Source organism: Polypterus senegalus, chromosome 6, assembly GCF_016835505.1.
Source record: "Polypterus senegalus isolate Bchr_013 chromosome 6, ASM1683550v1, whole genome shotgun sequence".
NCBI lineage: Eukaryota > Metazoa > Chordata > Cladistia > Polypteriformes > Polypteridae > Polypterus > Polypterus senegalus.
This window is the reverse complement of record NC_053159.1, coordinates 20,636,551-20,697,498: the sequence shown is the minus strand read 5'-3', so window position 1 is coordinate 20,697,498 and position 60,948 is coordinate 20,636,551. Positions and strand designations below refer to the sequence as shown.

Here is a 60,948-nt window from a genome sequence, read left to right as displayed (position 1 = left end):
CCCCCCCCGCTCCCCAAAAGGGAGAGACTGAACATGTGCGGAAATCATCGGCGTGCACAAACCGAAAGGGAAACTGGCTTGTTCGTATACTAAGTCTGTGGTCATGAACAGATGCAAAAGTTTGGCGAACTTTTTGGTTGTAAACCGATCTGTACGTGTTCCGAGATGTTCGTGAACCGAGGTTCCACTGTACAAGCTAAACACAAATATAATTTCAGATTGACAACATGATGTAGAAATTTTAAAGAACATTAACGTGACTTTTATTGAATTTAGTGTGTTTATCCGCTTAATGGTACCAAGATATTGCATTAGTTCAATCAAGCTAAAAACTGACACTGAAACAGGAAGCATCAGATGGCCAGCAATAGTTGACCAGCATTGATGGACTCCACTTGTCCTGATGCTACTTTCTGATCATTCCAATGTCCTGGTGAAACCTCTAACCATGTTCATCAATGACTGAAGCAAGACTAGCAGGGAAGATGCCCAAGTGTGAATGTATAAAATGAACATGGTGCACCACTTCATGGTCTTATATACTTAAAGTAGGTTGTTTAACATCTGGAAGTAGTTTGGTGCTCAGTAGCTGGCGAGAACATTCTCAACATTCCATGTGATTTCCTCTGGTTGCACTAACAGATCTTAAAACTGCTTGTCATCAGTGAGGTACCAGTTTTGTGGACCAACAAAAAAGTCTTCCTCAATCTTGGCATCAGTTATTAAAGGAAATATGTGTCTCGGGTATTCACAAAATTTTTCATCTAAGTTTTATGTGAAGAGGAGATAAGTCTAACTTTGTCGGGTCGACAACTGGTTTAAGCACCACACTTTTCTGTGCTAGAACTGAATGCTCATGGTGCTTCCATTTCCGTTTGATGCAATGAAAGTTTCACATGGCTGTTCCATTCCTAGTTCTTGGTCTATCCCACCTACATTCCTAAGAGCAGGGATGCTTCTTTTAGATCATCAGAGATGATCCAGCTATAGTTGTTGCTCTCTATATGTATGCTTATAATGGGAGAGGAAAATACAGGAATACTGTTATATTGTAATACTGTTAGCTAGTGTATGTGAGAGAAAATTTGAAAGGTTATTTTTTTTTGAACAGCCGGCCATGTTCATGAAGGAAAATCTTCTTTGTCCAGTGTGATCGTGCTTGCTTAAAATTTATTTCGGTCTGCGGCCAAGCACTCAAATGACGCATTTGCTATGCAGATACAAGGACTAGATGAATGGAAAAGATGGCCTCACCAACAGCCAAGCTTACCTGATGATGAGCTTGTGATGGAAGCAAAATCTTTGTTGTCTAGAGTAGACAGACAATGTAAACCTAAGCACACAGTAAAGGAGTATTTAGAAGGAAGGATGTCTGTGCTGCTGGGATAACGAGGACTAAGCTATGACAGCCATTGCTCTTTTTCACTTGATCACCTTAAATACTACTGCAGACTTCTTTATTGACTTTTTGGGCCTAAAAAATGTGTCCAAAATCACTATGAAATGCTCATTTTAGCCTTAAGAGTTATAAAAAAAAATTGGATTTTATTTTGGTATAGTACACTTAATATTGCATTTTCTGACAAAGTCCTTATGAAAGCTCATCACATTGACACTTGGAAAGCAAAACAATGAAGAACCAAAAAAGTAAATGCCAACACCTGAAAACTGGACACCAGTAGTCCAAGAGAGTAATGAAGATGGAGGGATTAGCTGCCAGCTGCAGAGAAAATTCCTGACTGCCTTATGGGTCACAAAAGTGACAAAATGTACCAAAGTGCTTTTTGACGAGTGACTAAGCACCTTGGGCTTCGACCCCATACAGCCTGGTGCTTATAACTCAAAAAAACATGATTTTCCCTGGTGTATGTCAAGTTTATTACCAAAGCGGTCAATCCCCATTAGGCCAGAGGGAAGAGTTCATCTCCTCAGTGCACAGAGTCCTGTTTTGGGGGACACCTTCATCAGTACCAGTGCAACAAGAGCAGCCATTCTCATACCTGCAGCAACACAAGGCAGATGCCAGTCTGGAGCGCACCACCTGGGTGAACAGGACAAACATAATGCAGTTGGCACCTCCTTGGAAAGTGTTTCCAATGCCCTGAAGAAAACAAAACAAAAATCACAATAAGAGAGGGAGGTAGAAGCAGTACCCCTGAGTAAACAGAAATCTCAGTTACGCAATGAGGTTATGACTGATACAGAGGAAAACAAGCCAGTTGAATGTGATACAAGAATCTGATGGAGGAGGCCTACCATAGGAAAGGGTTTTAAAATGGCACACACCCACCTGTCGTTCTCTGCCACTTTGCACCAATGCCTCTGTATTTTACGCTATTCAAACCTCAGCATTTCTATTTTAAGAGCAAATATACCATTCCTGGACAGTCTGGAGTACCCAGTCCTTCTAATAGAATTATTTTGTACACTGGGAGGAAAGTGAGAGGCCACATAGACTTGCCATGTGAACAAAGGGGAGAATATGCAAACTTCACAGAAATGTGAATCAAACTGAAACCCATGAGCCATGAGACCTCAAAGTCAAAAGACAATTTATATTAACATGTCAAATGTATGAGCTTCAGATAAAAAAAAGAAAAAAAAAACAAAAAACAAAAACAAGCAGTACTCAAAAGGATTCTTACATGCAAAATCATCAGAACAGGATTCTCCACTGCTGGTGACTTAGTGAGCATGAGGAAGAACCGAATGGTGCTCCAGATTCTCAGGAAGATGAAGATGACAGGGATGAGAGTGAGCTTTCGATCTGCCATGGCGGATCTGCTTTGGGCAACTGGACTGCTGGCCAGTATGGGCCGATACTCGGAGAGAGCGGCGTGCTGCATTGGAGGACAGACAAGAAGAGAAAAACTCTAAACTGAAGAAAAAAACCATTAACAGGAAGATAAGTGAAAAGAAGCAGGGGTGCCAGCCAAGCCCTTTTAATCGATTTCCCTGGCACCCTGTTTGGATCTGGTGTCTTAACTAAAACCAGGAGCTGTTGAAAGTGATGTAGACATGATGAAGAGATGACTCAAATTTATACACGCTTACTTCCACTTCATTGTAATTTAAAAACCGTCCATCCAACTACTGACACTTTTTCCCCCAAAATAAGATCCTATAGAGGCTCCACACCAGTTCTAAAATGAAACAGAAATAAATAAAATTTGACTCTACAATCTTAACCTTCATTTATGCCATTTTTCTTCACTATGGTGTAGACATGCCAAAATTTTATTGTCTTGCTGCACCACACAAGAAATAAGTGTAAAAGGCAGCACTTCACTACTAGAATTCTCATAGTAAAACTACTTTATATTTCCAAAGATGCCATCGCTAAGTCAACTGTTCAAATACTTATTACAGACTCATCAGGTTGGCCAGCTTGATTTAAATGAGTGATGCTTGTGTTCTTGGTGGTGACATCCAGATTTTTGTCCACAGCAGAAACCGGATATACCCTAGATCAGTGTTTCCCAAACTCGGTCCTGAGGGCCCACTGTGGCTGCAGGTTTTTGTTCCAACCAGCTTCTGTTTTTAATTGAACTCCTGGGCTAATTAAATGAACTGCTATTTCCCAAGTTCTGTGTTTTGGGGAGAATAAAGGAATTAGAAAACAATCTATATTGCTTGCTAAAAAAAAAAAATATTAAAATGCACCAAGCAGTTATATAGGAATAATGTATTTTTTTCTTTTTAACAGTATTTTCATGTTGATTTTAATTCTACTTTTCAAGGTGTTCTAATTGTTTAATTAATCCATTATTTACTAATGAGTGGGTCTGATGCTAAAGTACTTGCAGCCTTTGATTATTCAGTGTTGTTTGCCAGCTTGTCTGATCTGCTCGTTTTTAATTGTCATAAAAAAGATACAACGAAGGGGGAAGACTGCACAGAGAAAAGGCAAAATATAATGAAATCAACAAAAGAGAGTTAAGCATTTAAATTTATAGAAAAAGCAGAAATATTTGTAAATGTCTTAACAATGTAAAATTCTTGCTGCCATGCTTTTTTCTGAATGTCGAATAAGAGAAAAAAAATACCAGCTAATTAAATGAGCGCAGTGTTATCAAGTGTTGTCATTGATCAGGAATCTGGTTGGAACGAAAACCTGCAGCCACAGGGGGTCCCAAGAAGGACTGAGTTTGGGAAACACTGCCCTAGATAGATCAAACTTTATATGTCTCCAGGGGAAATCTGGCTTTTTACAGAAGCTCTACAAAAAAAAAAAAAAATAGGTAGATAAATAAGTAAATACATAAATATACACACACTCACAGAAGTTACTATAAAACTAAGAAAATTTGAAAAGAAAGAATTCTGTCCTCAAGGAAGTATCAGGACTTTACCTGAAAATGTAATCTTTTACACAGTGAGTGGCAGCTTCATGAACGGGGCAAGTAAAATGAGTTTCTTGACTGCCACAGAAAATCTAAGCTAATGCACTGTGCATGGCTATAAATTGGATGGCTGATAACACAGCAACTGTACCTACTAGTCATGTATGTTAACTGGGTAAAGGTAACTTGTAAACGTGTAGAGTGGTAAGAAAAAGTATGTGAAGCCTTTGGAAATGACCACATTTATGTAAAAATTTGTCTTAAAACATTGACTGATCTTCGTGTCAGTTACAATGATGAACAAACACAATCTGTGCTAATTAATAACTCAAATGATTTTATTATTCTTGTCCACCTTGAATACATCATTCAAACGTTTAACAGTGAAGGTTGGAACGTAAACCTCTGTAAACCCCTAGGCTGACGACTTCAACAAAAGCTGACTGGAGTTCAGAGTTAGCAAACTTGGGAGTCCAACCAATGAAATAGGTTTGGAGGTGTGGCTTAGAGATACATGAACCAATAAAAAGACTCAAATGTTTAGAGTTTGCCATTCACAAGAAGCATCTACTAATGTGAAAATCTACAAACAAAAATGTGCTGATTTGCGTGAAGCGGGAAAGGGTTACAAAGTAACTTCAAAGAGTTCAGATGTTCGTCAGTCCACAGTTAGACGAACTGTGTATAAATGAATAAAGTTTAGTGCTGTGCCTACTCTCTATAAGTGGCTGCCCGGCCAAGAGGACTCAAAGACACATTGCAGAACATTCAATGAGGAAAAAAAAAAAGAAGCCACAAGTCACAGCTAAAGGCTTGAAGGGATCATTAGAACAGGTTAACAACTCAGTTCACGAGACTGAACATTGAACAGGCATGGTGTCTATGCCAGAACACCAAGGAGGAAGCTGCTGCTCTAAAAAAAAAAAAATCACTGCATGAATGAAGTTTGTTAAAGACCACTATGACACTGCAGCAACACATTGGAAACATGTTTTATGAATGGGTTGAATTCTTCAGGAAAAATATGCAGCAGTGCATATGCCATAATGCAGTAGTAGCATTGCTGCTTTGCAGTAAGGAGAGCACGGCTGGCATCCAAGGTTCTCCCTGTGTCTGCGTGGGTTTCCTCCCACAGTCTACAGACATGCAGGTTAGGTGGACTGGTGAGACTATATTGGCCTTAGTGTAAGGTTGGGGTGTGCGTGTGTGTGTGTATTTTCCCTGCGATGGGCTGGTGCCCTGTCCAGTGTTTGTTTCTACCTTGCGCCCAATGGTGGCTGGGATAGGCTCCAGCACCTCCCAAGATTCTGTTTGGGACAAGGTGGCTTAGGAAATGCCTGACTGACATATGGCATAAAAGGGCACAACATACCAACATGAAAGCATCATCCAAATGGTGACATATGGTAGAGGAAGCATGGTGATATGGGGCTGCTTTGCTGACTTAGGGCCTAGAAAGGTTGAGATTGTTGAGGGGAAAAATGAATTCCCAAGTTTATCAAGGTATCCAACACTATGGTCAGGGTGGCCATCCAGACAGCTGAAGCTCAGTAGATGTTGGTGATGGAGCAGGACAATCACCCTTATCATCTAAGTACATCCTTTTCAGAATGGTTATAAAATAGAAAATCCTTCTTTTGGAGTGGCCTAGTCAGAGACAAGACCTTAACCCAACAGTGATGCTACTGTGAAATGACCACAAGACAGCCATTTACACAGACATCCTATGAATATGGCTACGCTGAAACGGTTCTGTAATGAAGACTGGTCCAAAATCCATCCTGGATGTTGTGCAGGTCTGATCCGCAGATAATGGAAGTGCCTTTTTGAGGTTATTGCTGCCAAAGGAGGTTGAACCAGATATTAAATCGAAGGGTTCACTTACGTTTTTCACAGCACACTGAATATTTGACGGGTCTGCTCATTAAACACATGACAGATTATAACTGTTTGTGTGTTACTGGCATACAGTGCTTGTCTATACTTTTGACTTAGATAACAACAACAACATTTATTTATATAGCACATTTTCATACAAAGAGCAGCTCAAAGTGCTTTACATAATACAGAATAGAAAAATAAAAGACACAATAAGAAAACAAAATAAATCAACATTAATTAACATCGAATAAGAGTAAGGTCCAATGGCCAGGGGGGACAGAAAAAACAAAAAAAAACTCCAGACGGCTGGAGAAAGAAATAAAATCTGCTGGGGTACCAGACCATGAGACCGCCCAGTCCCCTCTGGGCAGATGACGATCTGATCACATCTTACAACCAACTAATGCAGAACACCAGGGAATTGCAAAGCGTTTACATACTGTACTTTTTCTTTCCACTATAATTAAACATGAAATATAATATTAGCCGGTGAAGTGTGAGAAGCCTTTTCAGAATTTTATCAAGCTCCTAAAGAAAAAAGAAAAAAAAAAAAAAAAAGAACTGGACGTTGGCATGATGCACCACATAGACAAGGTCAACAGAAAGAGAGCAAGACAACCTGCAGACCAGTGAGGTATTCAGCATATTTGCTGATAGCTAATGTAAAACATACAATTATTTCATTTAACTTCATTTGCCATTACAACTGCACTCTTGAAAGTACACTTTATTTTTTCCTAAGAGTCAATCGTTCACTTTGCGAATGCTGAAGTTTAGCTTATACTGGATTGGACAGCACAAAAATGTAAAAACTGAACCCTGCAAAATTAGCCTATAAAGTACACATTATTCCCTTCAGCTGTGTGTAATGACCTTAAACTGGAAATGAAAATACAACGGCAGCCTAATGTGGAATTACTCTCTGAAGACGCGGACGCTGAAAGAATGAGAGGCATACGCCTCAAGGTAAACTGAACTTTACTAAGGAGTTGAAATCCTAAAAGTCTGCTTACTGTAGAAACTGCCATTTCACATCTCACCGCTTTGCTCTCCAACAGCACACATTACTCACATTATCAAAATGCAAAGAAGCAGCCAGTGCAGTCCCATAATGCTCAAAGTTGTTGGTTGGTTGTCGATTGTGGAGCATGCGCTGATTAGAGTGCTGTTGGCAATAAGAACTTCACCACCTCCAGTTAGGCAAAGGCTGCTACACACACTGAATGCTAACTCGAACCCACAAATGGGCCATTGTGCCCTCCAAAGAAATTCAACTCAATTTCGGATCCAATTCTTTTGGCTGCTTAGAGGTCCTCATGTGAGGATGCCAGGTTAGCTAGTATGGGGAGCCCAGTTGGCCAGCTGGACTTAGTCCACTTAAAGAGATTATATATTTATATATAAATAAATAATTATCAGATTGCCCATCCATGTTCTGTACCCTGTCAGGATTGCAGGAAGCTCATCAGGACAACATAAGGCAAAAGTCAGAAGTCAACCACAGATGGGGTGCCCGTGTGTAACAACATACCAGTTTAAAAATCCTTTTAGTTCTAAAGCTACCTGAGAAATTGCAAAAAATTACAGAAGAAATGGACTAAGGTTTTCTTCAATGTAGTACATACTTAAACAGACCATAAAGAAAACCCTCTTAAAAAGGTGCTACATATCAGAAGGCATCAAAAGGTGTTTTCCCACCACAGGAACTTTGTTTTCAGGAACCAATGCGTTCCTGTACAATGCTGGTGCTGGACTGCATGTTGTCCCTGGCCACTTTTGTGTGTTGTGTTCCCACTGCACAACCGGAACTGTAACCTTCATGCAAAACATGTGATGTGCAAAGAGGAGTGAGGCACATTGTGAAGATCATGGGGTTCCATGATCATAACAATAGCAAGTTCACAGGGGAGATTACTGCTTTGATGTGGTCCTAGGAGTGATGGCTATAAAGAGTGATGGGACATAAGTGGGACGCTCCATCTTCACCGGCAACCAATCAACACAATTCATCGCCTGAACCCCACCTGTAAAAGTTCCTGGTTGAATGAGAAGTACATACCCTGTAGTAGGAAATAAAAAACTACCAATGGCCCAAGTTTCTGTGGTGGAAAAGCTGCACAAGTTTCTGAGAAAAGTTCCTATGGTGGGAAAGCACCGCATAGTTTTCCGTGTGAAGAAACATTTTCTAACATTTATGTGAAATTTTACTTTAACAAATTTCCAACTGTGTCCCCATGTTATTGTTAAACTCTTTTTAAAGTCACAATCTTGATCCACCAGACTAATTCTTTTTATACTTTAAAAAACTTTCATTATGTAATCTCTTAATCTCCATTTTCTTAAGATGAAAAGGTTCAACTCATTCAATCTCAACTCAGAGTTCACACCTCTCAGTTTCAGAATCAGCCTCGTCGTTCTTCTCTGGACTTTCTCTATTGCTGTTATGTCCTTTTTGTAGCCTGGAGACCCAAACTGCACCCAGTACTCCAGATGAGGCCTCACCAGTGCCTTATAAAGCTTTTGGAGAACCTCCTTGGACTTGTACTCCACACGTCATATGCTTTATACACTGACATTGTGTTAGCCTTCTTAATGGCTTCTGAACTCTGTCTGGATGTTGATCATGATGAGTCCACTTCAACTGCCGGATCATTCTCGTAAGCTGTACTTTCAATTTTTTTCAAACTAACATTTCTACTTCCTATATGTAATATTTTATATTTACTCTCATTAAATTTCATCTCCCATAAATCTACTCAAGCCTGTATGCCATATAGGTCCCTCTGTAATAATTTGACTGATGCTGGACTATCTACCATTTTACTTAGTTTGGTGTTATTTGCAGATTTAACCAGCTTGTTATTTATATTCTTATCTAGATCAATTCTAAGTATTAAAAATATCAACGATTACAACACTAACCCCTGATGGACACAACTTTTAACATCACCTAATTCTGATAGGGGGGGCGGCACGGTGGCGCAGTGGTAGCGCTGCTGCCTTGCAGTTAGGAGACCCAGGTTCGCTTCCCGGGTCCTCTCTGCGTGGAGTTTGCATGTTCTCCCCGTGTCTGCGTGGGTTTCCTCCGGGTACTCCGGTTTCCTCCCACAGTCCAAAGACATGCAGGTTAGGTGGATTGGCGATTCTAAATTGTCCGTAGTTTGTGCTTGGTGTGTGAGTGTGGGTGTGTGTGTCCTGTGGTGGGTTGGCGCCCTGCCCGGGATTGGTTCCTGCCTTGCGCCCTGTGATGGCTGGGATTGGCTCCAGCAGACCCCCGTGACCCTGTGTTCGGATTCAACGGGTTGGAAAATGGATGGATGGATAATTCTGATAGGGTTCGTGATGATACATCACAAACTTTTTCTTTCTTTAAGTCAATTTTATACCCATCTATACACCTTGAACTCCCACTTCTTTTAGTTCAATACACAACCGCTCATTAAATTTAGAGTCACCATTTAACACAACCTTTACATCTTTGTGATTTGAGGGAAAACAATACTCATAAACACAGGGGAATGTGCAAATTCCGCACAGATCGTATCTGAACCCAGTGACTCACTGAAGAGTTATGAGACCACAGTGCTAACCATTGAACCACCCACTTGCACATACAGTGCCGGAGAGCCTCCTGTTAAAGCTCTTCCCTCCTTCCCTTACCGCTCTGCCAATGTGCTTTTTGATGAGGAGATAAAGCAGCGGCAGGATCAAGTAGGCCATGATCTCCCAGAGCTTCCCGGTCAGCAGCATCCACAGAATGTGATCTTTAGCCTGAATGCGGACCCAGCACCAGCCCACAGACACTCTGGAGGCATCATAGCCAATCTTCTGAAGGGAAACAGCAGCAACGGTAATCCCAAGGGGTAGGCCCCAGCTGTTGGTGGAGAAGGAGGAAAATATGCAAACAATTACCATTTCAGAACCCAGAATATTGGCTCTATGTACGAGAATGAATCACTGGCTTTGGCTTTCAAACCTAAAACTGATGATAAAAATATGACAACAAGGTGCCTCTCATCCAAGAAGTCTGGACTTTACAAACACAAATAAAGAATTTAGAGAGCACAGGACAACATCCATGTCATTGTCCTCCATGCACACTTGATATAAAATGAAGTTAAATTAATGTGTAATGAAGGTATACAACACCATGCTACAGGTGCCTGGCATTCACTCCTGTTCACAATACATTTCACTGCTGCATTAAAAGTCAAGACGGAGGTAAAGAATTTAGGGGTAACTTTTGACTCTGACCTGAATTTTAAATCGCATATTAATCAGATTACTAGGACAGCATTTTTTCACTTAAGAAATATTGCAAAAGTCAGACCTCTTCTAACATTGCAAGATGCTGAGAAATTAGATCATGCTTTTGTTTTCAGTCGACTAGATTACTGTAACGCACTCCTTTCAGGACCACCCAAAAAAGACATCAATTGATTGCAACTAGTGCAGAATGCAGCAGCTAGAATCTTAACTAGGAAAAGAAAATCCGAGCACATCTCTCCAGTTTTAATGTCACTACACTGGTTACCTGTGTCATTTAGAATTGACTTTAAAATACTGCTTATGGTTTACAAAGCCTTTAATAATCTCGCTCCATCTTATATTTCGGAATGTCTTACACTTTACACTCCAAATCGTAACCTTAGATCTTCAAATGAGCGTCTGCTTAGAATTCCAAGAGCTAAACTTAAAGAAGTGGTGAGGTGGACTTCTGTTGTTATGCACCTAAAATCTGGAATAGCTGACCAATAGAAATTGAAATTACGGTGGAGCACTTTAAAAAGCTGCTAAAAACACATTACTTTAACATGGCTTTCTCATAGCTTCATCTTAGTTTAATCCTGATGCTCTGTATATTCAATTAATTATCATTATTATTCATGGTGGCTCTAAAATCCATACTAATCCCTACTTTCTCTTCTGTTCTTTTTCCGGTTTTCTGTGGTGGCGATTTGCTCCACCACAACCTGATCAAAGCACTGTGATGTCTCTACATTGATGGATTAAACACCAGAAGTCCACATGACCGTCATCATCAAATTCTTCCATGAGAACCCTGAATACCATGAGGACTGATTGAGGTCATTGATGTTAGGTAGAATGTCCAGAGGGGGCTGGGTGGTCTCGTGGCCTCAGAACCCCTACAGATTTTATTTTTTTCTCCAGTCATCTGGAGTTTTTTTCTTTTTTTGTTTTTTCTGTCCACCCTGGCCATCAGACCTTACTTTTATTCTATGTTAATTAGTGTTCCCTAATTTTAATTCTTATTTATTTAGTCTTTTTTCTCTTTCTTCATCATGTAAAGCACTTTGAGCTACATTGTTTGTATGAAAATGTGCTATAGAAAGAAATGTTGTTGTTGCTGCTGCACTACTTGGTGGGTGATGGCCATTCAGTCTCTCAATTTCAAGTTTGCCAGGCTACTGAAAGTTTTTGCTGTATTTTAGCATTGTGTGAAATGTAAGAAACAACTCATGATGGCTCGCCAATCCATCACACTCGCACCAGGCTGCTCAACAGATAAATCAACAGGTCGACTGATAAATCGATACATAGATGGTACTTTATTTGTCTCAAGAGCATAATTCAGCTTTTTACAGAATTTCAAGAAATATAGTAGTCAAAAATAACTTCCTTCAAGTGCACAAAATTGCTTACAAAAAAAAAAAAAGGCAAAATTTCTGACTTGGCTAAAGATAATAGGTTAGTCGGTGGGGCCTTATAGAGGAGCCCCAGTAGTGTTTCTTGACACACTTCTACTGAATAATTCACTGACTAAAAGTCCTCAGTGCTGGGGTGTCAGAGAGAAGATGTGCAGCTTTGGTCATAATGTCTTCATTCTCTCCTCCTCTACTACACCCAGGGGGTCCAGAGTGCCTCCCATAACTGAGCTTGTTGATTCGGCAGACCTCTCGTGAAATGATGTTACCAGCCCAACACACTACAGAGTAGAAAATCGGACTGGTGTGCATAGAGACACGAATGAGCAAAATCTTCACACTTCTGAGATTTCAGGAGTGTAAAAAATAAACAAAACAAAAATCTACTCTTAAAGATGCAGCTTTTCACACAAACCTACTGGGAATAAGCCAGTGGAATCATGGAATAGTGTACAGTTACACTTAGTTGCTTAACAGATGCTTTTATCCAAAGCAACTTACAAAAGAGGTACTGTAAATATAATTGAGTAACATTAGACTAGGGCCTGTTTGTTCAGCAAGTATAATACGACAGGTAACAAAAGTTGATTGCCACAAGTGAAAAAATGTAATAACTAATAAATTCACAATCACAGAGTAATAATTGATAAAGCAATTAAACTTAACGTAACAACAAATCATCCAACAGTATGAAAGATCACAAACCTTTTGTTGTCTTCTCAATCAGTCAGACATATTCACAGAACAGGTGGGTTTTCAATTGCTTCATAAATACATCGAGGGAGTCAACAGTTTTGATGGAGGTGGGCAACTCATTCCACCAATTGGGAACTACCCAGGAAATGTCTGCATTGAGACTTACTACCATGCAGAGGCGGCATCATCAGGCACTGCTCCCTGGCAGACCAGAGTGGGCTAGAAGGAGCACAGCACCCCACCAGCGTTTCCATACAGGCAGGTGCTGACTCATTGACTAATCTGTTTGCATGTATCAGGGATTTGAACTTAAAGTCTGTTGCAACAGAGAGCCAATGAGGCGTCCTGAAGGTAGAAATGACCTGTGCCATCTCGGTTGCTTAAATACAAGATGGGCCGCTGCATTCTGGACCACCTGCCACAGCTTGATAGCACATGCGGGTAACTCCTGTCAGAAGTGAGTTGCAGTGGTCCAGACGTGACAAGACCAAAGTCTGGAGCAGAAGTTGTGCTGCATATCAGATAAACTCTGATCTTGTAGATGTTATACAGCAGGGGTCTCCAACCTTTTTTCCCCTGAGAGCTACTTTTACAAAATGAAAATAGCCGAGAGCCACTCATGTTTTCTAACGTTTATTCTTATAGCTTATTTCAACCTAAACAAACTGAATAAGCTTGTTTTGCCTGAACATTTACAAAATGTTGGTGTCTCACTCACATTTTGCATTAAAATATCACAAAAAATATTTATTTCACCTGCAAGTGCATTTTGTACGTCTAAATGCATTTTCTAGCATATCTCACACTATTGAATTAAAACATGAATGCTGTCAAAACAAAACAATACAATTCCAAATCCACAGATAGTCCTTCTTCATTTGTCACTTTATTCCCTGTCACTGTGTCACTTTATTCACAGGTCCAGTCGCATGTGTGATGTTGTTTTTTAGTTAGTCAGATGACTGGCACTGAGGTGTCTGGTGGAGTGGAGCCCCCTTAGGTTCACTCTCATGGAGTCGTTTCAATGTTCGTCTCTCAGTCTTGTTCTGAACTTTGACTTCATGACATTCACGTCAGACTCACAGAGGTATGGAGACCCAAACAAAGCAGACATTTTCAGAGCTGCATGGTGAAGATTCTTCTAGTTATCTGGCTCTACTAAGCTCCAGAAATGCTGACAATGCTGTTGAGACTTTAACTGCACATTATTTTAAAGGTTTACTAATATATAATATATAAAATCCAATGTCTGACTGTCCGCCAAAAAGAAGACGTTATTTTCGAAAGTTCGTTACGGGGTACCACGCGAAATGAAACATACTTTACATTTGTAAGTACAGTATAAAGAATGAGCATAGGAAATTTGGGTATCCTACATATATTGGAAGTCGCCGAAATAGTGAGGAGGGGATTCCCCTATCTATATATACAGTTTAAGGGGTACATCCAGGTGTTGCAATAGGACATGAAACATACCTAACTTTTGTAAGTACACTGCAAGGAATGAGAATGTGAAATTTCAGCTTCCCACCTATATGGAAAGTGGGAGAATTAGTGATGAGTCAGCGAGGGCTTTGCTTTTTATATGTAGAGATTAAGTTGAATAGATGGTATGTTACGAGAAATAATATTCATTTTTCCATATTTCAATGGGGATCAACAAACTTTTATACAAGGCAGAAACACTAAACAAGTACACACATTAAGTAGTCTGAACAGCCAATTGCTGATGGCGTCTCCTTCAATATGGCAGTAGAACTTACTGCTTGTAACTCCCAATGTCTTAAGTTTGCTTTGCAGTCATGCTGCATGAGACGGGATTATCTGCAGGAAGGGGTAGTGACACACTGAGTGATCCAGTTCTGGATGGGCACAAGTCCATGTTAAGGCACACTTGTGGGACAATTTAGAGCGAACCACAAGATCAAGGCACCATGCAGCCACCTGTGATGCTGGAATGAAGGTGGGGACCTCCGCTGTCCACGAGACCAGCTTCATTGAATCCTCTCACAATAAATTAAGCACATTTCTGTTGGGTAGAATGCACAGTGGTGGCTGTGCTGTCTTTTGGCCTTGGAATCTCTGCTGATTTTTAGTTTTATTTTCCTCCAGCTTAAATGGAGTTTGGTTTGTTTTTTTTTCCATCCACCCACCTTCTGATGTTATCACTGGACTCATCTTTAGAGAATTACATCATGATACTGTACTGTATATAAGGATGCTACTCTTCTACTTAATCGTTATGTTTTTTTTAAGATCACATAGACGTATTTGTTTTTTCTTCGGGTGGCGCAGTAAGTAGCGCTGCTGCCTTGCAGTTAGGAGACCCGGGTTCACTTCCTGTGTCCTCCCTGTAGTTTGCATGTTCTCCCCGTGTCTGCGTGGGTTTCCTCCCACAGTCCAAAGACATGCAGGTTAGGTGCATTGGCGATCCTAAATTGTCCTTAGTGTGTGCTTGCTGTGTGGGTGTGTGTGTTTGCACCTTGCGGTGGGCTGGCGCCCTGCCCGGGGTTTGTTTCCTGCCTTGCTCCCTGTGTTGGCTGGGATTGGCTCCAGCAGACCCCCGTGACCCTGTAGCTAGGATATAGCGGGTTGGACAATGGATGGATGGATATTTTTTCTTTGTTACTTATTCTCTTAATCTTATTTGTTTTTCTTTACTTGTAAATTTCTCTTTGAAATCTTGTAAAGCACTTTGAAGTACACTGTTTGTATGAAAATGTATAAATAAATGTTGTTGTCATTGTCAATCTCAGTGAATGTATTTTGCAAATCAGTGGGATGTGAGAGGAAGGTGGAGTGCCATGAAGAAAGTTACAGTCTCGTTCCACTGGTGACAAAGAATCGAAATCTTTGAAGCTGTCAGTAGCAAAATGATTAATCATTACAATAAAAATGACTAAGTAAGACTTGGTTTAGACGGTCTCTCTTAAGGCCACATGTCAGCACCAAAACGCATACTCACAACTGCTGCTGCTGCTTCTTCTGCTAGTAGGATTTCAGTCAATAAATACATACAAAACATGAACAAAACAGATGAGCAATGCCTCAAGTTAAAATGTTAAAATAAATATTTAGGAATAGTGTTAGACAGAAAGAGAGTCTGCCTCAAGATGCTTTCCAAGGAAAAGTGTCCCGAGGCACCAGCATTACATAGGACGAAAGATCACAAGTTCAGAAAAATAGACAAAAACACCCTTGGGGGACTGGGATACTAAATCAATCAGCAAAACATAATAAACAAGGGTGCCAAAATCAAAACATTCAGGGAAAAATACAAGCGATAAACAAGTGAAATGAAGCTATGAGGCATGCGAGCTCGTCTGAGAAAAGACAGCAACAAACTAACCACAACTTGTAGCTACAAGTGTTGTCCCACACTCTGCACTGCATGAAAGACAAATTCAGTCCATAAGAAATTTGACAAATGAGAGGGGACCATTCGGTTCATGTCATAAAGACGTACTGCCCATGCAGCCCTGGCAGACCTGGATAGAAAGACTGGGCAATAGATGGTGTGAAACTTGAAAGTAGCCTTTATGAATATAACCTAGGAGTTACAATAGACTCCTCACGATTTTACATCCTGTCAGTGTACAGAAGCCATTAAAAAGGCCAACAGGATGATTAAGTTTTATAGCATCATGTGTAGAGTACAAGTCGTGAGGTTAAGCTTAAGCTTTGAGAACGTACCAGTGAGGCCTCTCCTGGAGTACCGTGTGCCGTTATGACCTCCACATCACAAAAAGGTCAGAGCAGTGCTAGAGAAAGTTCAGAGAAGAGTGGTTAGGCTTAGTTCCAGGACTGAGGGGTACGAGTTATTAGGAGAGACTGAAGGAGCTGAACATTTTCAGTTTAAGCAAACAAAGATAAACAGGTGACATGCCAGAAATAATGAAGGGAATTAGTACAGTGGATTCCAGGTTACTTTAAAATAGAGTCTTCAAGAATAATGCAATGACATAGTGGGAAACCTGTTAAGGGCAGATTTCACATAATTACTAAGCAATATGGTAAAGTGTGGTGCTTTGGGGATTTCAGGGGTGTGGAAATCAAATTTTTTTCTACTTGTCCACGGACAAGTAAATTTAGAAAATCCACTTGTCCGCCAGTTAAATTCACTTGCCCATAAACAAATAACAAAAGTGAAAAATAGTTTATTTTTTCCGATCTCTTTTATTGATGCCAAAACTGCCTTCCATTTTAAAAAAGTTCTTCCAGGGAGTAGTATTTTGCCACCTTGCTCTAGAACATTATATAAATGATTCCCTTATTTTAACTTGCTAATAAACAATTCTTTCATTATAGCTACACTAGTTCTGTTTCACATATTACAGTTACAAAACAGAACACTGTCCTGATTCATTTTCTGCCATGTTCTTCAGCTTTTGTCTTGCAACATCTTCTCCCCCAAGAATCTTTACCATCTCAGACAGCATGGGCTGAATACTGTTCATTTCTGCTTGCGCTGAACTGCATGGTTCCTGGTACTGGTACAGATGGCAAATTTGGCAAAAAACGGAGTCAGCGTTGTCTGCATTTACCCACGGAAACTCTCTGAACCATTGCGATTGCAAAAGACCGTTTTCGTTTTTTGTCATACTCACGGTTCTTTTCAGCTTTTGTATTTCTTTTCTTGTCCTCATTGTCAGTTTTTTCAGGGCCTATTTTGCCAGTTTTAATTAAGAAACGATCCATTTCTCATCCGAGATGCTACTTGCTTCAGTTTCAGCAACACGCATATAGCAAGAACGTGCTTACCGCAGTGCATTATGGGTTATACAGGTAATTCCTAATGACGTATTCGAAATTCCACAAGATGGTACATTTCCAAAGAAGTAAATATTACCGATGTTGTCGGAAAAAAATAATCGCGTCTAAGTGAAGATTTTTATAGATATTTTATAACATTTGGAAACCGTTAGAATGTTTTCTTCTTTCTTTTTAATAAACTGACAGCTCAAAACCAACTTGTTTTATATGAAAAATTCTCTAATCAAAAACGATCTATAGACAGCTAATCAGAATTGTTGTCACGCAATAAATTTCTTAACTCCTCAATATATCACAACCAACGCGAAATCGCAAATTTCAGGAAAGATTAACTGCCTAACAAGCTTTGTTATGTGGTGAAAACATTTGCATTGTAAGTAAAATGACCGCATTTTATGTAGAAACAATGAATTTTATTAATAATATATAAAAGTTATCGATTATAATGAAAAAATCATCAGATTACATTGTAATGTTGGCAGGAAAAAAAATGACCGCATCTCCAAGCGTGTAAATAGTAGGGTAAAATACTTACGTAAGACCGTAAGAGTACTTCCCCTTTGAAAAACCAGCTTTCATTTTGTAAAAAAATATTGAAGACCAATCTGAGACATGAAGAACATGCCTAAGTAGACTGTTTCCGCACGAAGTACGTATCCAAATGTTTAAAATTTGAAAGTAGTGGTAAAAATGTGCCCTGCACAGCACATATAATTCCCTTTTCTCCAGAAAATTGCACTTGTCCGCAGACAACTGAAACCAGAAGAACACGCTTATCCGACGGTCAATTTACCCGTGTCGGACGAGTCGGGCATTGGATTTCCGCACCCCTGGATTTTCAAAACTCAACGTGAAATTATTTTTTGAGAAACTACCTGAATAACTACTGGTAAGCAAAGCTGGGTTGCATGGCAGGTTCCAGTCAGAACTGTTCTAATGATCTAGAAACAATTCACTCTAAACAGCAAGTCAGAGTTACCCATGGAAGCTAAATGTAAAGACAAACATCATCAACAGGTCGAAACATCATCAAGTATGCTGCAAAACACCTGTCTTGTCAGTCCTGGACTACTGCAACTCTCTGCTGCCAGGAGTACCAGCATGTCTTATCAAACTGCTGCAGATGATTTAAAATGCAGCGTCATGTCTGTTGTTGAACCAGCTGATGTAGGCACATGTCACTCCTCGTTTCACCACAATCCTTGATGCTTTCCTACAGAGTAATCAGCGGGTCAGCACCTATGTAAATGGAGACACTTGTGTGGTCCTACACTCTCTCAGGTCTGCTGAGGAGTAGCGCCTGCTAATGTCACCTCTGCATGGCATCAGATCTCAATCCAAACTCTTTTCATGTGTGGCTTCTATCTGGTGGAATGAGCTGCTCACCACTTTTTGAAATTCTGACTCCCTCAACATGTTTAAGAAGCATTTGAAGACCCTCTTATTTGGTGGGCTTCAGTCTAACTGATATCTGTTAGATTGTTATTATCTAGGAACTGTAATTCACTTGTATTTTGTTCCATCTTTGCTTGTGATACACAATCCTGTAACCTTGTCCTGTAGCCTTTGTTCTTAAACAGTCCCCCAGATGGATGTTTACTTGATTATGTTGACTTCTTTTGTAAGCCCATAGATAAAAAGGTCTGCTAAATAAGTAAATGTACAGTAAATGGATAATAAAAAAAAAATCTAAGTGCCACACTGATTTCTTGAGGATCACTATTGATACTAAGCAGAGGAACCCTGTGAATGTACAGTAGGTGACATGCACGTAAACATAGCAACAAACATACTAGTAAAAGGGCCATCTTCCACAACCAGAATACACCTTTAGGGGGCTATGCTTAGACAATAGGATTACTGTGTGTACTGGGGGTATTAAAAAAAAAAAAAGAAATGAATATGAAGCACTCATCAGTGTGCAGGGCGGCCTTATCCAATGATTAAATCCCATACTTGCACACCTCAGATTTAGTATCAGACATACAAATGTGGTCTGGAAAGTTGAGATTTCATGTTGCTGATCACACTTCCCTAAAAAGAGGTGTTCTGTGTCACATACGAGTGAATCTGCGCTGCACCATAGGATAAGTTTGGTATTTTTCAAGCCAAAGTTATTCTTCATAATCATGGTATATACAATCTCTATATATAATCTTCATTTGGATCTTGATCTTTGTTTGTCCGCGAATGAATTAGAGGAAGAAGCACTAGATGGCAGTAGAGAGACAGGTAAAACCTAGGAATTGCATTACGAATCTCCTCCATGCTTATACTACTGAAGACTGTAGTACGCCAGTCACACCTCAAAACACAGACATTCAAACTAAACAAATTGTTGCGCTTTAAATTAACTAAAGAGATCTTCATTTAGATCTTGATCTTTGTTTGTCCGCGAATTCCGCATGCGTAGACCACCTTCCAGTTCAGTACGATGTTGTTACTCACGGATGTCAATGTGCCGGAATAACAAAAGGGGTGGTGGACAGTGTTACGCTGTTTAGCTCCTGAGGCCTGGTTAGAGAATGAGATTGCCGAAGATAAAAGGTACGTGTCTACGTAACATATGAATGAAAGAAAGACAGTGGGTAAAATGAAGGACAACGTAACAGCACGTTCCGGAAATTATTATTGTTACGTTGTAGCCGGCGAGTGCTGCATGTCTCACAGCTGTACCGTGGCTTGCTCACATGTCAGTGAAGTGATCCCTATTTATGCTTTAAAGAGCTTGGATACCTATGTGTCCCCCTTTTATAACCATTGCCCCGTGTATATTTCCTTAATCTTTGGATTGCCACAAAGCAACCTGCAAGATTGGAGAAAGGTTGAGAAGACATCGTGAGAGAAAACGACAGCGTCGTAAAAACGAGACGGACTGTAAAAGGACAGAAGCAGAAATACTCCTACAGCACCACATAATTACGATTCAGACAGTGATTCCAAGTAGGCCGTTCCTATCGAATCAATATCCAAGGGTTTTCTTTTGTAATTTTGTTTCCCTTATAAAAAATCATAATCCTGTGCAACGAAGGGCCCAGTTCACGACTGGCAGCCGCGTTTAAACAGGGAGCCCTTCACAGACAACTTCAACACGCGCAACATAGTTGGGCGCACATGGCTACTTTGCCATATATAATTGTATATATTTTTTTTATACAAATTTTAAAAATACCTTGTCTGGACACTGGCGCACTCCATCAGAACACAGGTGAATGAAAAAGCCTCAAATCTTACCATATATGCCCACTTTGAAGCAGCAAAGGATTTCATTTAAGAAAACATTCCTTGTGTGTTTATGAGGCATCCTTTTTATGTCCCAGGATGGAGCAAATTGCAGGTTAAGGGCCTTGCTCAAGGGGTCGGTGGCAGGATTGACACTCCAGCCACTGTGAAAAACCTCACACGGTTCCAATCCATTCAAACTAGTGTGGTGCCGAGGTGTCACCCGCTACATGGCTGTGCTTGGGTCCCAATTTAAAAACGTATCCATCACTTACAACTTCTTCAAAATTCTGCTGCCAGGATAATAACCTGCTGTTCTAAATCCACTGAACATATCACACCGATTCTCTCTCAACTTCACTGGCTCCCTGTTCACTATTGAATCACGTATCATAATATATAATATATACAGAGAGACTGAGAGAGAGAGTAGATGAAACAAACCGTTTACAAGCTCACTGCCTACAGCGCACACTACTAGTGATAATTTGCTTTAGTAAAACAAGCACTAACAGAAGTTTTGCTTTGTTATTTTATGAGTGTTAAGTTTGCTTGCTTGCAGCTTACGTTTGTGTTGTCATTAATGGAAAGGAGACAGGAGATTTGTGACGAAATGTGAGGGTCAACTTTGTACCAAAATAATGTGATGTCATTTATGAAGGCCTCCTATTGTGCCTTTAATATGTAACACCATAACAGCACATTGATTTCACAGTAGAATCTAACATTAAGAGATGGACGTTACTAACTGTGTATCTCCTTTTCCGACCAGGTTTTTCAATATAAGGAAGAAAGCCAGCGCTAATCTATGCTTCGTTACGGGAACCAACCACACTCCCCGGACGGAATGCCAGCCCACCACGGAGATCAGTCTGTGGCAGACCCTCCTAACGGGCCAGTTCACAGTTACTGATTAATCGGACGCCCTGCCGTTGAACAGGGCTCGCGGGATCAGGACACGAAAAAAAGGTCAGGGAAAGGGAAGCAAACAACTCACACTATCTGTCAAAAGTGGCTTATGCTTCACGACTTTATTTCCCCTTCCAGTCCGTGCACTTTTAGGCGGACTGCCTCACACTTCCCATTTATCAGAATTCACCGTAAAGCTGACCTATCCCCCCTCGGTCTATCTCATATTGCCAAAAGAGGACGAGGAGGGAAGCGGATGAGCCACGAATTTACCTGAGGATGTGAAACCACAACAAGAAGCTGTCCGCCAGACGCTGGTCCGCCCTGACGATGATGATGTACAGGTAAAGCGCCACCGACACTGTCCAGAAAAAAGAACTGGTGTTAGCAAAAGTGGACACCGCTCCCTGGATAACGCAATCCAATGAGTCCGTCTGGAAGTTCTGCAGGACCCCGTAGAAGTAGGACAGGGCGGAGAGCAGGTCGGTCACCGAAAGGAACACCAGCAGCAGCCTAGGTTTGGTTCTCAGGTCCGGCCACAGCACGTAGGTGCAGATAATGACACACGAGCCCAGGAAAGAGAGCAGGCAAGAGACCAGGATGAGCACCTGCTCGTAAAGGAAGACCTCCGTCGGCTGGTCTGTCATGATTGTCCGAACAAGCCGGCGAGCACTGCTAACGAAAGCACCGCCACCCGAAAGGAAAGAAGAGGAGCCGCACAAGTTCACTGAACTTTCAGCAGAGCGAGAAGTCTGCGGCCCCAACGACAAGAATATGCTACTCGTCTCGCAGCCCACCACCGGGACGACGCCGTGCCATGGCAGGAGAAAAGTTGCGAAAGAAGAATCACGAGCGTCTAACACTTCAGATTCCGTCTACTTTCTGCTCGCTCAACAGTTTGGGAGAGTCAGAAAATGGAGCAAATGCTACGTTGGCGTCTGCTTGTCGCCACCGCGTGGACGAAAGTGATAAACGCAAGCGCACTGCCACACACTGCATTTCCCCAAGGCGGTTAGCAAGAGCATGCGCGCTAACGCTCAGTTATAATTAACGGTGTGCTATTATTATTTATCCATCCATTATCCAACTACAGGGTCACGGGGGCCTGCTGGAGCCAATCCCAGCCAACACATGGCATAAGGAAGGAAACAAACCCCGGGCAGGGCGCCAGCCCACCGAAAGGTGCGCACACACACCGAAGCACACACTAGGGACAATTTAGAATCGCCAATGCACATAACCAGAGGCGTAGCTAGGGTTTTCAGCGCCCGGGGACAAGTGAAGATTTCGCCCCCCATCTCCTGTTTGCCAAAATGCAATGGGGAAGGGAAAGAAAATTTAAAATAATAGTATAAAAAAAAATCATATTTTTTTCTTTAAATAGTTTTAAATTTTTAAATATTTTAATTTTTTTAAAGCACTTCTGCGTATATTTTCAAGGTTTCGCTAAATTTATAAAGATAGAAGGAAGTGAAATAATTAAGACAACAATGGTAGTTCGAAAATATAATCATTCTAAAATCTTTTGCGATTTTGCAGCATCTTTTCTTACAAAAATCAAGAATATTTATATAATAATTAAAAATGTATATATTATTTATCCCTGAAACTATGTTGTCTGAAACATTGAAAAAAATAGATACCACTATGAAAGAATGCATGAGATCCTGGTTATTTTATTGTAATTAAAAAGTCAAATGTTTGTACGTGTTTGTATAATTTAATTTAAAAAAGTCTCAGAAAATGATAACGCCGCCTCGTGTTCTTTAAAATCTTAATCCGTCAATAGTTTTTGTAAGAAATTTTTTTTTTCCGCATTTAAAAATGATTAAAAGAAGGTATATAGCAAATTATAACGCAAAATAATTATATATTTCTAAAAACTGCATTACTTACAATTTATTAGCAGGAAAATATAATGGGGCAACGTCTAGACTTTTGCAGCCATCTACTAGAATACTTCACCACAGCCCAATTAATTTTATATATCAAACACATAACACAAATCAGTTGGCACACAGAAATGGCGATTGCAGCAATTTAGACAATGATATACTAATGCCTCATGTCAGTCGCGTGACCTTTTTAATAAATATATAATTTAAAAATATAATTAATTTTAAAATATAATTTTAAAAATGTTTCTGGGTGGGAGTCAAGAATGTTAGAGTAGTGGAGGGGATAAATTATTGTCTGTTGGGTATATAGAACTAACTTTAGAAAATCGACAGACTCAATTGATTTTGAAAGAGGAGAGTCGCAGAAAACAAATAACATCAGTGCTGGCTCCATCATTTAGGTAAATTAAGTAAAATTTGGATGGCAACTTTTTTTTTTTAAACTCCCTAGTGCACTAGGGAGACTTGGCCTTAACATCTGACCACCTGCATGAGCTCTTTATATGTGGTCTTCAGAAATTATACATGTTTGTTCTTTATCTTATTTTCTGTTTTAAAAGATAACGACACATATCAAATATTTTGGGGTACCTGGAAGAAGTGTAACAAAGCGCCAAACCCCAGACCCAACTTCACAGACACAACTCTCAGGTTCTTATAAGTATTTTTTTTAACATTCTTACTGTTTTTCTACAATAAATAATTCTTCTTTTCTAAATTTCTTTCTTTTCCCTTCTCTTTTCCCATCTCCAACCACCCTGAGGAAGACAAAGCAGTTCCTTTTCAACCTGGAACCGGGAATACTTCTGGCACAACAACATTACCACCATGAAGCACTTCTGGGTCAGGCGAGACTCCCATAGAACAGGAGAGACTCCTCCAGGTGGCACCCAAGGACTTCAGCAGGCCCACCCATCAGGACTGCAGATACCATGCTGCCCCACGGGTGCACAAATGGGAGACCCACCAGAGTTATAGTGCCAGCCAGCCAGCACACTGGGGGGTTACACAACTCCAGGAGGCAGTCTTCTTCTATCATTCCATTATGGCAACCTCCACACCCTTTAAAATAATGTTAAAAAAATGTCAAAACACTTTACAGAGAAAATTATTTTGAGGCTGCTTGCTCTGATATAACTGTAAAATGAATGTTATGGACAGTGTGAAATTCTTCAATCTAAATAATGTTAATGATGGTTGAATTTTAATTGTTTTTTAATATATGTGATGTCACCCAGGGGCCTGCAGCTGCAGGTGTGAAGTGTACACAGTGTGTCAGGTGGTGTTGCAAGGACTGAGGAGCCCAATGGCATGGGGTTTCTGCCTCACCTGGAAGTGCTTGCAGACCAAGTAAGCAGAAGCACTTCTGGGGTGGCCCACATTAAAGGAGCTGCCTGCCTCACCGAGACAAGCCTGAGTTGGGTGGAAGGTAGATGAAGCTTGAAGGTACGAGTGGAGGAGGCAGTGACCAAGAGAGAAAGGAAGAAAGAAGGATCATTATGTGCTATTGTACTTCTGCATACAAGTGGCTGTGATGGGAAATGCTTGAGGGAAGAGTTTCTCCTAATAAATGGCATTTTGTGTTTTAAACTTGTGCCAGTGCCTGTTGTGTTGGGTGTTTGGGGAGCTGGAGCCCCTTCTGCTGTCTACACTAGAAAATAGCCGTTAACAGTATCAGACATTCTGTCACCCTCTGAACTCTGTTCTATGAATCTCTGATTGGAGTCTCTGTCTTGGAGGACTAATAAATCACCACTGTCCATGGTTGCCAACTTTAGTGCAGTTTAAATCACCAGGGCAAGTAGGCAGAAGCTGGTTAAATGACAAGTTAATGCTATTCAAAGGTTTCTCAGATCCCTATTGATATTTTGAAGAGTGTCCTTATGTATGTTTTGCTTGAAGATGGAGAAGGTTCAGAAGTCAGTGTCATGAAGTTGGGGTTTCTAAGCGCAAAAAATTCAGAATGCTCACTAGAGGAGGGAAAACCATCAAACCCTGGCTAGTAACAAGAGGGCAAATACAGAATAAAAGATTTGTGGAGGACTTGGTCTTGTGGTGCAGGGAAAGCTTTCTGCAAATCAACATCAGCAAGACAAAAGAGCTGGTGGTGGACTTCCAGCATGCCAAGAAGCCTTTGAGACCATTCAGGGAGAGAACGTGGAAGTCATGATGAACTACAAGTACCTGAGGGTTCACATGAACAGCAAACTGGGCTGCTCTGACAATACAGTGGCACTTGACAAGAACAGCCATAGCAGACTGGACTTGTTAAAGGAGACTCTGGTCTTTTGATGTGTGCAGCAAGCTACTGGAAAGGTTCTACAAGTTCATAGTTGCCAGTGTAGTGTTCTACACTGTGGTTTCCTGGAAAAGCAACCTGAGCTCAAAAGAAGCACAATGCCTGAACAAACGTATCAGGAAAGTCTGCTTCATCACAGTGGACACACTGGAAGGTGTTATGGAAAAGGGGAAGACGGCACAACTGGATGTCCTCATGAAAAATCCTCTCCATCCCCTCCAGGAGGCACTTTCATTGGAACACTTTTAGCCATAGCCTCATTCCACCATGTTGTGCTAAGGACCACTGGGGGGTCTTTTCTGCCCACTGCTAATAGGTTACTCAATGGTTCCACCCAATGTACTTGTTAAGTTTATTTTAATTTATTTATTTATCAATTCATTGGTTTCCTGCATTATCTGTCCTGTGAGTCTATATCCACAGCACGGCACAGCAGTTAGTTACCTGAAAAGGCACAAGTCAAAAAACACAAATCCAGAAGGTGAATTCAAAAACAAAGAATAAGATCAAAAATTCAGTAATTCACAAAAGTACAGAAAAGTCATAATAGAAACATACCACACTATGAGCACATTCAATGAACCACAAGGGACTGTAGGTTTTCCTCAACCTTTACTGGTCTAAGTGCAGTCCTTTGATGGTGATAGGCAGGTTGCCCCTGCTGGGCTGAAACATAACATAACACTCAGGTTGTCATTGACCTGCCTAAGGTTAGGGAGGTTGTGTGTTGCCACACTTTAGAAGAGAAGCCCATCTTGGAAGGCCTGGCAGTAAGCTATACATTTATGGTGCGAGTCTTCTGTTGTTGTTATCGTGATTATAGCGGCATTCAGCTAATGAAATAATTCACAGTGACAAAATCCATAATTTTTTTAAATCTCAAAAAATATAACTATTTGTAAATGGATGAAACAGTAATGTTAAGCACTGGGAGTAAAAACAGATTTTACAACAACAACAACATTTATTTATATAGCACATTTTCATACAAAAAGTAGCTCAAAGTGCTTTACATAATGAAGAATAGAAAAATAAAAGACACAGTAAGAAAATAAAATAAGTCAACATTAATTAACATAGAATAAGAGTAAGGTCCAATGGCCAGGGTGGACAGAAAAACAAAAAACTCCAGACGGCTGGAGAAAAAATAAAATCTGTAGGGATTCCAGACCATGAGACCGCCCAGTCCCCTCTGGGCATTCTACCTAACATAAATGAAACAGTCCTCTTTGGATTTAGGGTTCTCATGGAAGGACTTGATGATGATGGTCACGTAGACTTCTGGGTTTTAATCCATCCATAATTGTTGGAGCATCATGAAGCTTTGAGTAGGTGGAGGTGGCAGGCCACACCACAAAGAAACCGGAAAAGAAACAGAAGAGAGTAGGGGTCAGTACGATTTTAGAGCCACCATGAATAGTTATTATGATGAATTGAACGTACAGAGTATCAGGATTAAGTTAAAGTGAAGTTATAAAAAGGCCATGTTAAAGTAATGTGTTTTCAGCAGTGTTTTAAAGTGCTCTACTGTATCAGCCTGGCGAATTCCTATTGGCAGGCTATTCCAGATTTTAGGTGCATAACAGCAGAAGGCCGCCTCACCACTTCTTTTAAGTTTTGTTCTTGGAATTCTAAGGAGACACTCATTTGAGGATCTGAGGTTACGATTTGGAATATAAGGTGTCAGACATTCCGATATATAAGATGGGGCGAGATTATTTAAGGCTTTATAAACCATAAGCAGAATTTTAAAGTCAATCCTGAATGACACAGGTAACCAGTGTAGTGACATCAAAACTGGAGAAATGTGTCGGATTTTCTTTTCCTAGTTAGGATTCTAGCAGCTGCATTCTGCACTAGTTGCAAACGATTTATGTCTTTTTTGGGTAGTCCTGAGAGGAGTGCATTACAGTAATCTAGTCGACTGAAAACAAACGTGAACTAATTTCTCAGCATCTTTCAGTGATATAAGAGGTCTAACTTTAGCTATGTTTCTTAAGTGAAAAATGCTGTCCTAGTGATCTGATTAATATGCGATTTAAAATTCAGATTACAGTCAACAATTACCCCTAAGCTTTTTACCTCCGTCTTGACTTTTAATCCTAATGTATCCAGTTTATTTCTAATAGCCTCATTGTATCCATTATTGCCAATCACTAAGATTTCAGTTTTCTCTTTATTTAACTTGAGAAAGTTACTATTCATCCATTCTGAGATACAAGTCAGACATTGTGTTAGTGAATCAAGAGAATCGGGGTCATCAGGTGCTATTGATAAGTACAGCTGTGTGTCATCAGCATAGCTGTGGTAGCTCACGTTGTGCCCTGAGATAATCTGACCTAACGGAAGCATGTAGATTGAGAAGAGCAGCGGACCCAGGATAGAGCCTTGTGGAACACCATATCGGATATCATGTGTCTTTGAGTTGTAATTACCACAACTAACAAAAATTTTCTCCCTGTCAGGTAGGATTCAAACCAATTTAAGACACTGCCAGAGAGGCCCACCCATTGACTAAGGCGATTTCTAAGAATGTTGTGATCAATGGTGTCAAATGCAGCACTCAGATCTAAGAGGATGAGAACAGATAAATGGCCTCTGTCTGCATTCACCCAAATCATTTACTACTTTAACGAGTGCAGTTTCTGTGCTGTGATTTGTTCTAAAACCCACTGAAATTTATCAAGAATAGCATGTTTATTGAGGTGGTCATTTAACTGCATAATGACTGCCTTCTCCAGAACTTTACTTAAAAAGGCAGGTTAGAGATGGGTCTAAAATTTTCAAGAGCCGAGGGGTCAAGATTATGTTTCTTAAGTAGGGGTTTAACTACAGCAGTCTTAAGACAGTCTGGGAAGACCCCCGTATCTAGTGACGAATTTACTATGTCAGAACATTATCAATTAGCGCCTGATACTTCTTTGAAAAATTTGTTGGTATTGGGTCAAGGACACAGGTGGAGGTTTTAATTGAGATATTATTTTTTGTAAATCAGGTAAATCTATCCTAGTGAAAGAGTTTAATTTGTTTATAACAGGATGCTGGGGTTTAGGAGGATCCTTAGTGTTGGGGAGATATACTATGTTATTTCTAATATCATTAATTTTTTGATTGAAAAATACAGCGATAGCCTCACAGGTTTTACTGGAAGTACTTAGGAGGCATTCCTTTGAGTTACCTGGGTTTAGTAGACAATCTATCATAGAGAATAAGACTCTGGGATTACTAGCATTGTTATTTAAAATCTTAGAGAAATAGCAGCGCCTCTTAAGACGGACAGTGTTATTGTATTCTGTTATTTTAACTTTTAATATTTCATAGTGGATAGTTAGTTTAGTCTTCCTCCATTTACGCTCAGCTCTACGGCATGTTCTCTTTAAATCAGACACTCTTTGGGTCTTCCATGGTATAACAATGCTAGAAGATTTTTTCACTGTCTTTTCAGGTGCAACTCTGTCAACAGCAGCTCTCACTTTAGAATTAAAGTTTTCCACCTTACTATTGTGTCACATTTTATTGTGACTGTCTGTTAAAACAAGCTGTTATACAACTGCCACTCAAGTTTGTTCTTTACAGATAAAGTCAGCAAGAAAAATTCTTCATTTGTCTATGAAAATCAGCTTTACATGGATTACGTCATCACAAAAGGTTTCAACTACAGAAAACCACTGAAGGACTTGCCGTCAGAATCTGGCAAAAGAGGGGCTCTGAGGTGTGCTGCTCTCTCATCAGTTTGTCAGGATTCTGCTCAGCTTGACTCTTCTACCAGGTAGGCGAAATGTAGATGAGAGGCCATAAGAAAATGGACGGTTTTATTCCACAGAACAGCACAATGGCTGGCATTATTGTTAAATGTTGTTTTGAACAAGCTCTCTTGTTATATATTGTAACAAATTGTTGTTATAGTTATTAATTGGTATAAATACAAATTCACTTGTGTACACATCAGCCATCAACGGTTTATAACAGAGTTGTAATGCAATGTTAATTATGATTGTTTTTTTAATATATGCTTTATATTTTTGCTAACATATTATAATCACCCTTACATTAAAACAGCAGAAGAGACTGTTAATTTCTTGTAAGATAAAGCAAGAAATATTGGGTGACAGGTGAATACATTATAGAGGAACGTCTGGAAAGAGCCGGGAGGATTAAGAGAGCATTGAACATGTCAGACAGAGTGCATTTTATATTTGAACGCTTTAAACCATTGGAATTCTATTATTTTAAATGTAAAAGATAAACAGTTAAATACACACTTAAATGTTTAAGTAATATGTGAAAATCACCATCATTCAGACTATTTAGTCTAAACTGTACCTTTCTGTAGATGTACTGTAAAAATTATTAAGCAATGGACTCCACTGTTGTTTGTTGAATGTGTATTTTATATAATTTGTCTTTAATCATATTTTATTACAATTCTTAAAACTTTAATCAGCTTTCTTGTTTTTGCTTTTTTTTGTACATTATCATGGATTTGCATTTAAAGAGCCATGGACGCCCTATGGTGGCACTATAGTAAATGATTTGTTGGATTTATTCAAAACAATAAATAAATAGCAAGCAATATTACTGAGTAAATTCAGCTAATTGTATATTTAAGTCATGTAAATTCATAATTGATACATAAAATGTACTTATCTGAAATAAATTCAAAATAACAACACTGAAACAAATTACTTGGATGTACTTTATAAAATGATGACAGCCATTCAATTTAATTAAAGTATATTGTCCTGATTTAAATGCTGACCTAACACTTTAAAGCAACAATTGCACAATTAATTAACAATTTAAAAAAATATAGCCTTGGACTTATTTCTTAAATCTAACATTTTCTGGATTCATTCTCCAAATAATAAAACTCATCTATCTAGATATATTGGGTATAATTAGTTTTCAGATGGCCATTTGATATTGGTAATTATATTGGTTAAGAATATGGAAAATGTTGTATTAATTTTTGAAAACAATTTACACAGTACAAAATACGATGCACAAAGCAAATGAGATAGAACTGGATATGCTATACTCTAATAAGGATAAGAATTGTAACTCGTTTGATCAGATTTTGCATTATTATTTTGTTATGTAAAATTTTCTTAGGTGGTCACGAGGCTCCCACTTTTTCATTGTATTTAAATTTCTATGGCTGTATTTGTCAGAGGATCAACATACTACTAGAGGGTATTACCAGTGCAATGGAAGCCTCCTGCTTCCCTTTGGTGTCCAGAGCATGCGCCCCTTTAGTTACATTGCCAGTAGTAGTTCAAGTTAGGGAGAGTATTAATAAAGTTTATTGATTTATTAAAAAAGGCAGGAGGAGCAGAAGTGAAGTCATTGGTTTAGTTCAGCGTTGCATGTTCACTGTTGTGTCATTACATGAACTGGCAAATACTCCACAAACTGGGGTGTCCATCTCTGTGTGACTTGTACATATCAAGGACTTCTCTGCTACACTACCGAGATCACTCAAGAGCCAAGAAGAACCGGCACCAAACTGTTAGAAGGTGAAAATAGCAGACTCCATTCACTCTTACAGCACCACGTCCATAACATACAGCTTTTACAACATTAACAGTGCCTCTATCTGTCCATAGCTCAGATTCAGCATTATTAGATTTCAAAGACAGAAAGGGGAGGGGTTGGATAAGGGAAGGCCGGGTCTCATTGGTGTCTGGAGCACATGGCCATCGAGTTAACCAAAAAAACGATGCCCCTCAACGTCCAAAGCACAGCCAGGTGATTTGGATTCTGGAGTACGTGTGCCTCTCGGTGTTCATAGTGCATATTCAGTATTATTAGCCTCCAAGGACTTAGGGGGTCACCCTTGGTGTCTGGGGCATACACCCCTTGAGTTACCAAAATTGCACTTCTCAATGTCTACAGCTTGGCTGGGCGGTTAGGATTCTGGAGTGCACGCGCCCCTTGAGTTACATAAAAGGTACCCCTCGGTGTCATCATTGGCCACTTGCCAAAAGTAAAATTCCTTTGGGTGGATTGAAATTGACAGGTACTTCTGCAATTTTATGGCTATTTTCATATTGAAATGTCTTGAATTATGTAAAGAAACCAATTTGCGAATGGAGACCCAACTGGAAAACTGTCACAAAAATTTCCATAGATCCCCTAGGGAACCAGATTAATGCAAGTTTGGCTTTAATAAGATGCCAAGCCTGACACAAACAATGCATAATAAAAGCACTATGAAATGAACTTGTAAATGTATCTTGCATTAATAAAGATGCATTAGACAATGTGTAATGATGTATTGCTTAAAATCCATTTTAATTTGAACCATGTGTATTCATGCTGAATTTCAGTTTGCCTCTAATTTGCATGGTTTTGGGTAAAGTTTCTTCTTCTTCATCTATTGGCTGCTCCCATTTAGTTGTTGCCACAGAGGATCATCCATCTCCATCTTCATCTGTCTTTTATATCATTTTCTGCCACACTGACTGCCTTCATGTCCTCCATCAACAATCCATAAACCTCCTCTTTTCCTCTTGCCTGGAAGTTCCATCCTCAACAAGTATTCCATCTTACTCCTACTGACTTCTATTCCCCTTCTCTCCAGTGCATACCTCAACCTCACCAGTCCTTCAACCTGCTGTCTATTCTCACTACGGATCACAGAGCCATCCGTCAACATCACAGCCATGGAGACTCCTGTCGGACTTCATCTGTCAACCCTGTCCATCATCAATGCAAAGAGGAAAAGGCTCAGAGCCGAAACTTGATGTGATCCCATTCTTGCCTTGAACCAGGTTGTCATAGCATTATGGACGCTACTCTTCTACTTGATAATTTATTTTATTTTTAATTTAGATTATTTTCTTTGTTATTTACACTTTTATTGCCTAATTTGCTTTTCTTTATTGTAACTTTATGTTTGACATTTTTTTTAAAGCACTTTGAGCTACAATGTGCGAAAATGTGCTATAAAAATAAATATTGTGGGTGTCATTCGTAACGCACACATCCCGGTAGTCACACTGTCCTTGCACGTATCTTTAATAGTCGGTTGTAGTGAAAAGTCAAGCAAAATGACACCATTTATTGGCTAACTAAAAAGATTACAACACGTAAGCTTTCGAGGTAACTCAGGCCCCTTCTGGAAAGCACCCAGTGAAGACACGGAGCAATTTGAGCGCCACCCAGTTCGTGGTTGTGATTGGCTGGGTGTGAGTCCGCTACCTGCACTGGGATTGGCTGGAGTGGGGGCAGCAAATGTGAGGACGACAAAGTGAATACAAAGACTGGCCAAACCTTCGCTCGGTGCTGTTGAGAAAAGAAAAACCAAAGTCAAACAGACTTGCAGGCAGAAAAGGATGGCAATTAAGTAATGTGGTTTGCTTAATGCAGTATAGCTGATGCTAATACGAGCATTAACAGGTGTAATTTTGAGTTTGTTACTTTGCCTAGATACTGTATACACCTAGGTATCCTGAGTGAACGGAAGAATTTCCACCACTTCAAGAGAGTGAAGAAGTAGACGACGACGACTTTTACTTGTTTCGACAAGATACACCTTTCAGCAAACATTAAAGGTCTTGTCCTTCCTGTGAGTACTCAATTTTAGTTCGAGTTTAGCTTTAGTTTGCGAAGGGGCACTTTAAGGCTCAGGCCAGCCCCGTTTTGTTAGTTAATCAATCTAATTTGTACTGTTTATTTGACGTTCTTTTTACGAGTTAATAAACGTACATGTGTACAAGGCAGGGTCCATATAGTTCAGTATTGGACGTATTCAATGAATTCAAAGATGGAAACGCAAAAAGAAAGACTGTCATGTTGAAATAAAGTATTGTTATGCAAGTGATGTGAGTGTAAGAATTTAAAGACTAGAACTGGATTAAAAAAATCAAAAGATACTAGATAACGTGCCAAAGGCCGATCTCTGTGTTATGCCAGCTCGTCTTGTTTCAATATGCAATTTGTCATATTAAAGCCACCACAAACACTCGTTATTGCTCAAACAAGTCTTTACTTTTGTTTCCCTTGGGTCATATAATTATATTGACAAAACAGGCTAAACTTGTGTAACTCTCTTAAACAAATCCCCCTTATTTCAGTGTAACTTTCAATAATCTTTCACATGGTTGTGTCTATACTGTGCCTCATCTCTGTTCATCTTGACGCATCAACAACCGGCACGCCAGTACGAAGTCTTATGACTCGTTTATACTTAACGTTCTCAGCGTTCATTTCACGTGTCCTCTGAGCCGGTCATCAGATATTAATGCGACTCGTGCACGAGTTGCAGTACCAGCAAAAAGTCGGGGGGCGCAGTGTGCTAAAAGTTGGAATGTGACGTCAGAGTCTCTGGTTACTATCAACGTGTGACAGAAAGCCGCTTTGCGCATCCCACGAGATCGGTGTGCGTGATTCGATGTTTGATGAATGGTTCGATGTGGTGAAGCAAAATGCCGTCATACAGATGCATTCATGGTGCTTTTATATTCAAGCATCCCGATCGTAATGACACGATACATTTTAAAAGTCTCACATACCATCTTTTGTGCTGTCTTTTTTTTTTTTTTTTTTGCAACTTCACAACAACATAATGGACAGCACTGTATTTGAGCCACAGAGAAAAAAAAAATTAAGGACATTGTGAAAACGTGTATTTTGTGATCAAAGTTGAAATTTCATCTTTAATCTCGAAATGTCGACTTTAACCTCGTAGTTGACCATTAAAGCAGACCGTCGTAACCAGTTTTTAATCTCTATGAGCTTATTGGACCTGACCGCAGCGGCAAGCAGCAATAGATCACCACACAGAACAAATTAAATGTATGCTATTCCAACTCTCTGCAAATTTAGAATCTTTAGATTTATACTTGATATCACTTTCATGATGAAATGCAATAAAGTATGTATGTTACATTTTACAGATAAATTGTTAATTTTGTTTAAATAATTACTCACATGGGAGTGACACGGTGACTGAGCCTACTGTTTCGCAGGTAGTCACGTTGCTGGTATTCCCTGCCTGGAGTTTGCATGTTTTCCTGCTGGGTTTCCACACTGTGCTCCGTTTTCCTTCCAAAGGCATGCAGATTTGGGGATTTGGTGCCACTAAAATGACTTCAGTGTTTGTGTGCTTGTATTTACCTTGCAATACCTTGTCCAGGGATTGTTTCTGCCTCATGCCCAATGCTTGCTGGAATGGACACATCCCTGGATTGATGGATTTAATCATCAAACATCCTTTTTAGAGATACTGCGGTAAGGTGTCATCGGAATTTAATGGGTGTTCCAGGCAATTCACAACACAGAGAAGCCGAACCTGTTCGCACTGTGATAATATCTCACACTGGTACCTGGTGAATTCCTCCAAATTTACGTAAAGTACGCGCGCAAGTATAAACAGTCAAACGCTTGCGTACCAGGAGTGTCCGCTGCAGCATGCATTGCGTGAAGTATAACCCTGGCCTTGTACTTCACGCTCAGAACGCATATGCGCCCGTATCATGGCTGCCACACGTTACCAGCGTTCATTTGATGCGTCCTCAGAAATTAATGCGACGCGTGCGCAAGTTGAGCCGGGGTTATACTTCATGCGATGCATGCTGCAGCGGACGCTCCTGCTACGCAAGCGTTGCACTGTTTATACTTGCGTGCGTACTTTACCTAAATCTGGAGGAATCCACCAGGTGGCAGTGCTGAGATATTATCACAGTGAGAACAGGTTCGGCTTCTCTGTGTTGTGAATTGCCTGTAACACCCATTAAATTCTGATGACACCTTACCGCAGTATCTCTGAAAAGGATGTTTAATGATTAAATCCATCAGTCCAGGGATTTGTCCATTTCAGCAAGCATTGGGCACGAGGCATCAGCTCATCCAAGGTGAATACAAGCACACTCGCATACACGCTGGCGTCATTTTGAGTCCACTGTGAAAACCCAGCAGGAAAACCTATAAACTCCAGGCAGGGAATATCAGTGACATGACAACCTGCAAGACAGCAGCGCTAACGCTCCGCCTCCGTGTTACCCCCATGTGTGTATTTATTAACTGTATTCATTATTTAAACGAAATTACAGATTTATCTGTAAAATGTAAGATACATACTTAAATGCATTTCATCATGAAAGTGATATCAAGTATAAATCTAAGGATTCTAAATGTGCAGAGAGTTGGAATATCATACATTTAATGTGTTCTGTGTGGTGATCTATTGCTGTTTGCCGCTCCTGTCAGGTCAGGAGGAAGCCATAGAAAAAAAAGATGGCACAGAAGACGGTATGTGAGACTTTTAAAATGAATTGTGTCATTACGATCGGGAATATGCGACGCTTGAATATAAAAGCACCACAATTGCATCTGAATGTCGGCATTTTGCTTCATCACATCGAACCATTCATCAAACATTGAAGCGCGCACACCGATCTCGTGGGATCCTCATAGCGGCTTTCTGTCACATGTAGATAGTAACCAGAGACTCTGATGTCACATTCCAACTTTTAGCACACTGCGCCCCCTGACTTTTTGCTGGTACTGCAACTCGCTCAAGCGTTGCGTTAATTTCTGAGGACCTGCTCGGACACATCAAATGAACGCTGGAAACGCATGGCAGCCATGATGCGGGCGCGTACGTGTTCCAAGCGTCAAGTATAAATGAGCCCTTGCAGTACCAGCAAAAATTAGGGGGCAGTGTGCTGAAAGTTGGAATTTAAGGAACTTAAGGATTTATAAAAGAAAACTTGATGGCAGGACTTGTGTATATTTATGGCAACTCTGACCCAGGCATGAACATAATTTCGGAAAAGCTAGGAAATGACAACGCCCTCGATCAAGCAGGGAAATACAGCCCACAACCAGTTAAATGACGACTTGTGCATAATACTTCATATCACTGATCTGTTATTAGTATGTGTATTGACCTGTCAAACATATTACACTTCAGTATGATGTACAGTCTCATGCTACAGTAGTTCTCTTTTAAGAGCTCCAATTCTGCATATTTGCACTGAAGAACTTTTTTGTTTCTTTCTGATCAGTTTATGTAGCCTTCCTGTTGTCTCTTCTCAGGAACTGTGTATGTTTAAAAAATGAACACAACGACAAGGCCCCACATTTAGTTTTTGTTTGGTGTGAGTGTAAAATACGTAAAATACAAAAAGTTCCTACCAGCATAATAAGGCCATATTCAGCAATGTCCAGTTCGCCTAATTGAAGAGAAAGTGAAATGAAGAGTGAAGCATTCATGTAAACACAAGATTGTTGTTACATGTGCCAGGTGATAGTGTGTACCTGCTATTGTGGTGCTTTACATCTTTCTGACCCCGAGAGCACAGAATAAAGGTGTTGCAGAGTGTAGCGTAATTCCCGGGGGGTTGGTTCCTCTACTAAACCGTGAAATTCTGCAGCATCGTGATTGCATATGTATGAGTTTGATTGGCATTGTCCACAAATGGTTGTTTCAGGGTGGCAACCAGGCAAAGTTCAGGGTGCGTTCACTTATCCACATTTACAAGATGATTATGACTTTTAAAGGTATAAATGTGTGTCCTTCAGGTTTTATAAATCAGATTTTAAAATTATTTTTCGTAAGCATATTTGCCTGCACAAATCCACACCAAGTTTTATAAATGAGACTACTCCTCTTCTCAGATCACTACACTACATTGACTCTGTAGCAGCATGCATTCAGTTCAGATCTTTGGTGCTCCTCTACAAAGTAGTCGGTGGGTCAGCCCTTACAGAGAGAGACACTTGAGAGGTCCTCACCTACTGAGATCAGCTGATGAATGGCATCACCTCAATTGGGTTTCATCCTTTGTAACTCCTAGCTGGTGGAACAAGCTGCCCAAATCCATTTAAAAATAATGACTCCCGTAATGCGTTGAGACCTGTCTGAAGACTTCTTTGTTTCATTTTTGATTTGGTAATGGCTTTGTTAGGTTCTTGCAACCAAGTAAGGGTTTAGCTAGTTTGCATCTTGTCCTTAATTCACTTATAATGTTCAATTTTGTAAAGTGATCCTGTAATACTTGTTCCTAAGCAGTCTACCTTGTACGTTAAATTGGATAAAAGCATCAACACAGGAAAGGAGGTGCTATACAAATAAAATTTATTATTATTATTAAAGGCATCTGTTAAGCAAGTAAATGGGAACGTAAGCGATTTTATATTCTAAAATTATATTTGTTAATAAACTAAATATTTAAAATGAGTTGCCAGGCGAGCTGATGACTACAATTGTCCACTTAATGCTTGAGTCAGTGTGAAGCAGTGGCATTGATTCTGGCGTTAATTCTGTAAATAATAGGAGCAAAACATGGATAAACTTCAGCTCTGTTTGATACTGATGAAGAAAAAGTGAAATAAGAGACATCTGCACATGGGACTCCCCATTGGCAAGTGTATGAGGATAATATCTATTAATAGAAATGGCCTTATTTGTTCCAGATTCTTCCCATTTTTTGGTCTTAGAAAACATGTACTTCCTGAATATATAAAGCAGGGCAACATTTTACATTTATTCTGGGAAAAAAAATCCACTTTTACAAAAATAGTAAAGGTAAGTCACAGCCACATTTTTCCCTGGGATCAAATGCTGCTTACAGTGAAAGGCTGACCTGTGCTGCTCGTTTCTCGTAGTTGCTCCTTTCTCTCAGGCCCAGGTGTCATTTCAGGCTTTTGATTTCATTTCCAAGGACCACGATGGTCTAATCAATAGAGTCACATTCGGGGAGAGGTCATCCTTAGCAAGGCAGTTAGCACTTAGCTGCTGAATCGTAAAGCTCAGAGGACAAATTTTGGCCACCTATTATGGCAATGTATACTGTACATGTGAAAAGGGTTTTAAAAGATGTCATTTTTACGGTATGTTCAAAATTAGTCTAATTTAATTACAAAGATAAAACACAAAATAATTGATTGCGTAAGTATTTACCCTGTTCAAGTCGGACTTTAGTAGATGCGCCTTTGGTAGCCTTGAGACTGTGTGCTCAGGTCTCTCTCTGTCAGCTCTGCACATCTCCACACTGTACTTTTCCCCATTCTTCTTTGCAACACTGCTCAGGCTTTGTCAGGTATCATGTTGATTGTGGATTGAGATGTGGACTATGAGCTGGCCACTCCAGGACATTACCATTGCTGTTTTTACACCATTCCTGTTAAACTTTGGCTTCATGCTTGAAGTCTTTGTCTTGCTAGAAAACAAATCTTCTCCCACTTTACAGATTTCTGACAAACTTCATCAGATTTTCCTTCAGTTTATTATTTTACATTCTGTCCAAGGCCTGCTGAAGGAAAGCATCCCAATTGGATGATGCTGTCACCACTGCCATGCTTCATGGTGGGTATGGTGTGGTTTTTATAATGTGCATTGTTCAACCATTGTGTTTAGTGTGATGGTCAAAAAGTTCAATTTCGGTCTCATCAGATCATAGAATCTTCGTCTAGCTGAGTTGTGCCTTCTCTTTGCTACTCTCTCATAAAACTGCATCTGGTGAAACATCCAGGCAACAGTTGTTTTCTACACAATTTTTCCAGTACAAGCCTGTGTAGGTTGTTACTCTTTCTGATATCTCAGAGGTCTCTTTGTGGCCTCCCTCACTTGTCTTCTTCTTGCATAATCCCTTGGTTTTTGCGGATGGCCTGTTCTAGCACATTTACTACCATGTCATTCTCTTTCCATTTCTTAATGACTGATTTAACCGAACTCCAAGGTATTTCCAGTGATTTGGATGTTTTCTTGTCTCCATCCCCAGATGTGTGCCTTTTAACACTCTTTTTCACAGAATTGCTTGGAGTGTTCTCGTGTGTTTATTGTGTAGGTTAGGCCAGGCTATGATACTAACACAGCATACGTTTGGTCCTTCCAGATCAGTTGCATTTAAACTGCAGTCAAACGAAACCCCATAATGGTGTTCTCTCATTGAACTACTTCTGTGACGTTCAAAACCAGTTGACTGCATCACTAATGGTTTAGGGGTGTCCCATTATAAAGGGTGTGAACAGTTATAGGAACAGTTATTTTGTGTTTTATATTTGTAGTTCATTTAGTCCACTTTACAGGTAACTGTTTACACTATGACATTTCTTCGTCTGTTAATCAGTGTCAATAAATCCTGAATAACAAAAAAAATATGAAAACATTCGGGGGATACTCTTTTTTATAGATCCTGTTACATGTCTGCAGTACAAATTGTTACTACATCCGTATCATTTATCAAGAAAAGAGTTTATCTATACTAATAAAAGGCAAAGCCCTCACTGACTCACTCACTCACTCATCACTAATTCTCCAACTTCCCATGTAGGTAGAAGGCTGAAATTTGTCAGGCTCATTCCTTACAGCTTACTTACAAAAGTTGGGCAGGTTTCATTTCAAAATTGTACGAGTAATGATCATAACTGGAACCTATTTTTTCGCCCATATACTGTAATAGACTGCAGCTCGATGGCCGTGGGAGGCAGAGTTGCGTCTTGCATCATCACGCCTCCCACGTTATTGACTGCCTGCCCATATAAGGTCGTCCGTCGCTCCGGTCTCTTGATTCCCTTCTTTGGCTGCCTGCCTGCCTGCCTATATTGAATCCTCCATCCCCACGCCTCCCACGTAATTGACTGCCTGCCCATATAAGGCCGTCCTTCGCTGTGGTGTCTTCATTCCTTTCCTTGCTTCGCCAAGGAAGCAGCCTTTTTATTTAATCCACGGGTTCTCCGCTGTTTTATTGTTCATTTATTACGATTGTTATAGTTGGTATATTGTGTAGGTATTTTAGACTTAGTTTACTGTTCAGGTACCCATTTCCTTTTATTGTTCCAACCGTACCCCCATTAACATGTCTATTGAGGTGATCACCATCGATCAAAGAACTATCACTTTTTTTTTCTTAATAAAAATTTTAAGCCAGTATATTTCGCCGCTGCGAAGCGCAGGTATTTTGCTAGTTTGTTCATAAAACAAACCAGATGGAGTACTATGAGTACATTATGAGCCTTTAAAGTATCGGTATCATTAATGCAAAGTATGTGGCTTATAAGGCCAAGAGATGCCAATGCCAGTAGATAATCCAAGTCAGTATCCAATAATATTTTTTTTATTTGTATACAGTAGTTATTTTATTTATATAACACTTTCATGTGCTCAAGTGCATTTTGCACTAGCATATCCAAATAAAATCCTTATCTTCTTATATAATACGCTATCGTGGCTGTCCATTTGTCTGTCCAGGATTTTAAATCGCCTGTAGCTTGCAAAACGTGTGAACGATTGACCTGAAATTTGGTACACATACTAGGTGACGTCTACTATCTGCTTTTGGGGTGATGATTGACCTCCAAGATTATTCATCTTTTTATTTTATTCTATTGTGGAATCAACTCTCGGCAGCAGGATGGCCATGTGGCGCATGTTTATAGGCGCAGTTCTCATCCCTACCACATTTGCTGTCACTTCCCCTACCTCTTCATATCTTAAATCATTCTTGAGGCAGATTGAAAACTTAAGTGCCGGCTTAAGTGAAAAATTTAAGAAAAAGTAATTGCAACACAAACACTGAATTAATCAGTTTTAATGTGAAAATATGCCAACGAAAGAAGAGAAGAAGCAGGCCGCTAGGGTGGAGAAAAGAAGAGCTGCTTAGGAAGCAGGAGGCGCATCAGCCTTTGAGAAAATGAATGGTAAACGTACAGAGAAAAAGGATGAAAACAAGGAATGCTCAAGTCAAGTGTATTCACTGCACGTTATCATTCAGTGTGTCGTTACTGGTACTGTATAATTGCAAACTGTAAATAAACACAGACATACTAAACCACAACAACTTTAGCTCATTCATTTACCAAACCTGCTGATTTCAGTTTTAAGCTTGTGGGTGTTACTAACAAAGCTATTTAATAGATATAATATCCGAGTGCAATCGTATAACTGATTTAAGAAATCAAGTACAGTATTCAGAAAGTAGACCTATTCAAACAGCCACCAGAGGGCACTACAGTCTAACCTCAGTGACATTTTGTAACTTGATCTAGCTACTCTATTCAGTCCATGCAGGGCCAGTGCAAGCTTTTTTCCCAAGCAATTGTTGAAGTTGATTGGACTCCTAAACAGTATTACCTAAGCTGTCATTTGTCAGATTCCACCTTAATTGTGTCAGCCCAGAGGTTCACAACAGATTTGCAGCCATACTACCTGCATTTCAGAAGAGGTCATACAACTGAAGCAAAGCATGTTTGGGTCCAGCCAGTACTTGGATAGGAGACCATCTGGGAAAAGCATGGGATGCTGCTGGAAGATGCTTTGGTGAGTCCATCTTGATGGTTTGAACGTCGATCCCAATGCCCCAGTGTAGTGACGGAGACACTGCGATGTAAAAATGGAGCTGTCCTTTGGATGAGACCTAAAACCGAGGTCCTGACACTCTGTGGTCATAAAAGATTCTTTGGCATCCTTCACGAAGAGCAGGGTGTTTTCTGACATCCAGGCTAGATTGCCCCCCATGGCCTAATCATTATGTCTCTGAGTTACTCTCTTTCTCACCACTTCACCACCTAACAGCTAATGTGTGGTGAGTGTACTGCTGCAAAAATGCCTGCCATCGCATCATCCAGGCAGATTCTGCACATTATTGGTAGCTGAAGTGGCTCATCACTCACTAAAGCGCTTTGAGAGGTGAGAAAAGCGCTATATAAATTTAAAGAATTATTACTTTTTAAAGGAATTTAGCAATACACTATATAGATTATAGATAATGTTTTGTCATTTCTATAGGGTTTTTTTGTTTGTCATTTTGTAATTTTCATAGTGAATATTTTGTGTAATTTGGGTTATTTATGTGTGGTGCATGTAGGTAGTGTGCTCTGTCTCTGTCTCCATTTGGGGACCACCTTTTTTTTTTTTTTAAATGACATCCAAGGCAGATTGGGTGAGGCTTTCTTCAGGCCATGTGGGTGGGGCAAGCAGCTGTCCTTTGACACCTTGTCAGAATTGTGGTGAAGAGATCAGTTTAGCACCAGCACCCCCTCTTGTCGCAAGATAGTAGTGGTTACCGTCTCAGTGTTGGAAGGTGGCTTCAAGGCACATGTGTAACTATATAATTGTGTGTGTATGTATGTATATGTGTGTATATATATATATATATATATATATATATATATATATATATATATATATATATATATATTATATACACGAGGTGTGGCATAAAAGTAATGAGACTGGCAACACTGCAAGCAATCTGGCAATGCTGCGCTGTTGTCCTTGATAGAGCACCTGTATCAGTACCCTCCCATAGCTCAGTGCGAGTTTCAACTCCTTCCGTTAACTACGTGATTTTTGTGACTGCTATTAGCGAAGTTGTGTTTTTGGTTGTGGAATTTGGAGCAACGTTGTGCCATTAAATGGCAAGTGTGACGTTTGAAAAGTTAAAACAGGCCTATGGGGAACGTTCTTTATCCCAAGCTCAAGTTTTTCGCTGGCACAAATCATTTTTGGCAGAAAACACGTTGAAGATGAACACCATTCAGGGAGGACTTCAACTTCGAAAACCAATGAAAACATCGAACGTGTGAACACTCTTGTGAGATCAGACCGTTGTTTAACATTAAGAACGTTAAGTGAACAATTAAATTTGAACAGATTTACCGTTCATCAAATTTTGACTGAACATTTGCACATGCGAAAGGTCTGTGCCAAAGTGGTGCCGAAAAACTGCCCTCTCCATAACAGAATTTTTGACCTCAAAAGGCATTCCTGTGGTTCCCCAGCCCCCTTATTCACCTGACCTCAGTCCGTGTGACTTTTTCCTAAACTGAAAAATGTCCTCAAAGGACGTCATTTCGAGGCTTTAGAAAACATCCAAAAGAGTGTAACGGACATGCTGAAGACCATACCGGTTGAAGACTTCCAGCGCTGCTACCAACAGTGGGAACAACGTCTCCATCGGTGTGTAGCTGCCCAAGGAACTACTTTGAAGGGGATAACATTGATGTTTGAAAAAATAAAACTTTGGTAAAAAAAAAAAAAAAAAAAAATATATATATATATATAAATAAATAAATACTTGAGCTTTAAAAGTCTTGTTTGCAACTTTTGGGTCAGGAGTTAGCATTGTATTAAATGGTAAGGGATCACACATGGTTTGTGAAGTAGGTTGGGAAGTGTTGCAGCAGGTTGGTTAAGCAATCAAAATTGCACCGATGCTCGTCCATGCATTTGACAAGGAATAAGTCTTTAAGACACTAAAAAGGACAAAATTGGGTTTCAGAACAAAGAAGGAACCCTGATGTAAACCCATTTATTCCATTACAAGCTCATGGGGAGCCAGAAGGTTCAAAGGCAGGAAATTCCTCAGACATAGCCATATCATAGAGAGTTGTCTGGCTGGCAAGCTGTTGTCAGAGGTAGAGATGGAAGATCATTGGGGAAAAAGAGCTCCCAAGGGCTAGTCAGTGAGAGTGTTCTGATTTTGTACATTTAAAATAGTGAAAACCAGGCCAGGGCCTTCCTTAGTCAGCCCACAAATAGGCCTCATCCTGGGTAGCCTGAACCCAAACTCTGCTGGTATGCTTTGGCCTAATACTCCTAAATATATCCAGAAATTTATCAAAATTCCCTTCGAGAGAGGAACAATAAAGAAAAAAAATCAAGATCTTAAATATATGTATCTATACTAATAAAAGGCAAAGCCCTCTCTGACTGACTGACTCATCACTAATTCTCCAACTTCCCGTGTAGGTAGAAGGCTGAAATTTGGCAGGCTCATTCCTTACAGCTTACTTACAAAAGTTAGGCAGGTTTAATTTCGAAATTCTACGCACAACGGTCATAACTGAATCCTACTTACGTAAATATATACGTCCATAGCCTGCAGCTCGATGGCCGTGTGAGACGGAGTTGTTTCCTCCATCAGCACGCCTCCCATGTAATTGACTGCCTGCCCATATAAGGCCGTCCGTCACTCTGGTCTCTTGATTCCCTTCCTTCGATGCATGTACTCAGAGCGGCTCATGTGAACTCACTGTGAATGCAGTACGCAGACAACAAGCAAAAGCTCCAAAGAGCGCTGAACAAAAAATGCATTACACAATTGAGAAGGCAGCAAAAGAATATGAAGCGGGTGACGCATACAAGCATATTCATTAGTGCAGCTACTGCGGAAACAAAGCACACGGTGGAAAAAGTCAAATGTCCAATTAAAGGAAGACAGTGCAAATGAAGATGAGACGGTCAGGGATAGAATAGTGTTTGGCACAAACTCCGCGAAAGTGCGAGAGAAACCTTTAAGTGCTGGGTCTGAGCTAACATTAAATAAAGCCATGGACATCGCAAGATCGCATGAGATATTCACGAGATACAAGTTTAATAAGAAGACGCAGGGTATAAATGAGACTTTTGATCACTTTCTAACGGAGTTAAAATTGCTGGTGAAGGACTGTGCTTATGCAAACGAAGCTGAGATGGACAGGGATGGAATAGTGTTTGGCACAAACTCCGTGAAAGTGCGAGAGAAACCTTTAAGTGGCAGGTCTTAGCTAACATCAAATAAAGCCGTAGACATCACAAGATCGCACGAGATAGCACAAGCACAGCTGAGATGCATGTACTCCGAGCGGCTCATGTGAACTTACTGTGAACACAGTACGCACACAAAAAGCAAGAGCTCCAAAGAGCGCTGAGCAAAAAACGCATAACACGGTGTTCATTATGGACAATCTGTGACGAACACAGAAGTCCAATAAAAAAAACACCACTCGGGTTCAGATCGGGGGGGAAGCATTCCTCCCAATCACGCCCTTCCAAGTCTCACTGTCATTGCCCACGTGAGCATTGAAGTCTCCCAGCAGAACAAGGGAGTCCCCAGAAGGTACACCCTCTAGCACCCCCTCCAGGGACTCCAAAAAGGGTGGATACTTCAAACTGCCGTTCGGCGCATACGCACAAACAGTCAGGACCCTTCCCCCACCCGAAGGAGGAGGGAGGCCACCCTCTCGTCCACCGGGGTAAACCCCAACGCACAGGCTCCAAGTCAGGGGGCAATAAGTATGCCCACATCTGCTCGGCGCCTCTCACCAGGGGCAACTCCAGAGTGGTAGAGAGTTCAGCCCCTCTCAAGGAGATTGGTTCCAGAGTCCAAGCTGTGCGTCGAGGTGAGTCCGACTATATCTAGCCAGAACCTCTCAACCTCGCGCATAAGCTCAGGCTCCTTCCCCTTCAGAGAGGTGAAATTTCCACGTCCCAAGAGCCAGTTTCTGTAGCCGAGGATCAGACCGCCAAGGTCCCCGCCTTCGGCCACCACCCAACTCGAACTGCACCCAACCTCCTTGGCCCCTCCCATAGGTGGTGAGCCCATGGGGAGGAGGACCCACGTTACCTCTTTGGGCTGTGCCCGGCTGAGCCCCATGGGTGCTGGCCCGGCCACCAGGCACTCGCCATTGAGCCCCACCTCCAGGCCTGGCCCCAGAGGGGACTCCTGTGACCCGCGTCCGGGCAAGGGAAAATGTTGTCAAAAGTTTTTTCTTTTGTCATTGGAGGTTTGTTGAACCGCTCTTTGTCTCATCCCTCACCTAGGACCAGTTTGCCTTGGGTGGCCCTACCAGGGGCATAAAGCCCCGGACAACATAGCTCCTAGGATCATTGAGACACACAAACCCCTCCATCATGATAAGGTGACGGTTCAAGAAGGGGATTGACAATCGTGTTACGTTATTTTTTAAAATGTTTCCTTTTCTTTTTCATAACTTCTTTAACACACTACTTCTCCACTGCGAAGTGTGGGTATTTTGCTAGTTTATCATAAACAAAGAAGAAAAAACACACAAAGAGGCACAAAAGTATTTCCATAAAAAGGCAATACAAAGTGAGCTAAGTCCAAGATGAAGTTCAATACTCCAAAACCACAAATATCCTGAAAATCTTTACTAATGCACACTTTCTAAATGCTGATGAAGCACTGAAGGATCCACTTATCATACTCACAATCTATAGGCTAAAGCAGGGGTAGTCAATTATGATTTAAGGTCTGGATAGACAAATTTTCCTCATGTACAGGTCCGCAGCATCATCATGATTAAGTTGCATTATAATTTTTACATTACAATTAATTTATATATTTTGAAGTAGCATTGCCATTGTATCAACATCTGCACTGTGTAAAGTCGATGACTCAAATCAAACGAAGAAAGTTCAATGCCATTTCAACAATATTTATTTTCAGTGCAACTCTGAACTTTGGAGGGCTACATACAATAAAATAAGAAAAAATAAATGACAGTAAAAGTAAGGTAACTTTGGCATTCAACTGAGAATTATAAATAATAAGTACTTTAAGTTTTAACGTTTCAACAAAAAAAAGACTTGGCCTCATATAAAATATATACGAATTTTTAATATGTGCACAACTGAACAGGCATAACCAGTTTTACAGTAAATCTGATCATCTTTAAATAACTGACCGTATCTCCCCCTTTCCCTCATATCCCACTGCCTACTTTCTCTTGTTCAGTGACAGAAATGAGCTATTTCTTGGTCTGCAAGGATTTTAAATCTGGGCTGGATTGGTGTCAGTGCCATCCTCATACATGTGTGAAGATTGTCATCACTGAATGTTTTTGTGACGCCCCAAAATCCACGCATCTCTGTGGAAAGACTCGTTAGCGAGTTGTTGGCCAGTAAATGAATGTGTTAAAATCCTGACCGATCGTTAATTGGCTTTAAGATCGCTTGTTTTCTGTAGCCTAACTGGCGAATTTAGTGGGTAACTTTTCCCCAATGTAATTTTGTGGTTAGTTTAGTAGTGGTGTTTCACTCAGAGCAGATGAGACACGGCGGTTTCAAACTTCCTACGGGAAGTATGAACATAAACGCCTCGGTCCATTTCTGATTAAAAGGCCATTTCGTCGCTTTTCTCTCTGTTGTCTTCTCCTGTATATTTTTCTCTCCATGTCACTGCCGCTGCCACAAGAGTGCCAGCTGTTTCCACTCAAGAATGCAGGTTTTCCGCTCCTCTATTGAGTGAAGGCCCGCTCTACTCTGCCTGTGATTGGCTGACATTCTTGCCTTCACTTTGACTAATGTCAATCTTCGTGCTTAAACCCAACCAACTCGAACCCACGAAGGCAACAAGTACTGGCCATTCAGAGACACGTAGGAGGTCCCTTTCACTGAGTAGCGGTGTAGAAAAGACTCGCCGGTAAAAATGTAATCTCCGCCAAAACTAACCAAAACTCAATGATATGTCTGGGTCCGGGCAGAACAGAGTTTGCGTCCAGACCCGGTCCGCCTATTAGTGACCCGTGGGCTAAAGGCAGTTCCACCCACAAAACTCAACCAACAAACAAGAACACCTAAAATATAGAAAATAGTAACAAAAATACATAAATACAATGCACATCTTAAATATAATCACAATAAACAAAGGCCTGGAAAAGAAAAATACACATAAACCAGGGAACACACAGACTCCCTCGACTCAAGCAGCATAAGTAGGCTAAGGCTGTTGTGTCCAGAAGGAAATCCTCAGACACCCTCATGGGGTACAATAGTGAATAGAAGACAAAGGGTGGCATGAGGCTGCTGAAGAGCATTAAGGTCAATGCATGGCAGTTGAACCCTACTGCCCAGATAATAGTGGCTTTGGAGATGTGACACTGCAGCCTGGATTCTGACTGGTCCCTCCCTTCACATGCTGTTTAACTGTTTCCCGGCCTACCTGGCCATGTTGCCAGATAAGTCTGATCATGCTGCATTTAAATATGGGAGGCAGAAGGAAAAACAACTTGAATTTAGTGCTTCGCTTGACTTACGCGTTACCAGATTTGTGTTTTATTGCCCTCTGTCTCTTTTCACCCAGTTTTTGTCTCTTTTCACCCAGTTTTTTGTCAATAACACTGATTTTGTATTTTCCTTTCCTCAATCTCTATTTTGTCTTGGCTACCCTTTTCAATCCTGCGTATCCCAAAATATATGCGTCCTTTTGTAATTACTGTGCCAACCTAGTTTTCCAAGGCATTTTCCTTCGTATCAAATTTGAGAGGTCACACTATAGGCACAAGTCAATGTAAGCTTTGCAGAAGAAAGGAAGGTTGGGGGAGTGCAGTGCTCTCTGAGGCCACCAGAGGGTGCTCCGCTTCCGAGACTATGTAAATCTGCCTCTTATGTTTTTGTCAGGTTCCAATTCGACTCAATACGCCGTTGTCCAAGTTGGTGGACGTGAGGTCTGTAAAGAGCTTTTGTTTTCACCTGGCATTCTGGTTTTTAAGAAGAGACAGAAAGACTAGCACATGAGAGAGCATGTTTGTCATTTTGGAAGTTTGGTAAAAGGTAAAGTCGTCTCCAATAGCCAGATTAGCATTATATTTAGGAAAGTATAACAAAGCAGTAGACCCTTTTACTAATTTGACTTTTTCTTACAGTTAGCACAGTTACAATTACCGGTTTGAAATTTGTTGCTTTAGTTAGCATTTTGTGGGTGGACAGAGGCATCTGGGGTGCTCTTCTGGTACATTCTATACAGTACATGGTATTTTGTATGTCATTTTGCACATTCTGGGGGAGGCTACACAGTAGGATGGAAACACCTAATAATTGACATTGGGACTTTACTTTCTTCCCCACTTTGAGGAGCAGATAATTTTAAACCAGTAATTCCGGAATGCTGACAGATAAGCTTGATGGACTGAATGGTCTTTTTAGTTTTAAAAGTTTTAGTTAAGTGCAACCATGTTCTTGCAAGATGAAAGAAATCACAGACACATTGTTCAGGTGTGACACAAGGAGGTGGTTGTGATGGGTATCCCCAAAAAATGAAATGTGTGAAGAAAATTGGAATTAGTTTTCAAAGGCCATGTAGTGGGCAAGAAGATTTGTTAAATTATCTTTATTTTTGAAACCAGAGCATTACAATGGCATGCTGTGCAATTAGACATATAATAACAAAACACAATATAGTGCATAGAAAACAAAGGAAAAATAGAAATAAAAAAAAATTGAACCCTCACCCAGGAGAAAGAGAAAAGGATCCGATACAAGCAAAGAAAAAAGTTTTTTAATATGCTAGAACAATTAATAGCTAAGACAGTCATTGCTAGGACTTGCCTATTCTAAAATAGTATTAATGAATTCTTGACACATTTTTAAAATATTTTGGACATATTTGATAAGAGAGAATTAGATTTAGTATCCCTAAACGACTGAGTCATGCAAAGTTGGCTTGGATTCTTTCATTTGATCAAGTCTGCATGCTAGTAGTGTGGTATAATCGATTTATCCCTATGCACTTTAATACTAGCCAGTAGTACACCAACTATCACCATTAAGAGATTAAAAGTGAATGTGACACCAAGGCCATCAGAGAAATGTGGAAAAGTTTGTGTTCAAATTGTTAATTCCCAAAACAGATGGCTGAGTAATGCTGGAGCTAGAGGTTTGTTACATTTCTTGATTATGTGGAATGGAGATGCAGTAGTTAGCACTGCTGGTTCAAAACTATGGCACCCTGGGTTCAAAACATATCCTGAACTCTCCTTCTAGTAAACCCGACTCCCTGTGACTGTGGGGGATTTCACCTGGTGCTCCACACACATTGCAGACACGACGATGTTCAGGTTAACTGGAACCTCAACAGAATTATGCCTGATGGTTTTTCACTTACAGACAATGTTGGAGGGACTACCTGCACAGCCCTGTATGTAGAGTAAATTAGTCCAGAAAATAAATGAATGCATAGATAATTTTTTTATCAGGCCATACATAAACTGCTCAAAATATTAAAGGGACACTTTAAAAAAAACACATCAGATCTCAATGGGGGAAAAAAATCCTGCTGGATATCTCTACTGATATGGACTGGGTAATGTGTTAGGAACGAGAGGATGCCACATCATTTGATGGAAATGAAAATGATCAACCTACAGAGGGCTGAATTCAAAGACATCCTGAAAATCGAAGTGGAAAAATGATATGGTAGGAAGGCTAGTCCAGCAACTCAAAATCGTACTCAGCAGTTTGTATGGCCCCCACGTGTTTGTATGCATGCCTGATAACATTGAGGCATGATCCTAATGAGATGATGGATGGTGTCCTGGGGGATCTCCTCCCACATCTGGACCAGTGCATCACTGAGCTGCTGGACAGGCTGAGGTGTCAAATGGAATGAGACATGATGTCCCAGAGGTGTTCTATTGGATTGAGGTCAGGTGAGTGAGTGTGGGGACCAGTCAATGGTATCAATTCCTTCATCCTCCAGGAACTGCCTGCATATTCTCGCCACATGAGGTCAGGCATTGTCATGTACCAGGAGGAACCCAGGAGCCACTACACCAGCATAGGGTCTGACAATAGGTCCAAGGACTTCATCTGGATACCTAATGGCAGTCAAGGTGCCATTGTCTAGCCTGTAGAGGTCTGTGTGTCCCTCCATGGATATGCCTCCCCAGACCATCACTGACCTACCACCAAACCGGTCATGCTGAACGATGTTGCAGGCAGCATAACGTTCTCCATGAGCCTTTCACATCTGTCACATGTGCTTAGGTTGAACCTACTCGCATCTGTGAAAAACACAGGGCGCCAGTGGTGGACCTGCCAATTCTGGTATTCTATGACAAATGCCAGTCGAGCTCCACGGTGCCAGGCAGTAAGCACAGTGTTCACTAGAGGACGTTGGGCCCTCAGGCCACCCTCATGATATCTGTTTCTGATTGTTTGCTCAGTGACATTCACACCAGAGGCCTGTTGGAGGTCATTTTGTAGGTTCTGGCAGTGCTCATCCTGTTCCTCCTCACCCAAAGGAGCAGGAAGCGGTCCTGCTGATGGGTTACAGACCTTCTACAAGGGGCCCTGTCCAGCTTTCCTAGAGTAACTGCCTGTCTCCTGGAATCTCCATGCCCTTGGGACTGTGCTGGGTAACACAGCAAACCTTCTGGCAATGGCATGTATTGATGTGCCATCCTGGAAAAGTTGGACTACCTGTGCCAGCTCTGTAGGGTCCAGGTATCACCTCATGCTACCAGTAGTGACACTGACCGTAGCCAAATGGAAAATGAGTGACAAATCAGATGAGGAGGGAAAAATGTCAGCGACCTCCACCTGTTCGACCATTCCAGTTTGGTGGTTGTCTCAATGTTGCCCCTCTAGTACACCAAAGCAGCTGAAACTGATCAACAAGCCCCTCTGCTACTTAACTGATCAGATCAATAGCCCACAAGTTTCACTGACTTGATGCTGTACTTGGATTAAGAAGTGTGCCTTTAATTTTTTTGAGCAGTATATAATTTAAAAAAAAAGTTATCATGATTACAGCATCTATGTTGTCATAACCTTAACATCTGACTCAATTTATTATATAGTGCCTTACATGACTATTATGTTGTACCCTTCACATCATCTTTTATAAAGTGTATTTTGTATCAATCCATCATATGGTAGCTTTGCCATCTGTTATATGATGTCTTACATAGCCAATATATCATGAGCTTTTATCAGGCCACAAAATGAAGTAAAAAAGACAAAATCATGATCTATCTGTTATATAGTGCCTTATTATTTACTAATCCTCTGGCATTAACATGCCTAGTGTAAAATAGCCTAAGATGCCAATGGGGTCATACAATCAATTACTTCTTTGAGTCAGCTTCACATTTATTACACTGACTTGCTGTCATTCATTTGACTGCACTAATGTAAAACAGTTGGTAAAATAATGGAAAACTGACTGCATCAGATAATAAAATATCACATTGTATAATGAGCCTACTGTGACACATTTAACAGAACATAATGATGATGATGAGCATCATCATTTTACTGTAACCTCTGAGTCTGATGAATGCATTTGTGTCAAACTGTAAAACATTCCTCAGTTGCCTGGATGAAGACCACTTTTTGTGTTTTTTCTTTTTTTGTTCATCCAAAATGATAACAAGAATCAGACATAAGGAATATTTGTTTATAAAAATACAAACACAAAAGACAAGATTACGCAAGTTACATGTGAATACATATAGGTTTCTTGCTTACAAGATAAGAATCAGCAAAGACCTGTCACATTTTCTCCTCACTGGCAATGTGCCATGCCTTGGGTGACATTAAATCCTTTCATCTCATGAAGCTAATCAGGTTTTTGAACAATAGGAAAATACAACTGGTGTTAGCTGCCTCTTTGGTTCACAAGCATAAATGTGTTGTGCTGGCTGAAGAGTTATTTCATATTTTAGTTTATATTTGTACATTACTTGTAAGGTGCAAAGCAAATTCTTAAAAATTAACCAAAGGCATCAATAAAATTAGCATAGTATAGTGCAGTGGTTGGCGCTGCTGCCTCACAACTCCAGAGTCCTGGGATCAAATTCTGGCCTGGTCACTACCTGTGTGGCATTTAAATGTTCTCCCTTTTGTTTCTGTGTGCTTTTATCCAGTTCTTAGTTTTCTGCCCACATCAGAGGTCAGGTTGATTGGCCACTTTAAACATGCTGGAGTACATGAGTGTGCAGGACCTTTCTGCTATTGAAGAGGGCCAGGAGAGCAAACGTTTAAAATCTACTTCTAGCCCATTCAGTACCATGGCTGAAATGGGTATAAAAACAGGAGGTGGTGAGATAAGGCAGAAGTGTTAAGTAGATTGAAGCAATTTGGGACAATTTATGACCTCCGTCAAGTGCTAGTCATGAGTCTTTGTGGGCTGCCACAAGTCAAATGAGGCTTGAATTGGGAGGCCAGCTGGGATAGTGGCTCGCTGGCAGAGAACCAGGCGAAAGAAAAGTGTGAGAGCAAACATGAGAGAAAGAGAGGAATCAAACAAGTGAGGAAGGCTTTATAGCTGGGTGAGCCAACACATCCATCCATCCATTATCCAACCCGCTATACTCTAACTACAGGGTCACGGGGGAAACGAACCCCGAGCAGGGCGCCAGCCCACCGCAGGGCATGCACACACACGCCAAGCACACACTAGGGACAATTTAGAATCACCAATATACCTAACCTGCATGTCTTTGGACTGTGGGAGGAAACCGAAGTACCCAGAGGAAACCCACACAGACACGGGGAGAACATGCAAACTCCACGCAGGAAGGACCCGGGAAGTGAACCTGGGTCTCCTATCTGTGAAGCAGCAGCGCTATTCACTGTGCCACCGTGCCGCCCTGCCAACACATGTATTAGTCAAATTAAGAACCCTATGGGGACCTAACATTTGGTGCCCTATTCCTTTGTGCATGGACATTGAACTGATGAAATTAAAAAGTACTGGACCAGTTTTACCAAAGAATCAAAAATGAAGAGGTCATCCACAAAGGTTGACTTCTTTCATTATGAAAGGAATCCATCCTTTTGATTAATCTATTTTCAGGACATAAGGACAAAGCCTATCCTGACCACATCAGGATCAAGGCAAGGCCACAAAACTGAATGGGGTGCTGGTCCATTAAAAGGCACATCCAGTAGTGCCAGGCTGAATCTAGAGTTCTCAATCAACTGAATAATATGAAAAATGAGACTTTACTACATTGAAAAGGTGCAACGCTTCAGTTTTAGCAGACCAAAGGTGTCATTAAAACGGCTTGTGACTGAGCTATAATTATTGATCCCTACTGTATATTATCTTTTCAGACTAACTTATTCTAATTTATCCTATCTTGGTAATTGTTGGGATGCAATACCAGTTTATCAAAAGGCACCACCACTAATACCAGGACAAATTAAGAGTCAACAACTAACTGAATCATTTGAAGAACGAGACATTACAATGACTGCAGTGGGTTGGAACCCTGCCCAGGATTGGTTCCTGCCTTGTGCCCTGTGTTGGCTGGGATTGGCTCCAGCAGACCCCCGTGACCCTGTATTCGGATTCAGCGGGTTAGAAAATGGATGGATGGATGGACATTACAATGAAGAAAATGAGAGATTTTTCAGGTCTAATAGAGAAGATGTAACTTCAAAATTAATTATAAAAAGGGATAAAGTAGGTGCTTGTAAACTAGCCGATTTATTTCCAAACCATCTTATTCCAAGACAGTATCACAATGGACCAGTGATTACACTGGTAATAGTGGGTGCAAGGACCCAGGGCAGGATACCAATCCTGACGAGCACCACGAGTTGCCTGTTGTTATGGCGCAAGCTGTTTTTTGGTTTTATGTTTTTCTCTCTTCCCCTTTTTGTGAATATCGGTATTTTAAGATCTTTGGCTCCATCTTTTTGGGCCTGTGTAGCCTGTCACTCTGCAACAAGTGAGGGTCGGCTGCCTATGGACGTAAAGCAGGCAGTTTTGGTTCAGATATGGATGACACTACAGGCCTAGCTTTTGTTGTTTAAGGCATCTAGCTTAGCTTTAGATATGGAATTGGCAGGAAGACAACACTTATCAAAATTAATGATTTTTAAAACTGCGACATGCTGGAGCATTACTGCTGGAACATTTTAAATCCTCAAGACAAACTGCAATTACATTATCATTTGTATTGATTAATTTATTCACTTTCCAGACCAATTCATTCCATGTCAGGATTATGTTGAGAATGGGTGTATGCTACTGGGCTATGGAGTCAGGAGTAAACTGAGTGAGATGCCACCTCACCTAGGGGGGTAAAAACCCAAACTTACCTGTGCCAGTCTATTTTAGCACCACCAATAAATGTATTGGATATGTGAAGGCAAACCTGGGTATTTGAAGAAAATCTACATGGACGTGGGGAGAGTGTTAATATATATACCATATCTACCATAGGTTTAAGCAATGGACAAATCAGGCTGAAAGTTAAATACAAATCTGTGAGCAACCTACAACCCTGCCCATGTTATACTCGCATGAGAACATTCCTTCCAATTGCTTTTCTTAAGTCCAGCTGATAATGCATACCTGACCCATTTTACTAATATATATATATATATATATATATATATATATGAAGTATGTGGAACATCTGCTCGGTCCATCACTATCTGTTATTTTTAAATATTGTGGATGCCTCCCCTTGAGTATGCGCCCATCACGATGTTAAATGGAACTAATCTGCCATTCTCATTTTTCTGCTTGTGCTCTGTTAAGTCAGTAGTGAGCAGAAGCACATGCTCATGCTGCCTGCTATGAATCTTCATGCAGGGGAGGTCCGCTCCAGATCAGCAGACTCATCTCCACTAACTGACAGTGTAATCTGTCGTAACTTAACACATGCAGCAGAGATTTTCTGGTAACAAAGGTCATCGGTTTACCATCTCACTTCCTCTCCCTATACAGGATTCTGCATCATAAAGAGAGTACTGTAAATAAAAGGGTGATTCTCCAAATTAGGAAATAAAAAATCATTTGTCATCAGAAGATGAGAGTGTGACACATACTTGTGTCAAGAAAGACAAACTGGTTATAAACTTACCCACACAGGGTTCTAGTCTGTGTAGAATGGCCAGAAGCAAGTGAAGTGGCTGGTGTTTAGTCAAGATGGCTATCACCAAGCAATGTGGACTAGAACCTAGGATTTGTAGCCATCCCCTTAAATATTGAATCCACAGACATAAACACTGGTTCTTTGCACTGAACATCCAAACATTAAAGTGGCTGCATCTGAACCCAGATTTTCATAAATGGCATTTAGGCTTTTGATTCCCAGGCTGCTTTTCATTTTCATAAATAATTTTGCTTTTTACACAGCTGTCCATGTGGGATGAAATGACAGGGAGACCCTAGAATGATGGTTTTGGTGTCCTAGAAGTGTGCCCTCCAAACACAGGGTGAGACGTTTCTGCGGCAGTATACTTGCTGATTGCTTTGTTCAGACTGTTCACAACAACCAGCTAAGACACTGCCAAAGAAGCGCTCACAGCTCAAATCTACTGAGGGGCTTCTCCATTCTGGTGTCTGCTTCCTCTTCATGAAAGATGACTGAGCTGAAAAACAAAAAAAAAAAAAACAAAAAAAAAAGTCATCACTAAGCATACAGATGATGTGGCAGAAGGAACCATTCAAACCTTCAGTGTCCTTCTACAGAAAGAAGTTGACTTGTAAGTCCTTCAAATCCCATGTCTCAGCAAGGCGTATATATGATAAAAGTATCACAGGTCCACACATTTACAGGGTCATGGCACTGCATGAAACAGGCACACAAGAGAAGTAACTGTAGTCATGAAAAAAAAATCTGTAGAGCTCACCATCAATCACTCCCATTAATGCCCAGCTTGTATACTGTACTTGTTTATTCTGTTTCAAAAATGGGCTGAAATCTAACTTAGTTTAAATATCAAATGCTTAATAAAAATAAATGTAAGAAACAATCTAGTAAATTGATAACAGAAAAGAACTGTAATCAGCAGTGATGGACTGATGGCCCAGCCAGGGTTGCTTCTTGCCTTGTTCTAGGGTAATTCTGCTGAGGTTATCTCTGATCCAACACAACACTAAATTATTTGAGTATAATGAGAATAAAAATGAGCCTTCTCACACTTGGAAAAAATACACAAAGACTGCAAGAAGAAGAAAATCTGCTCCACATTAGCTTATGATACCTGAAATTAATATGTCAGTTTCTGTATTTGGTCTTGACCATACTGTCCAAGGACACATGGTACTGTCATATATTATTAGATCTCTTAGAAAGATTTGTTAACCTAATTTTAAATCTGATGTTTTAATAAAGAAATAAACATTACGAAGAGTTCTTCATAGTTGGCCTTATGTATCCACTGTATTTAACAGCTGCACACAGTAAGTGTGGCAGATGTGACTATTTGAGGGAATTTTATTTATTGCTTACCTTGTCCTTTTTTGCTATTGTTCAATGAACTGAGAGAGAGGATGACAGCATGCGCTGATAGCGTGTTGCTGCACCTACCACATGATGAACCACCAGGATTGGGACCCAAGTGCAGCAGGTGACAACCTCAGCACCACACTGGACCACTGTGAGGTTTTTTACAGTGGTTGGAGTGCCAATCCTGCCACCAACACCCAAGTTCTCCCTGTAAGTTGGAGGACCTGCTTGCAGAGCTGGATTCAAGCTAACTGCACCAAGTTAAAACGGGCCAATGTTTTTTATATTCAGCCTTATAAAATTGTACAGTTAGAAGCTAGAAAGAGGTGATAACGATGCAAGAATGCTGCTGGGCTTCTTTACAGACAGCTTTGTACATGCCTTCATTTATCTGTTAAAAGTTGAAAACTGTACATGAATGTTCCTGGGTTTTTTCTTAGCTGGCATTGTACATTTCCTAATGTTTAGCGCTTAACCAGCAGGCATGGTACAGGGATATCTTCAGGCTCTTAATAACTGCACTTAGGACCACAGCATAGGACCACTGCAGTGTGTGGAACAAAATTTAAAATACCAAACAATATATGAACTATTTATACATGCGGAATCTAACTACTGGGTTGCAGGTTGGTAAAGCTTTCCTGTGAGCTTCAGGCACAGTGCAGGAACCAACCCTGGGCAGCATGTCAGTCCGTCACAGGCAACACTCACCAGAGTCATTCAAAACATCCAATTACATTCACACGCATGTCTTTTAGAAGTGGTAGAAAAAGCTACACAGAATGGGCAGAGCGCACAAACTCTTTGTGTCAGGATATTGAACATGTAAAATGTATTTAGAAACTTCTATTTTTTAATTCTATAAATATTAATTTTATCAAATGTTTACATTTCTGTTGCTTTCTTGATCATGTCATACTGTATTTTCAAGCTGTGCTTTTCATTCAAGGACGCATCCTCATTTAATGTTCCACTATGCAAGGACAGAATTGCTTCAAAATGAAATATCAACTAATCATTAAAGTCAGATTTCCATTTTGTCAAACTAACAAAAGCTGACATGATCAATTGACTCCTGTTCATCACAAGACTACGATTCATTTTCAGAGTTTTTTAAAATCCCCAGAAGTTGAGAAACCAAAAACTAATGATGCACTCTTTTTTTTCGTATGGAAAAGCACTTTCACTGGTTATTTCCAGACAGTGACAGCACTTGAAACCTCTCTTTTGGAGTTGTGGAACAGCAGCAGTAACCAGTATGCCATTGTCTAGCTTGCAAGCTTTATATTTAAAAAAGAAATACTACAATAGCACTCTCAGATCAACTTAATCCAATTCAGCATGACATGGGCTAGAGACAGTCACAAGAGCACTGGACCCAAGATGGGCAGCAATTCCATCACAGGCCCACTCACAGTCACATGGAGACAAATTAGAATGGCAATAGCAACCACTCAAAGAAACCGTAGCAATAAAAAAGGAACAGCATGAATGATGGTGTTTAGGCCAATCCAGCAGAACACTCAGAGTAAAGAAGATGACATTAATAATAAATTACCAAGTAAAATATAGCTGCATGCTTTACTTATTAAATGTTTAATACAACAAAGCTTGTCATTATACATATTCTGCCTTGACAGGGCCTCTTTGATGTACAAAATTTGTTAATGACAAAATACTACGGTAACAGGTTCTAGTTACACTTGCCACAGGTCAATCCCCTCCTGGATATGAGCTTGAAATCTGGAGCTTCACAGTCCTGCTATGGCGGCGATGGACAAGAGTTCTCTGCTGGCCTGAGAGCTTCAATCACTCTTCCTTTTTGCAAGACTGTGACATCACTCCATCATTCTTGTAACTCGATAAATGTTTAACTCTGTGACAATATTTATTCATTTGCTACACCTACTTTTTCCATTATATGGATGGGAGGAGCTGGAAAAGCAGGACCCAAAACTAGGTGGGACATCAGCCCATCACAGTCTGTTTATTATAATAACTAGCAAAATACCCGCGCTTCGCAGCGGAGAAGTAGTGTGTTAAAGAAGTTATGAAAAAGAAAAGGAAACATTTTAAAAATAACGTAACATGATTGTCAATGTACAGTGAACCCTCGTTTATCACGGTTAATCCGTTCCAGACTCTACCGTGATAAATGAATTTTCGCGAAGTAGGATTCTTTATTTATAAATCGAATATTTTTGCAGTTAGAGTATAGAAAACCTTTTTACGACCTTCTAAATACATTTTTTAACATTATTAGAGCCATCTAGACACGAAATAACACCCTTAAGTCACCATTACTCTCGTATTACCCAATATATTAGACAAAATAAGAGAAAACAAGACATATTAGACGTTACAAATATCATATTATTACTAGGCTCACCCGCCTTTTAAGGTGACCGACTTTTATCCTCAATTTTTGTGCGCTCCATGTGTACATCAGGCATGTAAGTGTAGGGAATGAGAACATCAAAGTGCCCATTCATAACATCACCCGAAAGTTTTTTTATCCCCTCGAGTGCCTGTCCAAAATCGTACAATGTCAGCCCGAATCTGTACCGCTAAAGACGGAGTTTCATGCACTAAATAAGCTATAGATGAGAATAAGCAAGCACCATCTCCCCTGATATTTACTATGCGGTGAGGCATTTGTACTCCATCAACATTATTTCCAGAGACATAATTTTGTCTATTTTTCTAGCGCATCGCGCACAAAAGCAAGGGAACAATGGGAGCACCAGAACTCTGCTCACATCGCGTCGCTTCGTACCGCAAGCCGTAAGTAGTAAGTCTGTGATAAGCGGAATACCGCTACGCTTTGCACTCACGGGACGGAAGGACAATCCCGACTGCTTTTATATAGTACAGTAGATTATTGTACTGTACATTTAATTACACACACACAAAGTTATTACACACAACCACTAACCTATGGAGGCACAACCTCAGTAGGAGAGTCTTCAGGTGGTGCAGTATCTTCAGCAGGTGCGTTGCTGTCTTCAGTGAAGAAGTACTAGGAGTAGGCAGTGGTATCTGGGTGCGCGGCTGAAGAACATCTTGATAGGCAGTTGCTGGCGCTGTCTTTTCATATGCGTGAGGAGGCTTTTGTAGGGTATTGCCATCTTTGATCATATCCAAGAGTTTCACCTTCTCCTGGATAGTAAGCATCTTCCTCCGGCACTTAGTTTTATTGTCAAAAGGCTTAGAAAAAGAAGCACGTTTAGGAGCCATCGTGGGGCTTAGATAAAAATTCTCACAAAGCGCATGCGTAGTGACGTAAGCGGGTATGATAAAAATATTGTGATAGAGTGAAGCTGCGAAAGCCGAAGCGTGATATAGCGAGGGATCACTGTAATTGTTTTGTGACTGTTATGAGTGTTGCTGTCATCAAGGATTTGATTATCATTATTTCTTTCAATCAGGTTCGTATTTGGAGGATGTGTTGTGTTCAAGTTACATTCCGTGTTTGTCTAGTCTATCCCTGACCATCTCATCTTCGTTGTCAATCATTGTAAAGATAACAGGTTTCATTCATCGAAGTGATCACTACC

The 60,948-nt window shown here is 40.4% G+C and overlaps 1 protein-coding gene and 1 long non-coding RNA gene across 2 annotated transcripts; one reads left to right on the top strand and one right to left on the bottom strand.

The window, feature by feature from the left end:
- Nucleotides 1-1,525: 1,525 nt before the first annotated feature.
- On the bottom strand, nt 1,526-22,450 carry gpr157 (G protein-coupled receptor 157). The gene is made up of 4 exons (XM_039755526.1): nt 21,764-22,450; nt 9,885-10,098; nt 2,646-2,840; nt 1,526-2,101 (listed from the first exon to the last, which is right to left on the bottom strand). Exons 1-4 carry the CDS (start codon nt 22,135-22,137, stop codon nt 1,892-1,894), a joined length of 993 nt encoding a protein of 330 aa, XP_039611460.1. The 5' UTR covers nt 22,138-22,450; the 3' UTR covers nt 1,526-1,891.
- On the top strand, nt 21,533-24,921 carry LOC120530850. Its single transcript, XR_005634023.1, has 3 exons — nt 21,533-21,834; nt 23,949-24,039; nt 24,156-24,921. It is a non-coding gene; the product is annotated as an uncharacterized LOC120530850 (long non-coding RNA).
- Nucleotides 24,922-60,948: the final 36,027 nt, after the last annotated feature.

Coding starts and splice junctions, on each gene's coding strand:
- gpr157 (XM_039755526.1), bottom strand. CDS start 22,137: ATGACAGACCAGCCGACGGAGGTCTTCCTTTACGAGCAGGTGCTCATC. Junction 2,841..9,884: donor AAAAGCACATTGGCAGAGCG/GTAAGGGAAGGA, acceptor CCTCCAATGCAG/CACGCCGCTCTCTCCGAGTA. Junction 2,102..2,645: donor CTGTTCTGATGATTTTGCAT/GTAAGAATCCTT, acceptor TGTTTTCTTCAG/GGCATTGGAAACACTTTCCA.